This window comes from Cavia porcellus, unplaced genomic scaffold (assembly GCF_034190915.1).
Source record: "Cavia porcellus strain 051 isolate PalLab524CR breed Dunkin Hartley unplaced genomic scaffold, mCavPor4.1 scaffold_16, whole genome shotgun sequence".
NCBI lineage: Eukaryota > Metazoa > Chordata > Mammalia > Rodentia > Caviidae > Cavia > Cavia porcellus.
The window spans coordinates 65,665,350-65,737,438 of NW_026947499.1; positions in this window are offsets into that span (position 1 = coordinate 65,665,350).

Sequence of the window (72,089 nt, forward strand, 5' to 3'; positions counted from 1 at the left end):
AAATACCAAAGCTGGGTCAAGAAGATGTAAAACTGCTGAATAACCCAATTTCTATTAATTAAATTGACAATGTAATCAAATCCTTACCAAAAAAGAAGAGCCCAGGCCCAGACAAATTCACTGTGGAATTCTACAAGAAATATAAAAAAGACTTAATGCCGACACTCCTCAAACTGTTCAATGAAATTGAAAAGGAAGCACTTCCTAATTCATTCCTAGAAGCAAATATTACTCTTTTACCAAAACCTGAGAAAGACTCAACTAAAAAAGAGAACTACAGGCCAATCTCCCTAATGAACACAGATGCAAAAATTCTCAATAAAATATTGGCAAATAGAATGCAGCAAATCATCAAGATTATGCACCACAACCAGGTGGGATTCATCCTAGGAATGCAGGGATGGTTCAACATACGTAAATCAATAAATGTAATCCACCATATCAATAGAGCCAAAAAATAAGAATCACATGATCATTTCTATAGATTCCTGAAAGCTTTTGATAAAGTCCAACACTTATTCATGAAAAGAACCTTAGAGAGAATTGGAATAGATGGTCTTTACCTCAATATGATAAAGGCCATCTATGACAAACCAACAGCCAAAATCATATTAAATGGCCAAAAACTGAAAGCTTTTATCTTAAAATCAGGCACAAGACAAGGATGTCCATTATCACCACTCCTATTCAACATAGTGCTGGAAATACTAGCCAGAGAATTTAGATAAGAGAGAAATAAAAGGAGTAAGGACAGGAAAAGAGGACATTAAATTATCATTATTTACAGATGACATGATGCTCTACATAGAAGACCTCCAAAACTCCATTGAAAGACTCCTGTATATAATAAATAAACTCAGTAATGTAGCTATATACAAAGTCAGCTCTCAAAAATCAATAGCATTCCTACACACTAACAACAAAATCACTGAGAGAGAAGTAAGAGAAGCCACACCCTTTACAATAGCATCCAAAAAAATGACATACTTAGGAATCAACCTAATGAAAGTAGCAAAAGATCTATTCAGGGAAAATTATAATACCCTGAAAAAAGAAATCAAAGAAGACCTCAAAACATGGAAAGATATCCCTTATTCATGGATAGGAAGAATAAATATTGTGAAACTGGCCATTCTCCCAATGTTGTTATACAAATTTAATGCAATCCCAATCAAAATACCACTAGCATACCTCACAGATTTAGAGAAATCACTCTTAAAATTCATCTGAAACCAGAAGAGACCTAGAATAGCAAAGGCAATTCTAAGCAACAAAGGCAAGGCAGGAGGCATCACAATCCCTGATTTGGAGTTATACTACAAGGCTACTGTAATAAAATCAACATGGTACTGGGATTGAAAACGGACCTGAAGATAAATGGAATAGTTAGAAGATACAACTACAACTACAAACACACACAGCTACCTTATCTTTGATAAAGGTGTCAAACACATTCACTGGAAGAAAGATAGTCTCTTTAATAAATGGTGCTGGAAAAATTGGCTCTCCATATGCTGAAAACTAAAACTAGAACCATGCCTAGCACCATGTACTAAAGTCTAAATGTATCAAAGATCTAAATATTCAAATAGAAACACTAAATCTGTTGGAAGACAAAGTAGGTGGAAATCTTGAAGACTTGGGGTACGTAGAGAATTTATGAACAAGAATCAAACCGCACAGGAAATAGTTCCCAGAATCAATAACTGGGATCATGTCCTTTTAAAGAGTTTCTGCATGTCGAAAGAAATCTCCAGTATAGTAAAAAGAAAACCCACAAATTGGGAAAAAATTCTTAGTGAATTGTCCCTCAGACAAAGTACTTCTGTATAAAACATATACTGAATTTAAAAAATCAGACCCCCAAAATTCAAAGACCCAATTAAAAGTGGGCATCTGAGATGAATACACAGTTCACAGATGAAGAAATATAAATGGCAAATAAATACATGAAAAAATGTTCAGCATCATCAGATATTTGAGAAGTACAAATCAAAACCACACTGAGATTCCATCTCACTCCAGAAAGAATGGCCAGGACAAAGAGAACAACCAACAAGAAATGCTGGAGAGGCTGTGGGGAAAAGGAACTCTTCTGCACTTTTGGTGGGAGTATAGACTGGTGCAACCACTGTGGAGGTCAGTCTGGAGACTCCTTAACAAGCTGAGATTGGAAGTCACATTTGATCCAGCTATTCCACTTCTGGGCATATTTCCAGAAGAACTGAAAACATCATACCACAGTGATATATGTGCACTCATGTTTACAGCAGCACAATTTATATTAGCCAGATCTTGAAAACAACCTAAGTGCCCATCAACTGAAGAATGGATAAAAAAGATATGGTATCTTTATACAATGGAGCACTATTCAACTATAGAGAATGATCACATTGAGATATTTATAAATAAATGGATGCAACTTGAGACCATACTCATAAGTGAAAGAAATGAAACTCACACGTATAAATACCATATAGTCTCCCTAGTGTAAGAAATGGTAAGAGTACATAAGATTTTACGGTAATCATGGTTCCCCATTATATTGCTTTGAAGTCTTATAATGTTTTCATTCATTGGTTGGAATGATTTTATTCTGTTTTGTTTGATTTTATTATGTGTGATGGCATGGAACAGCTACTTTGAAGAAAACAAGACATTATGGTAGCCATTGCTGATGTAATATATCTTGCTTTGAAGTCCTACCATGCTTTTTTTCTTCTATTTCCATGGGTTCTTATTGGATTTTAATATGTGTGATAGTATAAACTAATTTTTAAGGAAAATTAGATATTATAGTAGCCATTGTTCACTTTCTGTTATTTGGCTTTGAATGTCCTGTAATACTTTCATTCTCTTGAATGGTTTTATACTATTTTGTTATGTTTGATATTATTGTATGTGAAGGTATGCTCAACTATTTCAAAGAAAAGAGACATTATGGTAGCTACTGTTAATATCCGGTTGTCTTGTTATGAAGTGCTGTGTTGCTTGCATTGTTCTGTTCTGATTTGCTTTGTTCTGTTCTCTTTGTTTTATTCTCTTTAAAATAAAAAAGATACCGATAGGATAAAGATGCTGTCTTGGTTTTCTCTTGTTGCTAAGACAAAATACCTGATGCTCAAAATGAAGGAAGGAAAGGATTATTTAACTTACGGTTTATGGGTTTCAGTCCATATTCAGTTGGTTCCAAGGCAGGGTGGCATGGCTGAGGGACAGTCTTCCACAGCAGCTGCAAGCGACAAAACAAAAAAGGACAAAAGGAGAAAAGCACACCTCCTTCCATCCCTTATATTGTAAGCCAGCTCCACCCCTGGGCAGGTGCAGCACTCACACTGCCAATCCCTGCACTGGGCAATGAACCAGTCACAAAGGCTAGACTCAGCCATATTGAAAGGCCTGCCTCCCATAACCACATGAGACTTTGGGGGTACATTTAGACACAGATCATAAGACGTGTGGATGACAAAAAATTGAGCATTGAATTGAGCCATTCAGAGATTAGCAGAGACTTCAACAAATGTTATTTATATAGAGGGAAAACACACCATTGTTTTTGTTTTAAAATGGGAAATATAAAATATTGAACAGATTATGAAAATAATTCAATAAAAAGGGAAATACAGATATTTCAAAACAGATTACCACCTAGTGCAGGGCCAAGCAGGGATTTTTGTACAAAACAGGGAAGGAAATACTCTTTCTCGGAAACAGAAGATAAACAGATCCTATAACTCACATAAGCCAACAGGCTAGCTCTGCAGGGAAGCTGGATGTTTCAGTCTGATGGCATCTCTGTTAAACCCAAATAAATAGCTAAAATTAATAACTGAGAATATCATGTGGGAATGAGAAGTTGGAGGGTTCAAAAAGAGAAAATATTAGCAACATTTCTGGCATAAGTGCTGTTAAAAAAGTTCACACAAGGCAGATATTTAGAATACAGCACAATTAATTTTCTTACACTTTTCAAAGAAATGTTTCTGATTTTATTTAAGGTACATTTATATACGCCATGTTCTGTTTGTTTCATTTATAACATATATTTGAGGGTTACAGCCAGTGAAGCAAAAGTTGAAAGTAGAAAAGAAAGACAAGTTGACCCAGTGAGTTTTGGAAAGAATAAGGGCACCTGGGGTAGGGGACCGTGGATCAGGAGGGAGGGCTGCAGATGTGTGTGTGGGGGGGTGTTCCACTGTGATAGACGATAGCAGCTGAGGCGGTTGGGATGGACAGGACAGGTAAAGCCTGACTGGACTCCATACAGCTTCTGAGGGAGACAGAGCACTGGACTTGTATGCGGTGACACTGCCAGGTGTCACTGTGTGTCTGGTGGAGTTTGACAGTGTATGTTTTGGGGTCAGCAGCCCATATGGTTCTGTAATTTTCCTCAACATTTCCTTGCCCTCCTAATATACATGTAACACTTATGGAATATTAAATACAAGTTTATTGATTTCTTCACTCAACAAAAGGTCACCGAGTGTCTTTTATATGCTGTGAGCAAAAACAGGGCCTGTAGTCAAAGGGAAATAAGACATTAATCAAATCAGTGCACGACTAAATGGGAAATCAACAAAGTAAGCCCAGTGGGAAGGAAAAAAGAAGAGCTCTAAGAGCACACAGTAGTGATTTTTTTCCTTGGCAGGATGAACTGAGTGGACTTCCCAGAGGGAAGAAATAAAGACTGAGCAAAAACTTGAAACGTGAGTAAGAGTTCCTTAGAGGAAAAGGATGAGTGAGTGGTGGGTGGTGTAAGGAAGGACCTACCCAGGAAAACAAGGTGTGCACAAACTGGGGTGACGCAGGAGCACAGCAAGGATGGGGCTGAAAGTCAGCAAGGGCAGACGTGGGTGAGAAGCAGACAGGCCCCGAGGGCCGTGTTAAGTATTTTCCCTTTGTGTTTAGAGCAAAAAAGACCCTGAACTGGTCAGCAGCCATGCCGAGTCATCAGGTTTGCATCGCTCAAAGATCATGTCTTGGGTGAGGTGAAAGTCTGGAGGTTCTGAGGTTCGAGGAAGCAGGGGTGATGGAGGCCAGGAAGTACATGGCCATGGGAGACAACTGAATTCAAATGAACAAGCTTAGTGGCAGATATAAACAGTGGAAAGGAAAAGGAGGGGCCGTGTGGCTTCTGGCTTGTGCCCTGCTTGATAGGGTGTGGGGATAGCTTTGGGAATTGTGGAGGAAGACCTTGAGTTCACATTTTGTTATAGTAAAGTTGCTACAGTTCAAATAGAAACTCTTACAGGTTTTTTTTTTTTGGTATTAAATCATTAGGATGAATAACTCTGCTGATGCTGCTATATGACAGACATTCCAGCCTTTGGTTTTGATGGTACCTGTGCTAGGTGGGATTTTGCCTTTACTGTTGTCATTTATGAGACATACTGAATGATGTTTTCCTCTGCAGAAAGATTTCACAGTATTATAACATGCTTTGTTTTAGAGGACTGAAAGTTAGAACCATTCTATGGGTTAGGAAATTGCAGAGGAAAGAAATCAGGAGCAGCTTATGTACATAAAACATCATGTTAGCTTCCTGGAGTTCTGGACGGCTTGGTGTTTAACTCGCTTTTTGACTTCAGACCAATTCTTTAACCTCTCTACACCTCAGTTTTTCATTTTTGAATGCAATATACATGGAAAAGATAAAAAGGGTGAACTGTGATTACTATAGAGTGCTTTCCAGCCATAAAGCTTAAAAGACTTACTTAAGAACATAAAGCTATTCAGTAAATAGCCAAGGGCCTTTTCTGTATTCTTAGATTTCAGAGTTTCTTCGTAAAGGCAGAGTGTTTTTCCCAGATAATCAGGAAAAGAAATGATAAAGAAGCATCAGACCCTAAATTAAATAACATTTCCTACAAGTAAAGGCCTAATTAAAATAAAGGCAATGAAGGTCAAGATAAATGGGTAAGAAGAGAAATAATGATAATTTATGTATTATTGAAATAAATATGACCAAAAGAGTGGGTTGAATATGCCAAAGAAATGCCAAGAACAAGACAACTAAATAAATAAATAGTAGAAAGATGTTAAATGAAATAAAAGACAGTATATGATGATAGCCATTAGTTATTGCCAATAAGAGCTAATTTTGTAGTTTTCTGGTATCTGATAAGCTGATATAGTTTTCTTGACTGTTACTACTATAAACATAACTGTTACAGAAATGTGAAATAGCAATATTTATTTTTCCTAATTAAGATAATGTACATATTTTCCCACTTGAAAATTTTTAAAATGTAAAGAAAATAACACTTCTATTTTCACCTACTCCTGCGATTAAACTTTTATAATTTTTATGGCTTTTTGTTTGTTTTGTTTTGTTTTGGCATCAGGAATCAAACTCAGGACCTCACACTTGCCAGGCAGGCTCTGTACTACTAACCTAAATCTCCAGCCCCCCCCCTTTTTTTTATATTTTTAAGTAGCAATAATTTTTATAAACGTAATTGGGATAGTGTAGCACATACTATTCTGTGTATGGCTGTAAACATTTTAATCTTTCATATTAAACATTTATCTTTTCTACATGTTATTCAGAGAATTGTTTTTATGCATGCTTAGTAAGTAATTATGTAAGTATTTCATACTTTATTAAACTAATAACCTAAGTTAGGGAGTTGGGGCCTCTAAATTTTCAATATTATGAGTAATATAATGTAATGAAACTCTTTAAATATAAACAATTCATTTGCCTGACACTGTAGGCCACGTATATCAAATGACATGAGCCATGTTAGCGTTTTTATACACATTTTAATTTTCTTAATTATAGTACCAATTTACCTTTCTACCCACAATATAAGAAACTGCCACCTTCACTATAGTTGCACACACGATTTTTTTAGCTTGGAGAGTCCGCAGAATTCCTGCACTGCCCGTCTGTTCCTCTGGGGTGCCTGTCCAGTTGGTCACGCTATGTGGGCCCCTACCGCTCGCTCAGCCCTGCACGTGGGATTGGACTACTCTGACGAGTTCCTTCTTTCGCAGAAACAACAGCTCTGGGATTCTGGTGAGAAACTCTTCCACATTATACTACATAGAACTGTTATGGTTCAGGACCTAACATCCTTGCTAGATTAGAAACTCCAAGTGGGCCAACATTCTGTCTACTCATTCCCTTGTATCCACCATCTAACACAGCACAGAACATGTAATTAAACTGAGTTGATGTTTGTTAAGTGAATGAGTGAATGAATGAATGTCTAGACTTTGCTAGCTCATGGTGGAAAATGAGCTGTGGAAATGTATTGCCAGGATGAGATAGAAGAAAAATAGTGGGCAAGGGAAAGGGGAAGAGAGTAGAATATTAGGAAACATAAACAGCACCCTTGGTCCACCCAGAGCATTTGTTTCTGCCCCACCCTTTTCTGTCTTCTTGGAAAGCCACCCAACAGTTGCAGTAAGCAAACTGGCAGGATAGGAAGGTCTTCCAGGTTCCCAGGCACAAGAGCTCTGCCCTGCTCACTCCTGAGCTCTCACTGACTGCTGCTTCCATCACCGCAATCTTACGGTGAAAAGGATGCTTGCGGGTGCCAAAGAGAATATCTTGGTTGAGATTATCTATCTTCAGTGTAGGAATTAGAAAGCTCCTTAGACCCAAAGATGGTAGATTCCAAAGCAGTTGTATGTCAGGAGCAAATACTCATGGCTTTGTCCTTAACAAGGAAATTCTGAGTTTTCTTGTCAGAAAACGTATCTAGGAAGATTCGGTGATATTCAACACCATGTAAATGCTAGGAAGAAAAATATGGAGAGTACTTTTTGGAGGGAATTCTATTGTGTACAAGGCAGGGCTTAGTTTTTGTTTTGGTGTAACTGCTGCAAGAAAAGAAGCAACTTGCATTTGGAAATTCGACTTGGCAAATGCAATCATCAGAAGTTTGCTTTCAGTCAATTTAACTTAATTTGTATCTTAAAAGTCCTAAATTTGGCTTAGAAAACATGATCACTGCTGGCATATGCCCCAAAATAAAGGCAGACATATGTGAAGGGAAAGAGAGCCACCAATAAACATTTAAAACTCATGTTTTACTGCCAGTGCAGGCAGGAAGTGGAATTAAATGATCTGTACGAAGGTGCAGTCTCATCCAGCTGTGTCCAGTCTGGGCTGCAGAAGGAGCAAGTGACCTGGTATTCTCAGCTGTCCACGTTCCAGGAATATATTAGTAGTAATTATCTTGAATCAAAATACATATTTGTTTAACCAGCATTTCTATGTGAGAACAGCGTGCCTTTCTCTCTCTTTCACAACCACAGCATATATTCCCACTGCTCAAGCAGAAACTATTATTATGCTCAAAATTAATCTCATTTAATTTAATGAATATTTAAAAACCATTCTACCTAACTGAGATTAAGCATGGGGAAGAAAAGGGGTGAACACATGAAAAATCTTCTGCTGTTGTCAGTTTAACACACACAGAAAGAAATGGATTATGTTTTATCTTCTGAAAGAACATTGTTAAAATTTCTGTGGAATGTTCCCAGAAGACTGACCACAAATTTTTCTCACGTTTTCCTTGCATCTCATGAAAGCACAGGATTTAAGAGTGTTTTCTAAAGCTAGCCAGCCTTAGATACTAGTGGAATAATTGTCTGCCCATCTGCTACCCTTAGGACTCATTGTCATGTGTTATGGCCAGCAACCCCAACACAGGAGTCTGCCTTAAGATCAGCCCATAAGCTCCATGCAAAAACTGGTGAGGATATATACTACTAAAAAGTCTAAATGTTTCCCAAGTTAAGCTCACAGAGTGTGTCTGCTATTGCAAAGTCTAAGCAAATCACTTTGGCAGATAGTCTACCCACAGAATAAATAAGTATTGGAAACACATTTCTGGGTTTTACGAGATCAGTTAATAGAGTGATGAATTCTGACACTTTAGGGATCTAAGTCTATTTTTAACAATACAGTAATGAGCTGAGAGCTGCTCTACCAAAAGGTATATCTATGTCTTAATTTTCAAAACTTGCAAATGCTACTTTCTTTGCAAAAGAGCCCTTTACAGGTGCAATGAAGAATCTTGAGTTGAAGATCAATTGGGTCCTAAATCCAGTAATGAGCATCCTCACTAGGGACAGTGAGAAGAGAGCCAGTATGAGGAGAGAGCTAGTGATGGGGGCAGCCACCAGGAGCTAGGAGAGGCGGAATATCCTCTGTGACTGAATTCTCTCTGACTGTCCCAGAGGGAGCACAGCCTGCTGGAGTTTGTTTCTTGCCTCCAGAAGGGTGACACGATCCATTTCTGTGGTCTTAAGCCATTCACTTTGTAGTGACTTGTCATGGCAGCCCTAGGAAATTAGAGCAACCAGTAGAGGACTCTGCCTTGAACTTACAAAGAGAAAGCCTTGGTCCTTAAGAGATCTCATCTGGGTTAACTGTGTCAGCCTAAGAATCTCAATTTGTTTGTGAATCAGTTTCTTCATGTGGAGTTGAATTAGGTGAGCTTAAAACTTCTTTCCAGCTCTATCACTTACATGTCTTTTAACAAGTGATGTATAGCAAACTAAAGAAGCACAAGTAGAATTGTGTAAATAGTCCCACTCATATGCAAGCTTTTCACACACACACACACACACACACACACACACACACACGTAAGCAAGCTTTGAAGTTCATGTGAGAAGAGTGTGAAAGAGAAACAAGATAAGCTATAATTATTGACATTTATTGTGCTAATGCTGCTTCATGCAAGTTTTGCTATAAACTTACTGTAATAGTCTGAGTCCAATTAGGAAACAGTAGCCACGTGGGAGGTTAAACAGTAGAAATGGAATAGAAAGGATAATTAAACAATGATAAAAGAATAATTGCAAGACATAAGAAACTCTAGACAGTAGCCCAAAGCTGAGGGGAAGTGACCAAGGAAAGACAAACTTGGAAGGGGATCAGAGGTCACTGGAGAAATTGTGCTCAGCCACCTGACAACACAGGAGTTGGATGGCCTGCCTATGCCAAGCCAAAGTTGGTCCTTATGCGCTGGGAAGCTGACAGGCTGCCCTGCAGAGTTCAGGGGGGTGAGCAGATGACCACTGCTGGTGTCATGAACACGCAGTGAGAGTCTGGGCATTGGCTGGAACAGCAGCCTTCAGAGTGCAGGAAATGTAGGTGAGAATGCAAATGAAATGACTGCATGTTGTGTGATGCACTGGACCATGAAGGCTTCACCAGGCTGCACAGAGTTCTGGGTTCCATGTCAAGAGAACTAAAGAAAGGACATCAGGAAGCCAAGGCTACAGAATCACCCACTGTGGCCAGTCAGGCTCCACCCCATGTCCTCATGCCTATGTTTCTATCTATCAGGCCACACCAGAAGCTGCAGAAATCCTCTTCCTTCCCAGTACCCTTTGGCAGCTTTGAGTAAACAAATTTAACATCATACTCATTTTAGATGGGAAATACTTGAAGGAAGTCTGTTATTGGTGAGCATATATTGAAGGGTGCATATAGAACTAAGAAGCAGGCAGAGGAGGCAGGCCCCGTGGCAAGCCTGACAGAGGCGCAAGGCCCTCCTCCCGCCTCTCTGCCTACTCGATCCTCCGCCGCCTCAGCTTCCTGAGCGAGCCCTGCGGCCACCGGAGCAGCTCCCACAGTGGAGCAGGAGCCTGATGGTCAGAGGAGCCCGGCAGCCCCAATAGCCTTGAAGTTGCCTGGCCCCTAGACTGACTGGCACAGTGGAGAAACCACCCCGCAAACAGAAAGGCAGGTTTAGAGATTTATGAAGAGAAGAATTTTAATTTCTTGGACTTCTGGGAGAACATGGCAGATAGGTAGCAGCAGCGACGGAGGCTCTCTGAGATACCCCACTTACAATCCAGCAATGGTGTGGTATGAGGAGTCCTAAGCAAGAGGAGATATACCTTGCTGACCCAGGAACAAACTAAGCTAAGAGAAACCAACTGGAAATGCAATCCCAGTGCTATAACAGGAACAGATAAAATCTCAGTGTGGAAGCTGGAGCCCACACCACTGGAAGCTGCGATCTGAATTTCCTGCTGCCGCTGCTGCGTCTGAATTAGCATGGCAGGGAGAGAGACACGTGAAAACTCTGAGAGCAGGAATCGGCAAACCGAGTTGAGAGCGGGACTAGCAGGGAGCCCTGCATTGACCTGCGGTAAGTGAGCGGAACGGGGAACCTTCCATAGAGTAGGAGGCTTCAGCAAAGGACATACTGGGACCAGGCAGACTTGCTGGAACAGGATGCTGCAGTGACTTTAGTTGCATATTCTCCTCTCAAGCAGGATTGGTGGGGAGTGCCTGGCCTTGGTGATGCCGCTGACTAAGACCCAGTAGGCTAACCCAAACAAGTCCCAGCGCCTAAAGGTGCACCCTAGTAGTGAAGCCTTCAGTAGGTTGACCTGTAGAGGTAGGTCCAGCAGAGGCTGCCCAGGTCTGTATCTCCCTAGTACACTGCAGTGGGCGGGAACACCTAGCCAACAGATTCAAACAAACTGTAACAGACAAAGAGAAAAAAAAAAAAAACTGGGCCTCCTATACTCACTTGTATGGAAGGAATAAAAAGTATGGGAAGAGGAAGCAACAAGAAAGGGTTTTCAGTCCCCAACCCTGAGAACACTGATCCAGGAAAGGTGAATGTAAAGGAGAATGAGGAAAGAAAACATGCAATATCAGGCATGGCACCAATAGACATAAAGCGATGTCTCCAGAGCCTCATAGATGAGTTCAAAAGCAAAGTATTTAACAAAATAAAGCAAAATATAAGTAGAATAGTTAGAGAAATGCTGAGCACTGCCCAAGAAAACACAGATGGTGGAATGAAAGAACAGAAAAAAAGGGGAGAATTGTTTGATGGAGAAAATAGAGAAAACATAGAATACGTGAAGCAGGTTCAAAGAGATTACCAGGAAACTAAAAACTCTATCGAAAGCTGGTATAACAGCTTGAAAGAAACTAAGGATATATTATCTGAACTGGAGGGCAGATTTATAATGTGGGAGCATGAAATGAAAAACTTCTTAAAAATAACAAGAAAACAAACAGCAATAATACAAAGGCTAGAAGATGATAAGAGGATCTATAACTTTAGAATTAAGAACATAAAAGAAGAAGTAGGGACACAAATAAATGGACTATAAAAGCTACTCACAGAAATAATCCAAGAGAATTTCCCTAATTTAGCAAAAGATAAAGATACTCAGATGTATGAAGCATACAGGACCCCACCCACCTACAACCCAAACTGAGCTACACCCAGGCATATAATAATCAAAATTCCAATATAATCCAATATAAGAACAGAATCCAATATAAGAACAGAATCCAGAAATCCAATATAAGAACAGAATAAGAAATCCAATATAAGAACAGAATATTAAAAGCCATCAGAGACAAGAAACAGATCACTTACTAGGAAACACCCATCAGAATTACAGCAGACTTCTCAGCATAAACCATCAAATCATGAAGAGCGTGGGGGAAATAATTCAAGCTTTGAAAGATAATAACCTCCAGCCAAGATTGATATATCCTGCACAACTGTCCCTAGAAATTGATGGAAAAACAAGGTGCTTCCAGGATAAAGAGGAACTAGGGGAATTTGCAACTACCAATTTGACTCTACAGAGAATACTGCAAGATATTCTTAAAAAGGAAAATACCAAGATGCCAGAAACAGTGGCAGAGAGGCCACAATGAATGGAACAGAAAGCAAAATGAAGAAGACAAGCTGATAACTAATGACAGAAAAAGATCTCAACAGAAATGAGGCAGAGAAGATTGGATGGTAGGAACAGCTATTTTGGAGAAAACAAGATATCGTAATAGCTAGTGCTGATTTAATATCATCTTGTTTTGAAGTCCCATCAAGCTTTTGTTCTTCTGTCTCCATCGGTCTTAACAGGTTGTATCTTATTGGATTTTATTATATGTGATAATATAAGCAAAAACTTTTATAGACAAGGAGATTATACAGAAACCATTGTTCATTTTCTGGTAGTTGGTTCTAAATACCCTGTAATACTGTCATTCTCTTGAATGGTTTTACATTGTCTTGATATGTTTGGTGCTATAATATATGAAGTTATACTCAAAGATTTCGAGGAAAGAGACACTATGGTAACTATTTTTATGTCAGGATATCTTGTGGTGAAACACTATTTTGCTTAAATGGTTATGCTTTGACCTGTGCTGTTTTGTTGTTATGCCCTCTTTTATCTCAATCTCTTTTTTTAATTACTTACTTTTTTATTTTTATCTTTTTAATTAAGGGAAAAATAAAAAATAGGATACATTATAGTAACCCACTTTGATTTCCTATTAACTTGATTTGAAACCCTGTATTGCCCTCATCATCTTGTTTTGACTGATTTTCCCCTATTCTGCTTTGCTTGATAGTACCAAGTTCAAAAGTATAGGCAACAACTGTGAAGACAGTAAGATTCATTATGACACCCATTGTGGTTGACTGTTATCTTCTTTTAAAGTCCTGTAATGTCTCCAATGTTTTGGTTTTATTCTTTACTGTTTTGTTCAATTTTATTATAACTGATGATACAGGCAATTTTTTTTAAGATAGCAAGAGGCAGTATGGTAACCATTGTTGATCACCTGGTATTTTGTTTTTACATTATCTATTATGTCCATCCTTTTGATATGACTGACTCTGTTCTTCAAAAAAACTCTCTTCAAAAAAAAGTAATAAGAACTGTGGGAGTAATAAAACCCAAAATGTGTAATTGTCATTGTACGAAAGAGAGGAAAAGAAAGTGCTCTAACAGATATAACTGAATATATATTTAAGTGTATAAGGTAGATAACCATATTACTGAGTTTTGTTGGATCATTGAACAAAACTGTTTGCAGTCTCACTGTTTGAAAGTCCACTTTATATGCCTTAATTTTGTAACTTGAACAACTATTTCTAAGATAACAATATGTAATCTATTAAGTAGTGATTCCCTACTGTTTATTCTTTCTGAAATTCTGTATAACTTGTACCCTTTTTCTGTTTTTTTTCTTTTTCTCCTTAAATAAAATTTAAAAAAAAAAGAACTAAGAAGCAATAAATTCATAACTAAAACACTTTCAAAGTAACTACTATCTATAAAAATACATGGCCATTGCAAGGTTGAGACATGAATAGCCTCTAAATTACAGAGCCAAAATTATACCTGGAGAGATAAATGACAGATAATTCCTGAACCTATGTTTTAACAACATCCCCAGAGTGGTATGATGAAAATGCCCATTTAAACTATTAACTATTCGATGAACAGCTCTATACTTTTATTTCATTATTATACCTATGACCGTAGTATGAAACTTTATCTAAGGAGATAGTTTTCAAATCATATATGTATCATTTTTGATAAAAAAGCAAAGGACAGAGCCACCCCATAAAGCTTTCTAATCTTCCCTTCATCTTTAGGCTGTGGTAAATTTCTCCAATAACTTTGTTAAATGGCACCCTCCCCTTAGAGCATGCACCTGGAGATGTCTTCAAACATCCTTCAGACTCTAATATAATTACCTGCTACCTATGATTCTGCACTCCAAACCCCAGCCTCTTCAGTTGCACAGACTGAGCTCCATTGTTTCATGTTTGCAGTTCAGGAGTTTGACCAATGGCTTAGTCCCTAATAGATGTTTAGTAAAAAGGTATTGGATTAAATCAAAGAAAGCCAGCTCACATCAGGAATTCATTCAAATAAATCATTGCTAGAATATAACTCAAGATCAAGACTATTCACTAAGTAAGAGGCTGTATGCTTCACAGCATCCAGGCCACAGGTCCCTTGATAGCATACACAGTGTACTGTATGCAGAGGCTTAGGGTTGATTTTCAAGCCATGTCCTAGAAAGAGGCTTAACATACTTTGAAAGACACTAAGAACCTTGGTCAAAGGTAATGAAGTTAGAATTGAAATGAAAACTAGGTATATGTAGTTGTTAAAGAACCTAAAGTCTTGGGGCTGGGGATTTAGCTCAGCGGCATAAGCACCTGCCTTGCAAGCAGGCGGTCGTGAGTTCAATGCCCGGTACCGATAAAAATGAAAAAAACAAAACAAAAAAAAAGAATCTAAAGTCTTGAAATATGTAGAGAGCTGGCACACGAGAATACGAGCAGTTAGAGAGAAGAGACATAGATAAATTTCCAGTGTGACTTGCCTGTGACAGTTCTAGATACTCTCCCACATGTGTGCAGACAGGTTGAGCTGATTGAAAGTGTCTGGGGTGGTACCTTCAGCACATCCTCTGACATTGACCAATCTGTTTGGCCACCTCCCTCTGAAGAGTCTCATGCTGCTGTCCAGAGTCATTTCCATCTTTAGCAAGCTCTTACACCTGGGCAGATCAATCCCACAGGCACAGGCAAGTTTCCAGGGAGAATCCACACATTCTCAGTCCTGCAGCGAGTGTCTTGTTTTTGTCTGTGTCCTCTCTTCACCCTCCCCTCTTTGGAGAACAGGGCACTGTCTGTCCCTCCTACTTCATCTATTCAGGGAATATAGTTCTAATTTCTATGTGTCCTGTTTATCTACATTCAAATCTCCCCCAAATCACTTTCTTCCTAGATCTGAAATATTGTTATACTTGTGAACACATTTTCCTTCTCACCCATAAATTATCTTTCACATCCTGTTAGATTCTTGACTGTCACATCCTCACTAGTCAAGACCTTTCCTATTGGGACTCTTGAAACCTTCTCTTGATTATACTCCAGGCCTAATCCAGAGGATTCTGTCTATATCCAACTTTCTGATCACTGCATTGAAGGTTTACCAGCTTCTCACGAAGCTAAAGACAGGAAAATGGTAAGTTCAAACTAGCTTGGGAAATTTGGTGACTTAGTAAGACCCTGTCTGTAATTAAATAAACAAATAAATACAGCTGAGAATGTTGTTCAGTACAAAGGCTATGCATTTAATAGTGCGCGCATACACACACACACACACACACACACACACAGAGGGAGGAAAGAGAGAAAGAGAGAGAGAGAGAGGGAGAGAGAGAGATTGGTGCTCAAGTGATGCTGGGTGTAGATGAGCAGCCCTGTAGGAAAAAATCACCTGGGGCAGAAAATGAGCCACCAGAAAGGAACATACAGAACAATTCCAGAGCTCGCACAAGGCTAGAAATAGTCCATATACCAATAGCCACAATAGAAGAATACAACTCACACTGCAAAAAGTATTTAAGTATTCAGAAGGGACTATAAACCTACATAATACAAATTTTCTTTTTAGTAAGAATATATTTTTCTGCATTCAAAAGACTAGGAAATTAGTAAACCACATCAATCTGCTGAAATCAAAAGAAAAAGTTTTGGCATTCGGATTTATTTCTCTTTATATTTTGCTAAATTGTGGAACTACCCATTGAGGCATTCAAAACAACTATTGTTGCAGTGGGATTTGGTTAAAAGCCAAGGTGCAGGATGAGAAGACTTATGATCATATTGCCTTTCTTAACAGACAGGAAACATGGTTGTGATCGTTAGTGTCTGTTAACAGAAATGATATTCTGTTATTGAGTGCTGCCAGGTCAAGAGAGGCTGAAAGCGAGCATGACTGAATATTTAAGTGAAAAATTATATCTTCTCCAGATACCTAGGGTGTAACTCATTTTCTTTCCTGGCTCACAAGTTAATTCCCTCCCATCTGGCCAAATTACTCAACTTACAAATGGGTGCCGGCCTAGTTCCTTCAGTTAAATCAGAAAGAAGTCCAGGCGAGATGAACAGGATTGGGGTAAGGGTGGTTTGTGCTGCTCAATTTCTTAACATATCCAAAACATCTGGTGGGGGGAGAGCTAAAACACACAGAGAGAAATAAGAAGTAGCAGTAATTTTCTCACTGGGTTGTTTTCACTCGTTCAAATTTCTCCCCGCTGATGCAAGTTCTTTCTTAATCACAGTGTCTACCTCGGATAGGCTATGGATTCTTAGATGTCACTTTCACTGTGTCACTCAGGGAACTGTGCTGGCCACCGTAGCTTAAAGACAGCAGTTGTAATTCACATTGCTTAGAGGTCTGTGGCCTGCTTTACCTGGAGGAGCAATCTAGGCCCCACGGTCAATCTAAGTTCTTATGCTGGCTCTGCTAGTCCCTGGAGCTTGCCTCCTTTTTTGAGAAACAGATGAAACAATCCACTTCATAGATTTTTGATTAGGGGTAAAATTGGACCTTCAGAGGACTCTTAGTGTTGTAAGGACTTTATAAATGATAGTTTTTTTTTTTTTTTTACCTATTTAAATATACTCACAGTTTTTCCAAACAAGCCCGTCTCCTTCGTGAGAGGCTATTTCTTTTTGTAGTTTCTCTGCCTGTCTCTGCCTTTCCTATCTCTGCCTTTCCTCATATTTTCCCATTTCTGAAATATGCTCTATCACCACTTCTTGATTAATACATCTATTTTCTAAGGACTCATCACAAGTCCCACCTGCATCATCAAACCTTCTTAGCTTCTCTTTGTTCTAATTCTCTTTTGAAGTTTACAAGTCATTATATTCTCAAGTAAAACAACTTCTATGTGCTGATAGCTAATTTTAAAAGTTCAGTTATTTTCATGCCTTGGGTTGTGTTTTGTTTCCCTCAACAACAATCTGAGGTCATTGGTGATGGGAACCTGTTCATTACAGTTTATTCCTTGTCCTACATGGTAGGTATTACAATGCTGTATTCAGGAAATTATTATTGATTTATTGATTAAGCAAAAGACAAAATTCAAAAGAGATTGAAAATATTTTATAAGGAAGAAACTGACCTTTAAGTGTTTTAAGAGATCAAGCTATTAACTTGGTCAAGGATGAAAGAATCAAGGAGTGGAATTACATTACTCTTGGGATTTTTCCTTTTGCTTCTAAGGTTGAAAATACAAAGTAGTAACTGTTTCATATTATTTTGCCTTTTGACTTTCAACTTTAATCCTGTTACTTTCTGCTTGCCAGAGATTCAAAGTCTAAAAATTCCTTCATTTCTTAGCTCTAGAAGTACATTTAAAGGTGTTATTCAGTAAGCAATCTGCTGCAAGTAAATATTTAAAAATAGATAAATATTTCAAACCACTGCAATGAGAGAACATATAAAGAAAAGATTATACTTTAAAACTGAACAAAAATCAACAGATAATGAAAGATATCAACATGGCAGAAGTAACTGACAGTGGGAAAGGTTGTATAATAATTTTGTTGGCGCTGTGGATTTAGCTCAGCAGCATAAGCGCCTTCCTGACAAGTGTGAGGTCATGAGTACATTAAAAAAAATTGTCAGAAAAAAATACAGAAAACTGGGAGTGTAGCTCAGGAATCTTAAGTGTGAGCCTAGCAGACCTGTGGGTCTTGGTTAAATACCCAGCACAAAGAAGGAAGGAAGGGAGGAAGGGAAAAGGAAGGGAAGCCAAAGAGAGAGAAATTTATCACATACAATGAAGAAGACTGCAATGTTTCTTTAATATGACAAATATCAATATGAATCTGATTTTGGATAAAGCTGTTTCCAAGTCAGTCATACCGAGATGAATATGGGTGAAAATAAGATCACAATCCTGAACTGATTCTAAAACCAGGGATGCATGAAGTAACAAATCAACAGATTTTATTCAGCTACTCTTAGAAAAGGATGTCTCTTCTAACCCTCAAGGAACAACTGAGTCATTAAGGTTCAAAAAAAGCAGGTGATCAACTCATTTGGCATGTTGGAAATTCTCCCTAAGAGCATGTATGTTCTATTTGGATGCCAGCCTATCAGAACTGAGATCTCTCCTTTGATTTCCTAAGTGGGTTTGAACAATGGAATATTCATAACATGATAGGATTGAAAATTGGCTTCTTATGAATCTACATACTATGTGCCAACATTTAACTCTAATCACCATGGGACAAAATAATAAAATGATGCCTTTCAACTTTAGACCTTGGTTCAGTACCAACACACAGAGTGACCCATAGTGACATGGTCAACTTGTAGGATCCTGTTTCTACCCTAGCTACCATTTTCCTTTCTCGCTTACTATCTCTTTTAATAAGTATATCCCTCTCTAAACAGATCACTTGTAAATACTGTAATAAACAAAGATAGTGCTCCCCAAATCACATATATCTCTGCTCCTTCCTTCTGAAGCTGCAACCATAGCAAGGTGTGACTCTGTTCTTTGGGTCATAATTAAGAGTCGCTCCCTCTTCTAGGAATAATCTTACCCTCCGCATAGCTCTTATTTGAGTGAGCTTTCTTTGAACTCTTTGTCCAACTGTACACGTACTTCTGGATTAGGTGGTCTTGTCTGGTACAATTTCAAAATACCCTTGCTATTTGATATGCACATTGTTTTAAAATGATCCATTTATTAGCCCATTAACTGCAATGAGCCTTAAATCAGGTTTGGACCTTATTTATCTTCAAATTCTTAGCAAGTTGCATTGTATTTAATACTTGGGAAGTGCTCGATACATTTTGGATGAAACTATGCTATGTTAATTTTTTATAATAGGAGATAATAGATTTTCTATGCTAGGACACTTACAGATATTTTAGTTAAATTTTCCACTAAGTGCAATATTTATATATCTGCATAAAATGACAATACTGAATCTGGGGGCAATTCTCAGGTCAGCAAGCAGTTATATTTCTCAGTAAATATATTTTTAAATGCATGTGTTATAGGATACTTATGTAGTACTGTCTGTGCACCGGGAACTAGCATAAGTGCTTTATAAATATTAATTTGAATTATCTCCATGTCGAATCTATGAAAGATGAGATCGGGCGGGCAAATGGAGATTCAGAGGAGTTGCACACCCAGGCTAACGCTGCTCACCTGGTAAGGGAGGAGCTAGGATGTGAATCAGGAGAGTTGGCTCAGAGCCCAAAGCTTCCCCTGCAGCGGACCGCGGCCTCTCAGTCATGGCAATTTTGGCCACTACAGCCTTGGTGTGCCAGTTATTTCCTTCCTCTCCCTCTTGTCTGGCCTTCTTCAAATGTCTTTTCACTCTACATTCTAGACAAGGATTTTATTGACTTGTTTTCCTCCAAGAAACCTCACTGATTTTACAAAAAGGAAAAATAAAATTTAAAAAGCAAAAATGTAAGCTCAGCAATCTTCACAAAATCCACTGAGAAATACACATGTTAAGAAATAAAATATACTTAAATCAATATTAGCTAAATTCTTACCCTCTCAGGACAAGACTGAATAATAATTTAACTCTGCTCTGAGTTAAAAACAAATCCTCCTTTAAGTCTTGGAAAGGATGCAAGAGGATCTAAGGACTCTCCATGAAAACCTCCTATTTTCCTTTCTTTGAAGTTCAAATCCTACGGTGATGAGCTACAGATGACCTTAACTCTCTGCTGTGTCAGGGAGACATATGCTATCATAGAAATCAGAAACTCCATAAATTAGTCTCTGTTTTCAGTTTAGTGTTCTGAATTATAGGTAGGAAAAATCCTCTAGATAGTCAACCCCATCCCCCAAATTCCTTCTTAGAGGCATTTTGTCAAAAGGAGTGGCCTCTTGATATCACTGCATTCAAGTCATAAAGGAGCAAGCAGTAAAAAGAGAAGCTACCAGGACTAATTGAGAATGGTGTAATAAAAGGATGCTATCAATTAGATTGTCATATTCTTAAAAAGATCGATAGGGGTCAAAGGAAAGATGTTTTGCCACCAGTTAAAAAATTGATGAGGAAGATTCCTTAGGAGATTAACTTGGAAAATTGTGTCTCTAGCAAGCAAGCATACAAGAAGCAAATTGTTTGACCAAATAAACCCTTACATCCTCTGCTAGGAAATGAGGAGGTTCCTGCTACAGGAATTCATCACATGCAGATCCTCAGCTCAGGAAATGCACAAATACAGTTCTTCAGGAACAGGAAGCTGGAACCACAAGAAGGGAATCTAAACACAGAGCAGCCCCGGGCACGGAAAGCACGCGTGCACACAGGAGCTGCTGCCGCGGATCCCTGAGGATAGAGTTTTCACTGCCTTAGCGCCATGTCCTGCCCTCCACGTACTGAGGCTCAGCTGAGTCCGGAGGAGCATCCCTTTGCTAATATCTGGGATTCTCTGTGTGTGTTTCTCTGCTTTCTAGCTCAGCCTCCTGAAAATGCTAACTGCACCTCAACTGAAGGAAGCTGCTGGCTCTCCTTGATTTTCCCTCCTGGAATTTTTCTCAAGGCGGCAAACTAGAGCGAATTGTAAGGCTGCCCCCATTATTCCTCGTCTCCCAGTTGCCCCTGCATTTTAATGCCTGGGGTCTGACACCTAAGAACCATTTTTGTGTTTGTTTTGCCTTTGTTTTGGTTATGCCAGGTCTGGTTAAATGTGAACCCTGCTATTGCAACTTGGCAAAGCAGAAGTTGTTCCCAATTTCATAACAAAAATCTCCTTATTTTCCAATAGAAACAATAAGGGTTTCTAATCTTCCAAATTAAAGTCCTGAGGAGTCTTTCTGGTCAGTTTTCTAATATCACATTGTATGCAAAAACTAACTAAAAATGGAGTATAAACATGAACATAAAGCCCACAATTGTAAAATTTATGAGAAAACCTAGAAATACCTAGGATTAAGTAAGGATTACTAGCTATAATGACTTAAAACTAAAATTAATAGGCTGGGTTATCATCATAATTAAAAACTGCTCTTTCAATAATTCTTCTAGGAGAATTAAAAGTCAAGCCATGGAAAGGAACAGAAGATTTTCAAATAAATATATACAAATGGGATCATGCCAGATTAGAAAGCTTCTACACAGCAAAGGAAGCAGCCAACAGAGTGAATACACAACCTACAGAATGAGGGAAAAAAAAAAAAAAAAAAACCCTGCTATTTTCAGACGGAGGGCTAACACCTAGAATATATAAAGAACTCAAAAAATTAGACCTGCCCATAATAAAAGACCCAGCCAAATGTATATCTAATAAGGAACTTGCACCCATAATATATAAAGAAATCTTACAATTTAACAAGTGAGTTAAAATACATGCAAAAGATTTGAACAAATATTTAGTTAAAAATATACAGATAGCTAATAAGCATATGAAAAATATTCAATATCACTATTTAATAAACAAAAATTAAAATTACAATGCAGGGCACTACATAGTCATTAGAATGAGTGTTCACAGATCGAAAGGACTGAGGTTGGCAAAAATGTGGAGAGACCGAGCCCCTCGTGCGCTGCTGGTGGGAATGGAGAATGACACGACTACTTTGAAAAGCAATATTGCAATTTCTTAAAATATGAAACATAGACTTACCATACATTCCACTCCATTCTTCTCCAGAATGTCTACCTGACCAAGAGAAATGAAAATATGTTGACTTAGTTGGAAGTGAATCCTCAAGGACAATTATTCAGAACGGTCAAAACTGAGAATGACCATCAAGTGGTGAACTTCTCAACAAAATATATATATACCTATACTTCAGCACACCAGTCAGGAATCAGAAGAAGTAAAATACTGAAACATGCTATAACGTCGCTGATCCTCAAAAGCATGAACTTGAAAACATGCTCTAAATATAGTCTGATATCATTCACCTGAAATTTCCTTTAGCATTAAATTCTGTATAAGCAGTGGGCTAATCATCTAGTTCTCCCTAAAACTGAAATTTAGGAGGAGGAGTATATCTGACAGATGTTCAGGAGTAGGAGGTTTAGGACTGAATTAGACTAATTGATGAACTTGTATAAATTTACTGAAAATCATGTAATTCTCACAAACTGAGAATTTTATTCTATATCAATATAACTCAGTAAAGCTTCTATTTTTGTTTTAGGAAGAATACTTTTTAAATGAACCTACCTTTATATTTCCTTATAGTTATGCTGTATAAACTGATAACAAAGGTAAACAATGGCTCATTCTTTAAAAATAATGAGCTTTTATCAAGAAATATCAGGGAGTTTGTCCCATTTAGGAGAGATGTATAAACTATTGATTTTTTTAGATAACCTAATTGTATGTAAGCATGAATGTATATCTGTTCAATTATTTAGAGAGTAGGGGGCTGGGGATGTAGCTCAGTGGCACAAGCACCAGCCTGGCAAGTGCAAGGTCATCATTTACATCCCTGGTAGCCTCCTCCCCCAAATGCACAGCACTATCACAGTCTTATAATGTAGATAGGTAAAATATTTTTAGCTAATTTAAATAGTAAGAAAATTAAAGTAACATCAAATTAGAGTTTGTTAAAGATCATGAACTGGGTTATGTGGGGATGTAGCTCAGCTGCGAGGTGTCTGACTGGCAAGCAAGGTCCTGAGTTCATTCCCAGTACCAAATAAAATGGGCTTTCAAATTTTGATTTCCATAAAATACCTATTCATTGATATTTAAACTCTCCTTCCTAACCCTCCCAAGAGCCTGTCAAGTTTCTGCTGGAAAACCCTTTATACCAGGGGACTTGGTATCCCAAGGGCTAAAGTTTCTTCCTTTGCAAAGCACCAGCTACAAAGACCAAAGCAGTCCCTGTAGCTTCCTTTCACAGCAAGAAGCTAATTGGTAAGAGGAGACTCACATCATATCCAGGGAGCTAGCCTTCAGCTATTTCACAGCATTCCACTATTTCAGGTACATTCAATATTCACTATGAAGTTTTGTATATAGAAATTCATTTGACGTAAGATGGGTCTTAAATGCACAATATGCCCTCCCCCAACCTGGATGACCTTTGCAACAGAGCGGAGCCTCAGCCACCCCTCCTCACACCCCTCCTGCCTCAGCAGCTGAGGGGAGGGTCTGCAGGAGCCTTAAGGAAGTCTCTCCCCACCCTGATACCAACACGAAAGAAAGACCAACCAAAAAGAACTACAGACCAGTCTCCCTAATGAATACAGACACAAAAATTCTCAATAAAATACTAGCAAACAGAATGCAGCAAATTATCAAAAAAATATACCATGACAAGTGGGATTCATCTCAGGAATGCAGAGATGATTCAGCATACACACATCAAGAGCCAAAGACAAAAATCATATGATCATCTCAATAGATGCAGAAAAAGGTTTTGGTAAAGTCCAACACACATTCATGTTAGAGAATAATTGTTCTCTAACTCAATGTGATAAAAACATCTATGACAATTAACAGCCAACAGCATACTGCATTGTCAAAAACTGAAAAATTTCACTGTAAAGTCGGGAACAAGACAAAGTATCCACTATCACCATGCCTTTCAATATAGTTCTGGAAACATTAGGCAGAGCAATTAGACAAGACAGAGAAATGAAAGGAATAAGACCAGGAAAAGAGTAAATTAAACTATCATTATTTGCAGATGATATGATATTCTACATAGAAGACCTCAAAAACTCCACCAAAAGAATACTATAAATTCAGCAGCATAGCTGGATACAAAGGCATCCCTCAAAAATCAATAGAATTCAAAAAAAATACCAAAAATTTTAAAAAATCAATAGCATTCTTGTATACTAACAACAAACTCACTGAGAGGGAAATTAAGAGAATACCACCTTCCATAATAGTATCCAAAAAAAATAAAATACTTAGGAATCAATCTAACAAAAGTTGTAAAAGATCTATATATTGAAAGTATAGTTCTCTGAAAAAGGAGATTGAAGGTGATACCAGAAAACGGAACAATATCCCCTGCCCTTGGATAGGGAGAACCAATATTGTGAAAATGACCATACTCCCAAAACTGTTATACAGACTTAATGCAATTCTGATCCAAATACCATTAGCATCCCTCAAAAGTCTACAGAAAACATTCCTAAAATTCATTTGGAAATGAGAGAGACCTAGAATAGCAAAGGCAATTTTGAGAAACAAAGGAGATATCACAATCCCAGACTTGAAACTATACTACAGAGACACTGTGATAAAGTCAGCATGGTACTGGCACAAAAACAGACATGAGGATCAGTGGAACAGACTAGAAGATGCAGACACAACTGCAAAGACACTCAGCCACCTTATCTTTGGCAAAGGGGCCAAACATGTTCACTGGAAGAAAGATAGTCTGTTTAATAAACGGAGCTGGAATAATTGGCTTTCCCTATAGCCAATACTAAAACTAGAGCCATGTCTATAACCATATACTAAAGTCAAAATGCATCAAAGATCTAAATATTAAAACAGAAACACTAAAGGCAGGTAGAAATCTTAAAGATAAAGGGGTAGGCAGAGTTCATGAACAAAACACAAACTGCCTGGGAGTACTTTAAAGAATCAACAATTGGAATCTCATCCTATTTAAAAGATTTTGTATATCAAAAGAAAACATCAACAGAGTGAAAAAAAAACCTCCACAGAATGGGAAAAAATTTAGCCAACTGTTCCTCAGATAAAGAACATCTATCTAGAACATATAAAGAATTTTTAAAAATCAAATGTCCCAAATTCAAAGATCCAGTCCAAAAATGGGCATCTAAAATGAATGTGCACTTTTCAGATAAGGAAATACAAATGGCAAATAAATACATAAAGAAAATTTTCAACATCACTGATCATTCAAGAAATGCAAATTAAAACAATGCTGAGATTCCATCTCACTCCAAAAAGAATGGCTATCATCAAGAAATCAACCAATAACAAATGTTGGCAGGCTGTGGGGGAAAAAGAATCCTTCTCCACTGTTGATGGGAATGTAGACTGGTACAACCATTGTGGAAATCAGTGTAGAGATTCCTTAGGAATCTTGAATTGGAGGTCCTAGTCAGTCCAAATATTCTCCTGAGATATTTTCCCAGAAGGATTGAAAAAATCATGCCACTGTAATAGATGTGCATCCATGTTTATAACAGCATAATTTGTAATAGCTAATTCATAGAAACAACCAAAGTGCCCATCAATCATGGAATGGATAAAAAGGATGTAGTGGTTTTATACAATAGAGTATTATTCAGCAATAAAGAAGGATAAACTTGAGGCTGTTACAGGTAAATGGATACACTTTGAGACCATATTCATAAATGAAATAACTCAAAATCACATATGTAACTATTGTATTGTCTCCCTAGTATTAAAAAAAAACCTTGAAAGAGTAAATAAGATCCAAAATGTACAATAGATATTGTGAAAATGAAAGGGAAAGTAGGGGGCTGAGGGTTTAGCTCAGCGGCATAAGCGCCTGCCTTGTAAGTGTGTGGTTGTGAGTTTGATTCCTGGTACCAATAAAAAAGAAAAAGACAAAAAAAAAAAAAAGAAGAAGAAGAAGAAAGAAAGAAAGGGAAAGTACTCAAAAGGAAAAAACAACTTGGACAAGGGAAAAGAGAAAAGAAAAAAGGAATGAGATTGTATGTACATTCAAGACAGATAACTATACTACTAATCTGTTAGTTCATCAAAAAGAAGTCTGTGTTTTACTTACTTTATTGTTTGATCATTTTTGTGCCTAAATCTTGTAATTTGAACTACTTTGAAGATATCAATATGCAATATATTAAGTAGTGTTGATTTCTTCTTATTTTGTTTTGAAATTCTGTATCATCTTTATCCTCTTTTTTTTGTTTTAAAAATAATAAATAAATAAATGCCCAATACTCCATTAGATCCCTGTTCCTTGAGAATAGAGACGAGTTTCACCAGTTACCGTTGTATCCCTGGAATGCATCACAGCCCCTAACAAGCTAAGCACTCAGGAATCTTAAACCAAACCATTCATTCCACAACACAATATAAACACATGTAATTTGCCGGGGTAATTGTGCAGTGTCTCTTTTCCACAGACATATTTATTTTATGCTACTCTTCTGCAGATAGGAATATTTTTCTAGTTTTATGTGACATGTGAGTACAATATAGGGATTAGGATAGGTAAGAATAAGGTGGCAACATTAGTAATTTTATTGTTGTGATTAAAAATGTGTCTGAAACATCATTTGATGTGAAGCGAACTTTATTTACAAGAAAACTTTGTTTTTATGGAAATTAGCCTTGTGTTATCTCATTGTTATCATCTTGTTTAAAATCTAAATTGTCAGAAGACTGAAGCTGTTAGAAATTCTATTGTGAACGGGAGAGTGAGGATAGTCAGTGAGCAACCCGCAGGAGGTCCTGGGAGCCTCTCTGAAGTATTAAAGAATTAGAGCTGCTATTGATACCTTTAGAAGAACAACATGTTTCTTTCAAGTCTTTTTTTTTTTTTTTTTTTTTTTTGGAGGCTGTGGGCATCAAACTCATGACCTTGCACTCTTATGTCTTAAGACCTGTATATAAACAGACTCATATCGCTATAATAAACTCTTTCAACAATTTAACATTTTTGAGTGAAGCGAGAAGAGCACCCTTCCTGCACATACCCGTGAGAAGGTATTTGTGAAGTTCAAACAAGATTGAGAGAAGGTATGAAAGTGGCTGAGAGACTGAAGTGCAAAGCAAAAATGAGCGGGAAATGTGTATTAATGTGTCAGAAAATTACTTATCAGTGTTCATTAAACTGTTTCAGATAATTCCTTGAAAATCAAAATGTTCAATTTCTTGTGAAATAGCAGGTTCAATTTTTCCATGCAGTAAATTTTACCAACGGTTGTCATTATTGCCTTAAATGCTAGAAAAAGAATTTTTTTTTTTTTTTTTTTTTTTTTTTTTTTTATCAGTACTAGGGATCCAACTCACGACCGCCTGCTTGCAGGGCAGGTGCTTATGCCGCTGAGCTAAATCCCTAGCCCCTAGAAAAAGAATTTTTTGGTCAATATAATGTAGAACATTCTTTACTAGTAGTAGTACTTAATAAATATACAGTCATGTGCCACATAATAATATATTCATCAGTGGCCGGCTGTAAGATTATAATGGAGATGAAAAATTTTTACTGTGTGGAGATATCTTAGCTGTTTTAATATCATGATGACGTTGGTCACAAAAATACACTGTGTATAACTATGTACAGTACGTAACAGTTGAAAATATTAATAAATGACTGTGCTATTGGTTTATGTATTTAGCACCCTATATTTTTAATTATTATTTGGAGGATAGTGCCTGCCACTTACCTATTTTTTCCAGTACCAGGATGAACCCAGGACATTCTCACTGAGCTACATTTTCAGCCCACTTTGGAAAATGTCTTATTTTGAAATAGCATCTTATTTAAATTACCAGGGTTGGGCTCAAATTTGTGATCCTCCTACCTCAACCTCCAAGAGTGGTGGGATTAGAAGTGTGACTCACCGTGTTGAGTTTCTCATGTCTCTTGATTGCATCAATTTTATCTTATTCTTCATTTAAACTCATGTTGCTTTGTCCAATATAGCCCTATGGGCAATAAGCTGAATATACTAATGGACCACACAGCCTTGGTGTGTAGCAGATTAAACTCTCTAGGTTCATGTAAGTACACTATGATCTTTTCACAAAGGCAAGTTCACTTAACAACATATTCCTCAAAACATGTGTTAAGCCACGTATGATTATTTATTTATTTATGAATTTATTTATTGGTACGGGGGATCGAACTCACAATCTTATACTTGCCAAGCAGGTGCTTACGCCACTAAACTAAATCCCCAGTCCCTGGCTATTTATTTAAAGAGGTACTCTCAGACATTTTAAAATAATCATATAGGAAAAATTAATTTTATCCAACCTTTATAAACTATCTATGTAAATTTTTTGTTTAAGATTTATCATACATAAATCCTTGTTAGCACTTATTAGAGTTTTTTTATTCTTGAGCACCATTGGTGCAAGAAAACTGAAATCCAATAAAGGACATATATGCATACATATTGAAAATTCTGCCTCTGTGTCAGTAAATTAACAAGTTTTATGCAACTTGGAATTTGATCTATTATTCCACAGACCCCAGATTAAGAAGCTCTGTTTTAAATTTGTATGAAAAGAGTATAAATAAATGACTTAAATGCATGAAGTTCTCTTATTTTTTTGTTGTTTAAACAACAGTTTACACTTGCAAATTTGAGCCTTTCTTAAGTATAATGTCTATACAGCAAGCCGACAAACACCAAGTCATTATTCAATGTGAGATAGCATTTGTAATCAGTAATGAGGTGGAAAATTAATTAAACATGGCTGAAAATTATAAATTATTTAACATTTCCTCAAAATTCTTGTAGCGAATAGCTGCTGTAGGATAGGAATGAGCTAAAGGTCTTTCAGAAATTCCTTTACTTTTTGCAAAAATATCATTGGCCCTCAAAACAATGGTGACACAAAACTTCCAGGAACTTAAGTCCAACCACTTCTGTCATCTCTTTGGACATTAGCAATCTAATGGTTCTAAATAGCATACAGAATTCCTATAGATTGTGTGATGTGTTTTAAATCAAATCTAGTAAGAATATTTTTTTAGGAATATATCTATGAACCCCAGGCCCTGTTTGCAAAGTCCTGCCAGGAACTTGATTCTCCTGCAATAATGCTAATGAAAATCCTGCTTTAGACAGCCAAATTTTCTATGGAGGCAAAAACATAATTTTAACAGAAAGAGTATTTTAATTCTCAATCATTTCTATACAGATATAATCACCAGTATAATTAAGACCTTTCTCAGATTAATCAGGTAATTAGAACATATATTCCTGTTTATTTTTGTTTCTTGTTTTCAGGAACCATATCGTATGAAAAACAGATTTTTTTTGCATGTATCAATCTTCTATAATCCTATTCAGCCAAAATACATCACAATCAACTACAACCAGATTGCTTTTTTTTGTTTGTTTGTTTGTTTGTTTGGAAAGAGTTTTGCATGTGCCCTACCAGGAAAATCCATTTCGAGCTTAAAATTGATATCCAGTTACACTATAACAGATTATATAATAACTGGATCTGAAACACTCGGCAGTCTATCTACATTTAGGAGGCAAGTATCCATATCCCACAGGCCATGTCATTGTGGATTTTTGTGGGGAATTAGTCTTCATTTTCATTCTTCACCATCCCTAGAAATTTCCAGCTTTTTCATCAGACAGCTATATGACCAAAATATATGTTGTTTTGGCCCTAAAGCATAAAAAGTCTAGCACTATATGTTATTCAGACAGTACTCTTTCTGTCTTTAGAAAAGCCTTCAATTTTAGTGAAAATAAAGAGAAAGTTAAACCAAGAATCTGGCAGCCACAGAGATTTAACATCAAAATATTTTAGCAATATTTTAATGTGTGGTAGAAACATATTCTCTCTCATTAGTCCCATCACCATCCCATTCCTTGATGCCAAATAAGCAATTTCAGTATTGTTTTCAAGCTTGGTTAGAGTGAGAGATCTTGTTAAAAGCAAGAAGCTGCCTTCTCTAAGTCGAGCCAAAGGACACCGAGCTTTCCCTCTCAAAAGTATATATGGCATTTACTTCGGCACTGCTGAGGGAACTTCAGAAAAGTGGCCCAGGAGAAAGGTCTCTCTCACGCCCCACTTGTTGTTTAAGTACCCAGCTGTGAAAACCGAAACCACTGGGTTCTCTGTGCCCACATAACTACCAGAGCATCACAGCAAAGGCCTCACACTCTGCCCTTCCCCATCTATTGTGTGTAAAGAGAGTGGTAGGTCCGTTTTGTGTCTTACCCTGTCTCCAGCCTGCAATAGCACACACTCAGTCAATACTGGTTGAAGAAATGGATAAAGATAACAAAAGTGTTCACCTTCCGCCAGTTCCAGAGATTTGACAAGTGCCAGAGCCTCAAGAGAAGTGATAAAGAGCAGAAGGTAGAGCAGGGTGTGGCGGTGCACTCCTGTGACCCAGCACTCTGGGGGGTGAGGCATGAGGATTTTTGAGTTTGAGGTCAGTTTAAAGTACATAGCAAGAGCCTGTCTCAAAACAAAGAAAAACAAAGATAAAGAATAGAAGGTGAATTTCAATGACCAGGCTCAGAAGGCCCAAGAGCTGCTCCATCCAGTTTGTGTACACTCAGGAGGAGCATGGCTCCTTCAGGGAAGGTGTCACCCGTGTGCCTTTCAGGGCTCACTTAAGAACCCAAGCAAGCCTGGGCCCTGCCTCTGTGACACAGCTCCCTGGCTCCCTTGTCAGAGGATGAACTGGTGAGCTGCAGCCTGGAAGGCAGGTGGAGGAGGAGTGGACACGCCCGGAAGGCAGCGGCTCTGGAAGGAGCTCTGTGTGCTCCTTTCCTGACTCTTGTGCCTTGAAGAACAGAAGACCGTGTTTCTACTGTGCGTCCACTAATCAAGAGTTGGGATTTGAACATCCACAAGTGGAACATGTACTTTAACCAGGCCTTGTTTTCAATGCATTCCTTCAAAACTGCCGTCTTCCCCACAGCTCTAAGATGGCGCTGGACTCCAACCTCTCCGTCCTCCATTTGATCAAGAAATTGGTGCTAATATCAAGTTCATTCATCCAAGTATTGCAATTCTCTTTCTAGTTTTCCTCACAATCCAAAAGTTGTATTTGTAATCCCATTGAGACATTATTGGAATCTCAGCAGGTCAATTCCAATCTACCATCACCAATCCAACTCATGGCAAGAGTAAAGACACCAAGACATGTTCCAAGTTAAGGGCAGCCAAGGGATCCTAAGTCAAATCCTCGTGAGGACATGTAGACAAAGGCCTCGATCCTAGGCCTCTCCCAGCATTTATTATCTTGTGAAGAAAGGGGGGTGGCTCAGGGATGAGTGATAGTGAGGATGCCAGGGAGTACTGAGTAACTTGAGCTGGCTGGCCAGGTGCAAGAATGGCATCTCTATAATTTGCAGAGATAAAGATATGCAGAAGATTAATTTACATAACCCAATTAAGGTAACAGTGGAATTGTTTTGGGGGCTACCACTTCAGTTTCTGATATACAGACTCTTGTGCCCTGGGGACTCATGGCTTCTTATCTTGAGATTCTACCCAGTTGACATTCTAGGAGCTGTTTGCTCTAACATCTCACCAGCTCAATCCTGTTGTGGAGAGCACCATGCAAGGAAACAGGACTGTCTGATGGCTATAGACTTTGCATAATAGCACCTCGGCTAGCCTTATTTGCAACGCTCAGAGCCAATTGAAGAGGGAAGGAAATATCCTAGCCAGCCTTTCACATATCAGTATAAGGAAATGAGTCTCCAAGTGTTCACAGCAATTGTTTTGGATTCAAAGGGAGTCACTGGAGTTGTCTTCCACACTAAGGTAGGAAGTGGAGCCAGGAAAATAGATAGACTAAAGTAAAATAAATAATAGTTATTGATAGATGAGGACACTGGGGCTTTAAAAGAAATATTTCATTTGCTTCTCACCACAGTCATAAGAAATAGTGCTGTCATTCCTGCTAGTTTATAAATGTAGCAAATGGGAATGAAATGGTTCTGTGACTTGTCCCGACTTGTCCAAAGTGACCCAGCTAGTCAATGACAGGGCCAAGGAGGGAGGATGCCACTTTCATGGAGGTAGAGGGGGTTGGGACTTCCTTCACAGGGTCCAGACTTTTGTGGGAGACAACACAGGAGAAGCTGGAACACTGGGTCTTCCGGCTCCCAGGGCCAGAAGACGTCAGGGGAGAGCAGCAGGTGCTGGCTGTGGCCTGAGCAGGGACAGCCCAGGAGACACTGCAAGCAGAGAACCCGTAGCCCTAGAGCATAGGTCCCACTTCCCCTAGCAGGCCTGGGGACCATCAGCAGAGTCGCTCTCTAGAGAGGGATGCAGAGGCATCTCCAGCCCTGGACCACCATCTTCTCTCTGTGGAGTCACCTCTGGCCACAACCTCACCTTGGCTTTGCTCCCTGGAGAGGCATCTCCAGCCCTGGACCACCATCTTCTCTCTGTGGAGTCACCTCTGGCCACAACCTCACCTTGGCTTTGCTCCCTGGGAGGGTCATTTGTTATACTGCAGCATGTTGTATCACCATCATTATTATTCTAATCAGTCGAAATGATAGCGCACTGAACCAAGTCAAAATAATAATTATTTTCCTACGACATGTTCCCTTCTCTGATAAGTTGCAGTTTTAAAAGTTGGCCATGTGGATCCTGTCCCCACAGGGACAGAGCGGGTGAGAGGGAGGTTGTGTGCTCTAAACCAGCGGGATTTCCCCGGGGTGATTCACAGAAGTAAGGAAGGAGGAAATGATTTGCATTACCAAGGTTCTAATTTCCCAGTTAGGCTCTGGGGGTGATTCACGCTGTCTACATTGGGGGCAGGGGAAGGTCACATATAAGCCATATTTTACTTTACCTGGTAATTACTGAGTCTTTGACTGTAAGTCAAAGGAAGGGATGGCAGACATGGACCCCAAGTTCATCTGTGGAGCTGCCACGTTTTGAGGCTTTTTGTAAAGCCACCCGGGTGAGGATGCTGAGCCAGGGATGGGGTGAGGGCGGGGAGCAGGTAGTGGTGGAGGCTGGTGAGGTTACAGAAAAGAGTTACATGCTTTGGAGCGCCCCCACTCAGGGAAGATTGTGGCAGGTTTGAGATAGAAAACCAGTGGGTCTTCATCAACTGCAGGGACTGTGGTGAGAGGTCATGGAAGCCAGCCCAAGCCTTGGGATGAAAAGAGGGTGCAACACAGCCCCCACACCGAGGCCTGAGGCACAGGAGTCCCTAGCTGGAAGAGCCATCTGGTCCCTGGTCCCTGCAATCCTGCAAGCACAAAAGGGAATCGCTTCCCCTGCGAGTTCTAGGGACCCCACACCTACACCGAAAATGCAGACCCGGGATAGCCAGAGCCCAGACGCTTGCGAGAAGCCGGGGTACCACGCGGGGTCCTCTCAGCCCTGATAGGGGAGAAGGTGCCACCTGCCCATCCGCTCCTGCGGGCACCCGGAGGGCGAGGGCCACACCCGGAGGGTCCGGGCTGAGTCCAAACCTGCGGAGGGCAGCAGTGGGCCTTGGGGTGTTGCAGGGCTGCCAGCTGCTAAAGGAGGTGTGACTAGCTTTCCCCTTTTCTCTCCTCCTTCTCCTCTCACCTCTTCCTCCTCCCTCTCCTCTGCCTTGCTCCCCTCCTCCACTTTCTCTTTGCTTTTATTTTCAAAGACCTATTATATATGAAAATTATTTTCATTCATTTGCTAGATTGAGAAGTAATTTGAAGGATATAGTGTTTTTGAAGATCCGTGACCCCTAATACATAATCTTTGCTTTTTAATTTTCTGATAGGTTTAATAGATTACCAATGACCTATAGTTATTGTGTGGAAATGCATAGTATCAAAAAATACACACCAAACAAATTTCACAAAAAATTTTAGACAGATGATCATTATCCAAAATGAAGCCTGAACTCTTTAAAAATTGGAAATTATGTTTCCTTCAAGTGATTTCAAAGTTTCATATCTTACTTTTTCAAACTGATCTTTGCATATAGTGTGTACCTAACTTTAGGCTTCTGCGTGCAGGCTCCCCAATTTCCCCAACACCCAAATATTGAAGATACCACTGTGATATATTAGGATGACTCCAGTTAACAGTAGGTTCTATATTTGAAAATTCCGTGAGAGTAGACTGTAAGTGTCCTCACCACAGATAACTATTCAGAGGTACTGCATAGGCTAATTATCTTGGTTTAATCATTCCACAGAGCACACCATCCCACAGAGGACAAATTTTATTTTCAATAAGAAATAAACAAAATATTTTAAACAAGCAACGATATGGGAAGTTATGTGATTGCAGCAGATTTTAGTGAAGGAATGTTTACATACTAGTCTCCCAGCATTCTTCCCTAGTTTGTTTATAACCCAAACTGTCCAGAGTGTGCATTTTTGAGTGACCTGCTGCTCTGGGGTCTTGAGAATCAAGCCTATAACCCAGATCACTGAACAGCCTGGCAGCTTTACGGGAGACCAGACACAGAGAACTGAGGAGGAATGGAAGAATGGGTTGACTTTCCATCACTGAAATATAACCCTAGAAGATTATTTTCCCTTGTGCCAAAACTTTGATCATTAATTTTAAAAGGAAAAGTTTCTACGGAACTGAACATCCAAAGAACACTCATTGTATGCTGAAACTGTTTCAATTCCACGCTCCCAGGGCTCCTGAGTGTACCTAGGCCTTACACTATGTAAGGCCATTCCTGTCCCCAACTGCCAGGCAACATAGCCACTGCCAGGCCTCCTTCAGCTCTTCCCTGGATATAGCAATTATGAAACTATGCTCACCAAAAAGCATAATAGCAGCATTCACAATTTACACTCTAGAACATTTAATATTAAAAATGTTAGGCATGATTGGATGTGAATGGGGCAAAGCTCATGTGGGCAGATGCCAGCGTGACAGCTGGAGGATGGCCCTGTGGGGCCCTCTCTGCAGCGTCAGCACGGAGGGAAACCTACAAAACCTCCTTGTTTCCACATGAGCTGCCACAGGGTATAAATTTAACTCCTCCTCAGGCTGACTTCTTTGCCTATGGGCAAGAAGCTCCCAGGATTAACTGCATCAGCCAGTTCTGAAGGCTGTTTCTGGATGAGTCACATCTCCACTCAGAACCATTGTGTAACTGAGCCACTTTCCATGATGGCTCAGAGTGGAGACTAGAATCCTCTGTCTGGGTATATCTGCAATTCCTCCCTTCCACAGGAGCAATGAAAGGTTTGGATGGAACCCCTGACATGGCTGGGGCCAGGCAGTGAATGAGAAAAAGACAGGTAGAAGGTTTTGAGGAGGTCTGCTCTTAAGGGGTGGGACAGACTTTGGTACAAATAGACTGGATTTGAAGAGGTAAGGAAACTGTCTTCATCCTCTCCATTCAACACCTGCAGTTAGTGCCTCCTCACTCACCTAGCCTTTGAACACTGGGTGGGACGGGCGCCCTGCCTCCCACTTTCTTACAGGATAATGCAGAAGCAGGAGAGAAAAGGAAGACAGATTCAACAGTGTGCAAACAAGGCTGACAGCTCCAGGTGGTCAGGTCAGAGAGACATTTATGCCTTTCCGATGAGCTCTCTGTTTTCTGCAATGAATGTGGACTGTTTTTATTAAAAATATATACTAAAAATACATTGTGTAAATATCAGGTTTTGTGTTCACCAGGATGGTTTGCACAATTATGTTAGGGGAGAGATGACTGCTCAGCAGAGAACTACCTCAGGATCAGGTTAAGTGGCTCATTGAGATTGTAGAATTCCAGGGAATAAACTAGAAGGGAGAGGCATGCATACAGCTGTATTTCACTGAAGGCTTTTCTCCATTTGCTCCTTTGTTTCTTTTCTTTTCTTATTTCAAGAGAGCTACAATAAAACCTAGTGCCACTAAGTCTCCGTCTCTGGGATCCTCCTGCTCTCTGACAGTATCTGCTAATAATCTCAACATCCACTCTGCAGGATCAAAGTGAGACTGGCAAGATATTCAGTCATAAAATCAAAATGAGAGAAACCTGTGGAGAAAACCATCTTTGAAATTTCTGTCCCACTGCCTTGTTTTTACTCTCATCACTCTTCCTCTTTGACTATTTTGTTTTGTTTTTTTTTTTTATCCTTTTATTTATCTTGCATCTCTATTGAAGACATATCCTTCCATAATATTTGGAATGGAAAGAAAGAGGAAAATCATATTTCAGCTGTATTAAATTTACTACTCTCAATTATGTGGAATAACTTTTTTTCTCTAGTGAGAGGAGTTTTTATAAGCATTATTATAATTATATTACAGGCTCAGTTAAAAGTTTTTGGTGTATTTCTGCTGTAATTCCCCCAAGTTGTTGTGGAAAAAAAATGAGGTCAATAATAAGGAAAGAGCTCTAAACTAAAAAGTCAATAAATGTATCAAATAAGCGATCATATCAACATTTTCTTAAGCGTGTGCCATAAAACACTAAACTCATAAAATATTCATCAAAAAATGTTTCTTAGTGAGAGGCATGCACCTAACTATATCTTACGGAAGGAATCTAATAAGAATTTCTAGCAGGGTAAGTTTATGGAACATTTTAGTTCTTACCCCATTTGAAGAGTTACAATGCACTTTGCAAAAATCTCTGACAGAAGCAGTGTTTAAGAAAAGGAAAAAACTGTTTAAATTTTGTTCAGTGCAGTGTTCCCTAAACTTACCTGAATGTAACATTTAAAAATGTTTCACATTCACTAACGTCCTGTGGAAGGGAAGCAATGTTTGGAAGGCTCTGTGTTAGCTTCTCCTCCATAGCTATTTCCAGCATGTGTTTTTAAAAGACCATGTCATTATTATCAGCCATGGCTCATCCTGCCCTGCAGTATGCAAACAGGAAAGGCACTGAAGACAAGGTGTGCACTCATCAGTTAGGTCAGAAGTGGAAGGGAAGAGGGAATATCTCAGATCTCTGTGCCCTTGGAAATTAAAAATTAGACCTAGAGGTATAGGAGTCAAGCCTGCCAGTGGCTTCAAAGCCTTTGCTGAGTAACATTTCCAGGTTTCAAATTGTCCCTGTTTAGTTGTCCACCAATGGAGGAAGCCTGGAAAGTGAACCATTGGCATTAAATGATTCTTCTTGTGTGCTTCTTTCTTTTCTGTTAAAACCAGTTTGATTAAAACCAGTTTGTTTGGTTGGTTAGTTGGTTGGTTGGTTGTGTGTCTGTTTGTTTCATGAAACTCCTATCTTCGTGAATTTAAATACATGAGTATACCAATTCAATATTTGGGATACCCTCATACTTCCTCTTTCTTTTCGGTGCCCACTCTCCCACCCATGCCTTTAGCCACTGTTTCTTGTGACCCTTCTCCAAGCTTGTAGACATCACCAGTGATATGAGATCTGTCCTGGAGAAGCCCACAACCCACCAGGGAGAAGCCTCTGTTTAGAAGTTACCGTCTTTCCCCAACCATTCTATTGAGTCTCTCCTCCCACTAGGCCTTCACAATCAAACACATCCTGTACTTAGACATTTGAAATCTGATATAGGCTACAGTCAAATAATGGCTACCTAATATATCTGTGTACATACTACGTTGAAGCACATTAAGTTCTCACTGTTCAGTGCATATTGGTCTATAAGGATGGTAGATTTCACATGGTTCAACATAACAAAATGAAGTTCCTATATGTTGGTTATGTAAAAATTTCGAGAAGAATCTTTCCTAATCAGAAATGTATGGTAGGTGTGATCATTTTAAAAAGTCACACCATAAGATGTCCCAAGAAAAATGCCTTAGACTCAATAGGCAGTGATCTAAAATCCCTTCTCTCACAAGAAACACCACGCAATTTGCTCTGGTGTGAATAGCAGCATAACTCAGTCCACATGCACCCAAGACATAATATATTTCCTGCATTTTCTCATTTTGCTTATGCTCAACTCCCTCTTTGGATTATTGTGCAAATTGAAAGAAGTAAAGTAAATGAGTAATTATCTTTGCTATTAGTACTAGGCATGACAAGTCCTCACTTTCTCCAAGAAACATTCACTTACAACTCTATGGGATGTATTCTCTCCTTCTCTGCTGTTCTAGAATTTCCTTTGTACCTCTAATAAAGCATGTATCAGGGTCTGCCTTGAGTTAGAATTATTTATGCACATATCTATTTTCTGCCCTGGATTATGGGCCCCTTCTGAGTAGGGATCATATTTTATTCATCACGTCTCACCCACATTGGGCAGGGGACCTCGACTGTGAGAACAATTTGCCAATCATAGAACACTATCAGTGTGATAATTCACCTGAAGCATATTCTGAATTACATTGCATTCTTTGCTAGTGAGGGTTATCACTCCTTTCCCAGAATAACATTTATAAAGTTAGAAGTTAAGAAATTTTCCTTTTGATGAGAAGGCAAGAAATGTGAAACCCAAATGTATCTTATTGTTCTCCCTGGGACAATTCCAGTTTTCTAAAGATGGAATTGTTTTTGTGCCTTAGTCACAGGGTAAGCAAATACAAGTCACCTTTCCTAATGAGACATTTCCTTTTTCATGGTTTCTTAGACAAAGGCGTGAGTGCATAAAGCTTCCCATTATTTAAGTAAGTGGGGCAGTGAAAAGTAGGGAACAATTCAAGAAAATACATGGTCTATGACCTCATTTTCAGGGCTACTGAGAAGCACCAACCTCAGAAGGCTATTTCTGTGAATGAGCTCAGCATTCACTCAGCTCAAGACTCTTCACACCGAAGGATTATTAAATCCAGAGAAGCAAAGAAACATGCTCAAGAGTCATGGGTGAGAGGAAACACTGCTCTTCTGAAATGGAATTGAGGTCAGCCTGTGTAGATAGCAAGAGGTGAACTAGAGACAGTTTCAGAGTCTGCCAATTTGAGGCATCACACCTTTTGAATCCCAAGGGTTATCTGCTCTTATTGTTAAAAAGCTGAGAAAAGGAGAAGCCAGAGGAATGAAACAGTATCTCTAAGGGCTGCTCCATTAAATCCTACCCCTGGTGATTTCCAGGTATCTAGGGAGGCCTAACACCAGAAAAACTGCAGTGGAGGAGGTCACACTGAAGCTCAGTTTTCAAGAGCATCGTGTATTCCTTCAGGCCTTAAGGAGGATGATCTTTATTGTCCTGTGGAGTTTGTAGCAAGCAGAACCAACTGTGAGATACCAGGAAACCTTGACTGTACCTGATAGAAAGCCAGAGATGGTACAAATAAGAAAATGTGTATTTTATCTCCTTCCTTGTCCTCATATACCCTTCCTCTTTGCTCACCATGCCAACTCTTCAAGCTGAGCACCTTAACTTCCACTCCCTTCTCTGCGTTAGGACCTCCCCATCCCAATCTGTTGCCCTCTATCACTTTGGTCACCATGTTTCTGATTTCCATCATTGGTCTTATTATCTGTCTCTGTATAGATCTAACCATATCTAGATGAGTTTTAAGCAGCTATTTTACCTGCTCCCAAATGCAGAAGGGAAAAACAAACAAAATCAGAAACTCCCGAGCTTCATCCCTAAATCACAAATGGCATAAAATCCTGTGTTAAAATTGGTTAAATCCAAATTTATATGGGGCTTATCAGAAGGAGGAGAGGCTGAGGTTTAGAAGACAGACTCTGGAGCCACATTCTCAGCTTCAAATTCTGGCTCAACCACTCTATCATTTAACTTCTGTTTGTCTTACTTTACCCAACTTCAAAATGAGAATGATAATGATACCCACTGCATTAGTTAAGCTAGTAATTTGTGTGCAAATCAAAGCAAAAACAACACTATCTGCATGAAATAGAAGTCCTTTTGCCATTATTGTTGTTGAGCAGAGCAGGACTGATAAGAAAGTTCCACGAATCTGAAGGATTCTGCCCCTTTTGTCCTATTACTCTGAGCTATCAAAAGTTGGCTTCCACATTATGGATCATGATGGTTAATCCAGCTCCCGCCTGGATGCCTGGATGCTTGCCAGCAGAAGAAGACAAGAAGAAGAGGAGTGTGTCTTCATCTCCTTTAGAGGTATGGTTTAGAAGTTCCCATATCACTTATACTCACCCTTCATTGGCCAGAACCTAGTCAATGGTCACATCTAATTTTGAAGGTCATCATATGCTTTGTTAAAACTTCTATTACCATAGGGAAGGGGGAGAATGGAAATTGCAAGAAAACCCAGTTGTCTTCTGCCATACCAATGACATATATATTTGTGCAGATTGAATAAATTGCACACATACAGCACTTAAGACAGTGCCTAAAACAAGAAAATGTATGATGGAAGTTAGCATTTAAAACAATAATAATTATAGTAATAGCCCATATATTTTGCCTGATTTTTAGATGATATGATTGTGGATGTGAGAATCCTGGACAATATTTAGACCACATAATTGGATTCTATTTTAGTTTAGTTTAGTTTTGGTACTAGGGATTACATCACTTAATTTTAAAGTAACAAATTATTAATAAAAAATGCATGTCAATTTTAAAAAAGTAAAGTAAATGAGAGTAAAAGCAAAATAACTGTCCATCTAACCTTCAAATGTTAAAAGCCACATAATTAAAATAGAACCAGTTTTGAGCAATATAATTTTTCTATGCTATTTTCAGAAAATCTATATGTATACAACAAAGTATGAACCAGGAAATTAGAAAACTGGAATCCAGAAAAAAAATCAATGTTTGCTTTAGTGTATTACCCCATATATTTGAAAAGAACTGAAATTCTCTGCAAAGAGAGTGGATAATTATAGAGATATTGTCTTTACAAAAGATCAAAGGATTTAATTTGCTTGCTTAGCACATCTTTTACCTGAAAATATAGAGTTCACTCACAGCTGAGGTTGCTTCTGAGGAAGCAAAATGAACCTCGTAATCTAAATATTTAAACAGAAGCAAAACAATGAAGATAAACGTGTTAAACCAAGTGGCAAAAGTTGTACATGCAACAGTTGTACATATCGGAGGGGGTTTTCTAAAATTCTTTAAAGGGATGAAGGCAAGGCTCTATGATGCTGTTCTTGGTGTCATCAATGCCTAGGTTTATGCTCAACACCACTATCACCACAAAACAAAACAACAAACAGTAAAAAACAACTCCTTAGATGCTGAAAGTTGTCATTAAAACTTGAGGATGGTACAGCAAGCTGACTTTTTCTCAACAGATAAATTTACACTTTTTATATTTTTTTCTTTACATGGAAATCTATTAAATTCCTAGAGACAGGTAGATTATTGGTTTGGGAGCTAAAGTGTTTAGACTTAAATCATAATATTTATTACTTACTGGCTGCCTGAACCTGAGCAAGTTACCTGGCCTCAGTGTATGTTAGACTTGTCATCTGAGAGCTGGGATGATAACAGTACATCTCCCACAGAGTAATTATGCTGATTAACTAAAATAATATGCCTAACATTTTAAAAGCATATTCAGAAAGTTTAAGTTATTCAGTTATTAATATTATCCAAGTCTATTGTGAATGATAACCCTTAACTTTTACAAAGGGCTACTAATCAAAAAAGATTATGTGAGGAACTGTGACATGGGACAGAGTCATAAGATGCTCTAGGAGGAAAGAGGCGATCTCTTTCCTGATCCAGCCAGAGGCTTTGTGCTTCTTTTTGTAAACTGTGTGTGTGAATATGTATGTAAATATATACACATATAAATGTATATACATTCTTATGGATTCTAAAGTAGGCTAACTTGTTAGCTTGCAAATATAGGAATGTCTGAAATTCTGCCCAGTTTTATACTTAACCATTACATTTCAAATTGCTCAAGGTAGTCCCAGTTTATACCCATTAAATCAGCATAATTAGTATACTCCTTTCACTTTGAAAAGTGTCCTATTAATTAATATATCTTCTTTTACCCTCGAATGTGTCCATTTAAGAGGTAGGTTATATGACCACCCAACAAGATGTCTTTAGAAAACTGCAATTATTACATGATTTTTTTGGCACTTTTTATCATTTGGGACTTTATTCCTTTAATTTTCTGATTCAGGTCAGTGTGGTTATTCTACCACTGAAATAGTAAAGCTATTCTCTGAGATTTCTCCAACTCAAGAACTTGGTATCAAAGTTAATGGATGTACCACCTTCTGTCTTACTACTATATAGCATCTCTTCTGCCCTCCATATTTTTTCACAATATTTTTCTTCATATATATATATATGAAGTGATATTGGGAGTGTGGAATTGAACAAATGAATCTACGGGATAAGGATTATCCTCAGAGTTAGCAGCTTATGAATTTGGATCATTTTCAGACCTATCAAGAATGTGACTTACTTATGTCAAACATCAACAAGTACATCAACTCCTGCTACTTAAACAGCTTTGATATTAGTTTTCTTCCACAAATGCAAGAGTGAGACACAACATTAAATCATTTATTCCAAGCTAGTGGCAAAAGGGACAACAAAACCACAAAAATATAGCTACCAGAACTCCTGTTCAGCATTCTATCTTGTGTATGACTGTGTATACTTCTAATTTATGAGTGTGCTTTGTGGACATTTCTGTGTGGCCATGTTTCACTCATTATAGCACATGCCTCTGAAATATTGTGCTGCCTTCAGCCTAACAGCACAACGTTAATAACACTGCACTCGTAATCATATTTTATTTAGAAACATAGGTGGAATTAAATCTCAAAGGGAATAAAGAAAAGAAAGACAGGACAAGCTGGAAAAAAAAACAAGAGTAAAGATAAAAACCGTTGAATATGTGTGTGTGTGTGCGCGTGTGTGTGTCCTTCCTTGGTATTCATGGAGATCCCCGTGTATCCTATGTAGATCCACAAATCTCTTACATAAATGACATAATACTCACATATGACCTTTGCATATCCTCCCCTATATTAAATCATCTCCAGAATATTTATAATAACTAATATAATGTAAATGTCTTGCAGATGGTTATCATACTGCTTTGTAAAAAAAATCTTTACATGTTAAATGTAGATATAACTTGTTTTTTCTTAAATTTTTCCTTTGCAGTTGGTTTAATCTATGGATGCAAGATTCAGGAATATGAAGGGCTGACAATATACATATCTAAGAATAGTTCCAGGATTATAAATTTAGTTCGTACTTAATATAGGAAAGCATTTAATTAAATTACAAAATTCTCTTGCTACTTGAACAGACTACACTGAATCTTTAAATTTAAAAGTCAATATAATTTATATTCCAGATGTTTTATAATTGGAAGAGTATGGTTCTCCTCAGAATTGCAAAAACCATGTGATCCCTTTGCCATTCATTCACAAAATATGAGAGAGGATTCTGTGAGAAAACAGGTGAACAATGTTTACAGGCTGTTTCAGGGGATAGCAACACAATAGCACAGGTCCAGGAAGAGAAGGACTGTGTTGGAATTACTCCCGTGTAGTTTGAAAGAAACCCCCCATTCAGGAATCCAGCCCAATCCCCTTTTTTTTATACTGGAGGGAGTCTAGTTGGAGCTAAAATTAGAAATTGAGTGGCCTAATACTCACTGGGGCATTACAGGAAGCCCACTGACACTCAGGTTAAAGTGTCTGTAAAGGTACAGCACACTCCACTAACTTTATTCCCCCAGACACTTGTGTCCTCCACCCAGGGAATCCACTGGGCTCTGTCTGGGTTTTCTTCCCCGAATCACACCCTGGAAATACTGTCTCGGGTCACTTACAGTCCAGTCACATGGATCCTTGGCCACTTCTTTTTCCTGAGGAACACTGCTTCATCACCTGACATCTTGAAAATCATTGTTACATGTATTTTGTACTTCATTGTTGTTCTTTACAGCCAAAGCATGAATCTGGTCTCTGTTACTTCATTTTAATGGAAAATGTAAGTTTCTTGATTTTTTAAAAAATTAGACATATAGCTGCTTTAGACATATAGAATGAGAAGACAATTGTTAAAGAAAAAGACAAATCTCACTGAGGTACACTCTGGAGAATCCACTGGGAGTAAGGGAAGACAGGAGGAGATGGGTTGTCATAAATATTTCCGAATAAACAAAACACAAAAGTTTTGCCAGCAGCAGCTGTGCTTGGTCACGGTACACAGTGTGTGTTACATAAGACTGACCTGCCTTAAAATGCATGATCCAACCTTTATTTAGAATTAATTTTTGATCCCATGACCTTTTGTAAATTCTTAGCTTCAAAATGTCAAAAGGCTTCAAAAGTTTAACCAAAATGATGTCATTTTTCCTCATCGTCAAACTTCATACAGTTCCTTTCTATAGTGATTATGATCATTATATATGTTTTCACTCTCCATAACATTCTTTGGTTTCTTATGAAATGTAAATTTAGGAGCCTTAAACACTATTAAATGTAACACAGTGCAAATACTGCATTGTGACTCCTAAACATCAGTTATGTGATTTTAGAATTGCACTCAGAAAACGTATGTGAGCCCATAAGAAAACAGTTCAGTTATTTTATCTTTTATTTCCTTCCAGTGTTCATTGCTTCTGCCCAGTTTTGTTCCAAGTAAAACCTGGGCCAACAACAACAAAAAAAACCATAGTAGGACTGCTGTGCTCATTTCTACGGGCTGTGACCAGCAAGGGTCAAAGGTAATGGCCATCCATCAAAATTTAGGAAGTCTCAGACAGCGTGTGCTCTAGCTCCCTGATACACCAACATCAGTTATGACATGTGAATAAACTTCTGAGCACCACGAATGTAAATCTTTGAACTTGAGTGGGAGAAATTAGATTCCCATACCTAACAATTTAGAAAGTCTACAGGACTGAAAAATAAACACCAAGAGTCTTAGGCCTTTGCAGCTGAACAGTCACAACCGAGTTGTAAACAAATTATACCTGTGATGAAAGAGTAGTCAGTCAGGGCTTACCAAGTACCACTGTATGGGGCACTCTGTCCGCTTGATGTGTGAACCTTACTTAATCCTCAAGGCAACGAGAAAAGGGTCCTTGTCACATTCCACAGAAGAGAAAATAGAAGTATTATGTTATCTGAGTTCAGGCCTAGCTCCAAGAACTTTTTCTTCTCTTTTTCCATAATCATTTCAAATACATAATAGATGCACACAGAATAGAAGTGAAAAGCTTAATAATGACATAAAATGAACTGTAAACTTCCATCCTATCACTATCCCCAAACACAAAATTTCTCTCCCAAGGGACCACTACTTTCTTTCTTTGTGTATCTTTCTAGAAAAGTTTTGTTAACTGTAGTAATACACTTGTCTATTCCACTTTTTAGTTCTGTTGGGTTTTGCCTCGTGTATTTTGACGGCCTGATGTGAGGTTCATGAAAGTTTAGTATTCCAACATCACTCTGTAATTTTTCTCTTTATCCTTAAAAATCATTTCCCTCAAATCTATAATGTATGCTGTTAATGAGCGAATTCAGTTTTCTTTCAATTCATCCTAGCATGGCATATCTTTCTTCATCCTTTACTTTGGATTTATCTGAGTCTTTATATTTAAAACAGATTTCATGTAGACAGTGTTTTTCCATTTATTTGATGTATTTAGAAAAATCATATTTAAAGTGAATATTGACATAATAAGATCAGTATCCCTTATCTCTAACACAGGGATTTTTTATTTGTTAAAATTGTTCTTTTTTTCTCTGTTTCTTTCTTCACTGTAATGAACTAAACATTAAGTTCCTCAATTCAAATGGGGAACCCAGACCCTAAGGTGTTATTTGTAGGCAGGGCCTGGAGAACATGAAGTTTCACAGTGGCCCAGAGATTAGGGTCAGTGCCCTTCTAAGGAGAGACTCCTGAGAGCTGGCTCTTTTTCTCTTTCTATCCTGTGCGGACATGGGGCGGGGGTGGCCATCTGCAAGCCAGAAAAGGCCCTCACCATAATCCAACTGTGCTGGCACCCTAATCACAGATTTCTATGGACTAAAATATCAAAAACAAATTCCTAACATTTAAGACTCCCAATTCATAGCACGCTGCTATGACAGCCTACGCTGATTTTTAAGCCTTCTTTGATCTGAAATGAGTAGCATTTCAAAATACACTTCTTCTCCCTTACCATGAGTTGATCTTTCCTGGATTGTCACTATAACAATCTGATAGGGTTCCTGATGAGAAAGACAATGAGAGTGTGGGGTCCTTGTACGAATGCAGTTCTGATTAGCATCTCTCTATCACACTAGGCTAAGTTCAGTCTCTAGCAATTTATCAGAATTTCAAGTATTACTAATAGGAGCTTCTGCCCCAGGTAAGTAGAATTCAACTTTAACTCTGGATTCTTTTATTGATTCAAATCTTGAGGACAGAGTCATATGCCTTACCCACTTCAATTCTTTTTAGGACCAAAACAGTCACTGCTTTTCAGGTATCCAACTTTCGATTAAAGCAGTGCCTTCCAAGCTTCATACAGATTAAAGCTGTAACCAGAAATTTCTCTCACTCCAATTATTTTTAAGGATAACTTAAAGAGATATGCACATAGTTTATAAATGTGATTAAAGGAGAGTTAATAGGATTTAACCCTACATATCTCTTAAGGTTGGATTTACATATCAGGAGTCTTTTTGTTAACTGTATGTTTTGGTACAATTCCTAAGAAACAATTAAAATCTAAGAAAGTTATGTTACACAATTTGACTCCTCACTTTTGTTTGGTAAACAGAGTGCATAAGGTTAACTGGATAAATGCTGCAAATACTCTTTGAGTGATCTTCACTGCTTCCTTCACCATTATTTACCTTGAATGTACATCTTGCTACTGATTTTCTTTCAGAATATTTTGTTCTCCAAAAAATGCAATTCTATAATGTGTTAAATCATCCATATATTTTTCAGGAAAGTATGAATCCAATAAAGCTCTGCCCGTTCCCTTTGGACCTCATAATGGATACTAATAGAGAGTATTGGCAGGAACCAAGAAGTATTCAAACAATTGAGATAACAGAAAGCCTCTTCTCCAAGTTCTTTTTTCATTTTAGGTGGTAACTAAGGTTTATTAGAGTCAGCAGATGTGCCAGCCACTGAAGGTAAGACCTGAAATCTACAAAACTGGCACAATTCTTAAAAGTTTTGTATAATTACTAAATTCCATGAATGTAGATTTGTGACATCTCTTGCTTAAAAATATTGTTGTGAAAGATATCACTGACAAAACTACAATCATTTGCCTTAAGAGAATTTTCAAGTGGACTTTTCAAATTATATACAACATGTTATTTGATTTATAGAGTAATTATTGAATAACCACCCTGAAATGTAGTTGCTTAAACCCTGTTCTTTCTTAAGATCATGTTCACTGGTGGGTTTACTGGAGGATCCTTCTATTGGCCTCATGTGAGCTTACATATGTGGCTGCTGTCTACTGGTAAGGACCAGACAATGGCTCATCTGTGACAGCTGAGCTCCCCTGGCAAGTGTGACCATCTAGTCTTCCACCCAGGCTCAGTCAGTTATGGTTATCTGGAGGTTGGCTTCCAAGAGCATAAATGTGGGTGAATAATCTAACTAGGCATCTGCTTACATCATTTTTCAGAGATCACACAGTCAATCTCTGAGACAAATGACAGAGGAATATATATGAGAGGTTTTGATTCATTGTGGGACATTACTACGAAAATCTGTCTTAGTCTTTCTTTTGATCCCATAGATTCATACCTCTGCCACATGCAAATCATGCACACCCCTCCCAATATATTTGTTCTCCCAAATTTTATCCAATGCATAAAGCTTAAAGTCCAAGGCCTTATAATCTGTATGAGGTTCCTTATACAAATGAGGCTTTTGCTAAAATTTCTCAAGTACAGCTCTTTGGAAACAGATCTTTGTGAACTAGGTAGTCAAATTATTTTCACCCACTACATTCAACATACATTGGTGAAACAGGAAGAAAATAAGCTCAATTTCTTGGTTGCTTTTATCGTTGCTGAGACAAAATATCCAGTGCTCAAAGCTGGAGGAGGAAAGTTTTATTTCACCTCACAGTTTGTAGAGGTTTCAGTCCATAGTCAGCAGGCTCCAGTGCAGGTGGCATGGCAGAGGGCACTGCAGTGGAGAAACAGTTCATCGCGAAGAAGGCAGGAGACAGCAGAGCAACAGCAGCAGCAAGCTTGTCTCCCCATCTCCCATTATATTCCATTCAGGTATAAGCCCATTGAATGATGTCACTTACACCCAGGGTGGGGAACTACCATTATCCACAACCAGAACTATGCTAAACCCATTTAGTTATCATACAGCCTAGCTCCAGCCACTTCAAAAAGCCCCACTTACAAGTTCATGAGACTCTGGGGGAAATATCTACATATAATAACAATATGGCGCTAATTCCAAAGAAAGAAGATCAGAGGCACATACAATCACTGGTCCATAACGATTGCACAATCCTACCAAGCACATATTGCCCAAGCCCATAAATTGAGGAACAGAGTGTTCCTTAGGAGAGACCAGTTTCATACCTTACCAGTGAGTCCCCAGTCAGTATTTTCCTCAGTGTTGTCTTTGTTTCTTAACTATTTTTTGGCGTATGACACAGATTTGCCTGGATTTGGTAGTGCTTTCTGAGTCTTCACTTTTGGAGATTTTGGTTGTATCTATAGGTATTCCTTGTAGTTTATTTTTCTCTTCCTCTTTTGGAAAATTCAGCTACACAAGTGCTAAGTTACCTCTCTGAGTGTGTCATCACTGTTACATTATAATTTGTTTGGGGAGAATTGTAATTTCCACATAAATCCTGTTAATAATAATAGAGCTGAAACAAGCATACTCAGTAGAACTGAGCCGTGGCTGAATTTAATTTTTAGGAAAAGCTAATGATATTTGGTGATAACAGGGAGAGAAATTAGATGAATCTCAAACAAAAAAGAAGGCCTTGCACTGGGAAAAAAGTAAAGATGAGGTAAATGTGTGGAGAAATATTGAACAGAACCTGGATTATGAAAAACATTAGCAGTTCTCCTATTTTAAATCCATCATCCTTAGTGGAGAAAATTCTTCCCAGATTTTCTACTGCAGCAAGCTACCTTATCTAGTTTTACTCACTATCCAACTAGAACAATAAAGCAGTATTTATTTTATAGAATTTACATTCTCTCACACACTTTAATCTCAAATAATTTAGGACAGAAAATTTTTCATAGAAATTCCCCATTCATGACCACTCTAGAATACACCACCTCATAATGTGGTACTCCTGCACATGTTTGTGCCTCTACTATGTGTAACTCACGTGGAATTTTAGGCACTGAGGAAGTAACATGAGGCCCTTTAAAGCAGAGGCTGTAGTTTGCATCTCAAATCCTCCAAATGCCTGAATGTTAAAGGCCTGGTCACTGCTCTGTGGTGCTACAGTCAGGTAGAACCTTTAAAAGATGTCACCTAGTGTGAAGAAGCTGGGTCTTTGGAGACGTCCTCTGAAAGAGTATACTTGGACAGCAAACCTGCCCTGACTTTCTCGTTGCTTCTCAGCTACTATGAAGTGAGCAAGTTTTCTCTATCACTTGCCCCCGGTATGATCTTCTGTCTCACCACGTACCCAAAGGTCAACATATCATGGATTGAAACTTCTAAAAGCGTGAGCCAAAATAAAGTTTTCTTATTGGTAAGTGGTTAATCTAAAGTTTTCATGATAATTCCTGAATGGCCTTCTTCTGCTTATTTAAAGATGATAAATAAAGTGAATCTATGTCTTGTCAGATATGGAAGAAAAGTAAGTTCCCTCTTTTCCTAAAATGAAAATAAACAACTTCTGCTCACTTGAAAAATAAGGCTTTCTTAGTGCAAAGATTTTCAAGTTCAATGGTTTAAAACAAATAAAATAAAATGAGTGATAAACAAAGCACAGGGCTGAGGATTTAGCTCAGTGGTACAAGCACCTGCATGGTATGTGCAAAGTCATGAGTTCCATCTTCTGTACAGAAAAAAAAAAAAAAAAAAAACAGTGAGATCTGGCACAGTGAAAAAGTATAGCATTAGCTTTCAGATTCTATCCCAGTTATGTCACTAATAGGACTGTGACTTTTGGCAAAATATTTAAATGTGTGAAACCTGAATTTTACAGCTTCATAACAGAGAGGCAGATGCTTTCAAACTCTATCTCCATTACTGCTTTCTTAAGAGGATAAAATAAGATTAAAAGTACATAAAGTACTTTTAAAGTCTTGAGCATGCACAAACTAAGACATTATTTTGTATTGGCACCTAATATGAGAAAAAAGATTAATTCAAAACTATACTGTGTGACTAGGGAAAACTCTGTACTTGAATATATTCGGTTATTTTTAAGGATCCCCACTGCCACCGGCATGAGCATTTAATCAGTTGATGGGAGGGAAAAAGAAATCCCAAACAGTTTGGCCTAAGGAAAGCTGAGTTCCCTCCTCCCTCTTTGCTCAGTACTCTCCCAAGCCTGGCAAGTTACATATTTCATATTTTGTACGTGACATCAAAGTTTTAGACTACTGAAAATATGTATCTTTTTTAATGGAAGTGTTGCTACAACTGTAGAGGCTATAATCGTGCTTGGTAAAAAACTTACCTTCAGGAGTAGACTCTGCAGCAAACCCAGTAAGACAAGGCGAGCTGAATCTGCGCGTGATTACAGAATGTCTCTCCCTCAGGACTTCCATCACCTCTACCAATACACATCCCTGCATGTATCTTTGAGGTGGGATCTTTAAAATAGAACAAAAACAGAGAATCATTGCTACAAGGATAGAATCATGGAGTCTACCATAAGTGAAGTTTTTCTTTTTGCTATTATTATTGCTAATGTAGGCATGAAACAGAGACACAAATTTTCTTGCTTACTTATCAATGTCCTGTTTTCCTTAGCTATTCTTAAAGTCTGAGTAAGAACACATTTTTATGCCATTCTACTTCTTGACCCTAAAAATAGTAGGCAAAGGTAATGTGATAATGATACTATAAAAATAACTACCATTTACATCCTTATTTTTTGGGAGCATTGCAAGCATACATCATAACTCTCAAAGATAATGGAACTCATTCTCAAAAAGGTTAAATAATTTGATCAGATCATGCAACTAGTAAGGGGCAAGAGGCAAAAAGAGAAAAAAAAAATCCTGCCATTCACTAGAAAAATTTATTTACCCAGAAAAAAAGAGATTGAAGAGTGAGAATATCACATTAAAGAGTGCTCTCGATAACCAGAGAATAATTATAAAAGTCATTATTGTAACTATTGACACTGAATGCCTGCTCATAATGTCCACTATTTTGCTTTTATATGTAGTAAAGTGCAAGTGAATTTGATCTTTTAGATTAAAGATGGACTGAGAGGAGCAGAAAAAAAGGAGAGGATTAGAGAAAAGGGAGCAAAAGAACAACATAATTGATTTTCCTTTATGATTTTAGAGCACCAGATCATTATTTTGTACATGAATTCTAGTTCTTATTGAATGAGATCCAGTACAATTGAGATGGTTCTATTCACGGGATAATTTTTTTTACTAGTTGGCCTCTTTCAGTTGCAAGAAAAAAATCCAAACCAAATCAGTTATTTTAAAAAAGAGATTAAATGTGTTACACATATGTACTGACTATCTGCAATGAATATAATCAGTATGTGCTGCAGACATGTACTAGTAAAAATAATTTTTTCAAAAATGCCAGAATGAGTATTTTCATGATAACAAAACAAACAAAGTAGAGATTATTCATATAGCTGGTATAATTGGGAACTCTAAAGAAATTGGCTAGCTTTTCGGCCAGAGCCATATGTGGGAATTGAAATAATATTACTTTCTTTCCCTTTGCCCTCTTAGATTTCCTTCCTTCAGTGATGGCTTACTTCCCAGACACATCTCCATTTCATGTATCAAGGAAGATGGTCGCCCCTCCCTCCAATCTTATATCTCCTTACTACCAGCATTCCAGAGAAAAGGCCCACATTCCTCACCCTACAGATTGACAAATGGATTCTATCTTTACTTGGATTACAGATCCACAGCTGGATCAATACCGATGTCCGGGAGGAGAGGATATGCTAATCAGCTAGCCTAATGGACATCTTTACATTCTCGTCCAATAGAGGACATATCTACTGAAAAAAAAGAAAAGCAACATCTATGTACTGAAAATTCCTACGTATGTTCACTACTGAGCAACAGAGTTTCTTGACATTTGACTCTTCTCAAAGCAGAACGTAGGCAAAGATGAAAGCATAATTTAAGAACTTGTGCTGGTCATGTTTAGGATGTGACTGAGTTATCCTGTGTAGCCCTCCACAGCAGGAAAATGGAATTTTTTCAGTTATCTCAACACTGGGACAAAAGCATGCATGAAGTGCTGAAAGAGTCCTTCTCTTTTCTTGGCCCTGCTTCTCATTTGGCTGAGACACTAGTTAGTTTTAATAAGCAACTGCTTTTTGAAGTTCATGATCTTTGAGTATCAGTAGCTTTCTTAGCTGTATAAAATGTGCAAAGATACCGATTCTGGGAACAAATCAGTTACTGATACATAGAATAATTATATTCATTAAATCTAAAATCTAATCAAAATGTTAGACAAAAAACTTTTTTTACTGTTACTTCAGGTCAAAAAACTTTAGTTGAAAACTTGCTACATTTCAATGCCTACTCCTCCTAAAGTAGGATCTGACATGAATCTCAACAGAAAAACATCACCTGATATAGGATGCTAACTCAGACATGCTAGGATTGGCTGTTACATTAAAAGACTCTTCTCTATATTAATAAAAAATTGTCAGAAAGGTTCTGATCACTTTTGGAAGCAAAATTAGAAATGAAAATTTGGTATCAGTCATCTGAGAAGTTGTGAGTAAACAGAGTTCCTGAACAGAGAATCTGATCGGTTGGATTCTCTGTTGCTAAGATGCTAATCACACAGTGGAAGCATCACGAACTTTGAGTCCGGCAACTCATGTATTATTTGAACGTTTGCTTAGTACCTACTGTGTATCTGGTACACTTTCTACGCACTGAGGATGTGCGAGTGAACAGAAAAAGACACTCACTGTGTGCAACAGACAATAAGCATTAAACATAATCAGAACATCATATAGGATGTTAGAAACCAAATGTAAGTATTATGAAAACTGAATGTGTGTTAGAAGCAGGAAAGGGTCGTGAGCAAGGAGATGGTAATAATTTGGATGGCCAGAGAGTTCTTGTCGAGAAATGATATTTGAAATCTTACCTGAGGATGGTAAGGAAGATTACAAGCATTTATCTGGAAAAGTAGGTTCCATGCAGAGGGATGGCCACAACAGCTGCCGGAAGATGGAAACACGGCACATTTGAAGAATTTGAAAGAGGCCAGCATAACAGGAGTTGAATGAAGACAAGAGAAAGAGATAGTCAAGCAATCATTGTAGGCCACTGAATTCAAGGGCAAGCTGGTGGCAAGGTCAGGGACAGCAATAATAAAGGTGGTACAATGTCACCATGTAGATATATTTGAAAGAGGCAGAAAATAAGATTTCGTGAAAGATTGGCTGTGGTCTGACAGAGACAGCTGTTAGTAAAGATTCCATGGATTGGGGCCTGGAGACTATTTGCAAAGCATCTGGTATGTGGCACCTGGGGTAATCAAAATATTTTAATTTGCTTTTTTTTTTTTATCGGTACAGGAGATTGAACTCACAACCGTGCGTTTGCAAGGCAGGCGCTTATGCCACTGAGCTAAATCCCCAGCCCCCGGGGTGATCAAAATATATAGTTACTGTTTAAATGTTTTTTAAAAGTTATTATAATAAAAGAAACATGACCGTTAATACATCTCAGAATAATTCCCTCACTTGAAACACGTGCTGTAGCTCTTATCACTTTCTGAAGTCACTCTGGAAGTCCTCTTTTGTGAGCGTCTTTAGGAGGTATGATGAAAAATACAATGAATGCTGCTGTCAAGTGCCATCCAAAAGAAAGGCGGGCTCATGATGGCGTGCCCCCTTCCTCCTTATTCATCAGATCTGACACCACGGTGTCACCTGTGGCTCTTCCTCAAAGTGATGGTGCAATGTAAATATTTTGAATCAATTCAGGATATCAAGGCAACCACAGCACAGCAACCAAAGACACACACAAAAGAGGATTTCCAGAACTGCTTCAGAATATGGCAGGAATGATGGGATAGGTGTGTTCAAATGGGGGGAGTGGTACTTTGAAGGAGATTTTCACTATAATAACTTTTTCAACCATAATAACTTTTTAAAATATAAATATTCACTGTATTTTTCAAGCACAACTCTAGATAGCAAACAAGTAGTCACTATAAGTTATTTCATTTTTTTGGTCTCCAATTCATCAAGCCAACTTCAGAGTATGATTAAATCTCCTATGATACTCGCTTCACAGAAGGATTGCATGAATCAGAAAACAAGGATCCAGCAATCATGTCCAATTGGCAGTCACCATCCTCCTTGCAAATGTATGATTGCTGAGGTGTTGCACTCAGGTGTTCTGAGCCCCCCTGTTTTACCCACCACTTTGAATCATCTGTCAGTTCGTGGTCATCTGAGGGGTCTGAGCCGGGGGGCCTTTGCTTGTCCTGTAGTGCTCTCTCCCAACTTGCCCACTTCAGTAGCCCTTTCTGGACAACAAGTCCTTCCTGGGCATATCCTCCCTTTACCAAGTATTGTTCTTTAATGAAATTATAATAAACATTAAAAACTGGGACTCACTGGACATTTTGGAAGTTTATTCACTGTGTTATTTAAATTCAAATAAACTAGACTTAAAGACATCAGTGTGTTCTTCAGTGTAAAGATATTAAAACATTTCATCTAGTGAATGGCATTCATTGTATCAGAAAAGAACATCTTGAATTATGACTGCATTAAAATACAAAGAACAGTATCACTTATTAAGTACTTGCCATGTAACAGCACTCTATTGGCCATTGTACCTTGTAAAACTTTATTTAATTTTCAATATACTATTTTTTATTGGAGCAGGTCTGGACCTCAGAATCTACATAGAATTTATGAATGACAAAGTCATTTGCAAAGCAAGGTTACTTTGCTACCTTAGGCCAAGTTTTGGTTGTTTATGCTTCTACATTGTGTGTTGAAGAAAAGAAGGCATTTTTATTTTGCCTTGCTTTACTGTGTCTATTATTCACTATCATCTAAATGATGGACTTTGTTTATCTGAACTATATTTTAGCTTTGCTTTTTTGTCTACTGATCCATTTTTTCGCTTCTGCCAAACTTTGGAGTGCTGGGGATGAAAAGAATATCAGAAGTATCTCTGCTTCCAAAATGTGTTCTGCAGATCACTGGGCTCACAGATGGCCAGTTTGAAAATGTTTCATGGACCAAATAAAGAAAATATTTTAACCCTGTTTAATCTAATAGATTCTGAAATTACTTGACTACATAGCTCTTTTATTAGAAAACAATGATTTACCCTTGAGGCTTAGAGAAAACTGTGAGAATCAACCTTGTGAGATTAGAAATGAGAAAGTCATTTGCCAGTTTTCTCAGAAGGCAGGAAAAACTGGTTTTCCCATGAAAATAAGGTTTTTGAAATAGTGAAGAAGCAGGAATAGCCATGTTATTCTATGCCAGCTGCAGAAAACCTTAGCAATCCAAGGCAAAAGTGAGTAATGGCTTGTTTTGTTGGGATGACAGATCAAACATTAAATTTAGGGTCCATATTGAAAAGTTACCTGGGCAGACTATGGTGCAGCTTTGAGAATGAATGTTCCTTGAAATCTTGTCACCCAGAGCTGTCCCACAGAATGCCAGGTGAGCATGAAGATTAACCGCTTCTCTCCCCCCACCCATGAACCCATGTGAACTGCATTCCACATTCAGATAAATGAAAACTACGGGATAAACTAACCCATGAAAAGGCAGCGAGTCTAGTCTCATTATGACATGTCTTTGGGAATAGATTGAGATGACAGTTTATGAAAAGGAAGCCTCCACCCCACCCTCTCACTACCCTCACCTTCCTGGCCTAAATCGCCACACCACAGGATCCTTCTCTGCCTGTGTTTTGTTACTTCCTCATGGCTGAGACACAATACCTGTCAATCACACATTACAGGAAGAGAGATTCGTTTTACTCAGTTTGTAGAGATTTCAGTCCACAGGAGTTGGCTCTGAGGCAGTCCAGCATGGCAGAAGGACATATAGCACAGGAAGGCTGCTCACAACATGGCAGATGGAAGTGGAGAGAGAGAGATCAAGGGAGGAGAGAAGGGAGCTAGACCTTTCTAGGCCACACTCTCCATGATGCAGCTCCTCATACCAGGCTTCATCTCCTAGTATCTCATTTAGCTATAAACCCTTAATGCACAGATGACCCCATGATCCAGTTATCCCCCAACAGCCCCACCTAGCAGCACATGAGATTTTGGAGGAACATCTAGATATAAACCTTCACAGACTATGACCCCTGTACCTATATCTATTCAGATCTGAGGGCTCGTAAACATGGCCCAGTTGCTAATAACAGAATCCCCTACTTTGCCTCTGGACGTCTTATTTCCCAGTGTTGGAACTAAATTATCAGATTAAACCAATGATTATATTATTTAATGATCATATTATTTAATATCCGGAAAGGATTTTTTCTGCTTTAAAACGAACACTCGACATTATTTTAATTTTATGTAGTGTCCAGTATCTTTGTACATATACCTAATTATCAAAACAATGAAAATTAAATTTTTTCACCAGTTAAATCTTGATTAAAGTCTTAATTAAAATCGCTTAAATGGTTTAAGCAATAAATCTACTACGACTACTTCTTTTAAATATTCCTAAACTCCAATAATAGTCAACATGTACACAAGTACAACGAATATAAAATTTATTTCTACATTTATACCTATTTTGTTAAAATGAACACCCTTTGGTTTTTTTCAGCTTTTTGTCATTATTTTATACTTTTCTCATTATTGTTGGTATATAATCTCATTACATTTTTTAAAAATCTCACCTCTTTCCCCTGCTTCTAATAAATATCTCAGGGAACTTGAGGCTCCAGGATTTGGGTCACCAATCAACTGCTTTTTGGCTGGGTCAAAAAGCCTGGTTGCTTTTGCCAAGTGAATCACATATGAAGTATTAGCCATCCACCTGGCTTGTTTGTTGTGTTTCTTTTAATTAAATTTGATGTTTTGTGTCTCTAAGGTGTTTCAGCTTTATGCTTTCACCTATAATTTTTGCAACCTGGCACCTCAATTCTTGTATGTGTTTTTTGATGTTTTGCATGGCCAGTGTGGTGTAACGCATCTCATCGTGCTCTGTAGAGTTGGTCCCTGTGCTTTGTTTGGATTGTATCACTGGAGGCACTACTGAGGTTTTATCTCCTAGCTGTGACTCAGCACTTACTCAGCTGTTGATTTTCGTGTGTTGTTAGTTAATTCATTTTCTTTGTGAAAGGGTTTTGGCCCAGGCCGGATACTGTAGCCGGTAAAGCCAAGGAGCTCCTATCTTCCCCCAACCTTAGGAATTACCTCTGGCCCCAAACTAAGACCAAGGGGCTACCTGTGCATCCCTAATGCCCCCTCAGGCACCGCCCTTAACCTAAGCTACATACAGGCCCCCACTCCACGTGTTCCATGCAGAGATCACCAACCCCGGGGTGGAGATGGCATGCCCCAAGGGTTCGGGGGTGTCTCTCCCCGCATTCTCAAAATAAAGGTCATTTATATTTCATACTTCTTATCTTTTCAGCCGCAGCCGGTCCTCCCCGCACAGTTCTATCACTCTGTACCCCCAGAGCTGATTCCTTTCTACCTGGAGATTGCCTCACCACCTTTTCTGGACATGGGATCGTATTTTAAGTGGATTTCTCAGTGTACTCAGGAGTAACAGAAGTTCTTGGGGCAAACCTATTTGATTCATTCACTTCCTACTTACACAGAATAAAAGCAGTGCGTCTCTATACTTCACAAATACAGATTTTAAAAAGAAATCAGAATATCCACTTATAAACGTTGTCTTTTACTTTTATGAAGAATGAAATATGTCCTATGATATCTTTCTTTTTTCTATCAGAGTTATTCTCACCCATATGTTGACTTTTTCAAAAACTGTCATGGATTAAAAAACACTTCTTTTCATTCTAACCTAATTGTCACAACTTGGTCAAAAGATGCCTCATTATATGCCGCCTTTCTGATCTTAGGAACCGCCCTGATTTTCTTGATTCCTTGCTTTCTAGCAGCACCAAGACGCCCTTTGCTCCCTTTGAATCTTCTATCATCCGGGTGTGGCCTCAGTTGCTTCCTAGAAATCCTGGTGTTTCCCTCTGAGGCTGATTACATGACTGCAGGTCCATTCCTGTGGCTATGTGGGTTCAGCAAGTAGAGGGGAACACATAGAAGCTGCTTCTTTTGGCCACTTTTCACATGTAACCAGAAGATATTCTTTTTCATGATCGCAATTTTTTTCTCTCCACTATAACACCATAAGTTATTGCTCCCTACATTTCTTAAAGATTGAGCCTTCATGCCAGACGATATTTCCCTGGGCCAGTCTCATGTCCCCTTTCTCAGATCTGGAGCTGCTGGGGTACCACAGGGCCAGGACTCCACCCTGACCTATTTCTTGCCATCAGATTTCTTGGTATGCATATTATCTGTTCAGGAGTCTAAAATTTCCAATCATTTTGTGAGTAATGAAAATGTCTTTGTGGGAAGTCAAGAGTTTTCAGAAAATTCCGCTGCTTGCAGAATTATATCTCTGGCAGATAATTATATTTACATGTCTCTCTTTCCTCTATAAGTAAAATCCCTTTCGGAGAAACCCCCTTTTAAGAATTAGACCTTTCCTCTGTGACACAGCCTCAGACAGGTGCAGGGGCAAAGACTCCCATCCTCTACTTCCGGCCCCTCAGTAGCGGTCCAAAGAATCCCTGCCATCAGATGAAGTGCACGGAGGGAAGCCACTTGGCGAATGCTGTCCTCAGAGGCCGCAGCTCTCCTTCCCTTACTGTTCCTAAGGGACTCCCAACTGTGTTTCCTTGCAGGGGCTATTTTTTCCTTTCTCAGTCTAAGAGGTGCTTGCTCTTTTGTCATCTCCTAACCATCACTGCTTCCTTGAATTAGTAATTAGGATGAACCTGACTCATTCTCTGAGGCATCTTTTGTTGTTCAACGCTCTCAAGAATCTCCTGGGAAAAGTGGCATTTTATATTGATAATATTCATTATTCTCATTAAGTTATCAAACACATACCATAAATTGATCACTATTAGTATGTAGCATCCCAGGTAATTGCATGAACTTCTTGCAGTAATAGCATTTTATTCCAAATTTTAGATGAAAAAACAGATGTAAAGTGCTGAATTAATTCAGTTTGGAAATGGCAGGACAATTATTGGAGCTCAGGGTTTATATTCCTACCCATCAGTTCTGCTTCCTTGTTTCTTTCATCCTTTCTCATACCTAATTTTACATATAGAGAATGAGCCCTAGAAGACAGTTTATAGTCCAGTAGCCTAATCATAACACAATTCTATTTAGATGCCACCCTAGCAACAGCAACTATTCATTAGTAACCTAGAAACCACGTGCTGTTTCTAAACTATGCCCATCAAACTTCTATAACACTAAACACCCAACTTCTCTTATGGTTCACCTACAGCTTCCCTAAGGCCTCTTGTCAGTAGGATCTATCATTACAGCCTACTGTTCTTGATGCTCAGGCATTGTCACATCCACTCTCCCACTGCAAGCTTGGCTAATTGTGTGAATTCCTGTCCCCTGAGTTACTAGCTGTGAAAGGTTGCTGTGCTCTGTCACCACTTGGCCACACACACCTAAAATTCTTAGGTTAACCCTTTCCTGCTACTCTGGGAGATATTTTTCTTCTCTCAGGTCCAGTCATCCCTTTCACCAGTAATTTCATGATCAGACTTAACATCAATGCTGATTTCATCAAAGTACATGAATAATAAGAATATGAAGTCTATTGTGTGTGTGTGTGTGTGTGTGTGTGTGAGCTTCTTGAGAGACAAATATTTATTATACACAAAATGCAGGAAGAAAAACAAAGACAGAGCTGAAGCTAACAATGAAAGATAAATAGGCACATACATACACATATGTATATATGTATATCTGTGTGTATATTTGATATAAGTTCTCATGAGTATCAAGATTTTGCAAGCCCAATTAGAGCATATGATAACTGTCATACATTTGAATTTCCTGATGGGAGTTGGCATAGAGTAGAATTTCATAATAGGTACATTAAGGGCCTCACTTCCATTGTCCTCCATCTTATTTCTACATGCTTTAAATTATCATACATAGTAGCAACATTGACCTATACCATTATGAATAATGAAATATCAAAGAATGCCTTGTAGATAGCACAGTAAATATAATGCACTCTTAAGACATCCACCGTAGTAATAAAGAACTCCTAATCAGGAAGAGAATTAAATATCATATTAAATAATTCTTTTAACTTATACATAAGAAATTTAACTGTTGTTTATAGAAAATGGTGAACATAGTCTTTTCTATAGAAGAATATATTCCATAAAAAGTTATAATTCTGAAATCCCTGACAAAATTCAGAAGCAAATTTAAAACTCCTAGCTTGGTAGATAGTAGAAAAAATGTGACCTTATCAGGATTTGTTATATGTATGAAACAATGCTGGCTCCATCTGGTGGCCAAAGTAAAAATTTGCAGTCACATTTATGATTTAACAAATTATACTTTCTTTAATTGAACATGCCTGTTAGGTCCAAATATTGAAGAACGTATAACACGAATGTAATTTTAAGAATGTTACTATTTCTAATTATTATGACCCTTTCCCACAGAGTATAAATTAATAAATCGGTGTTTAAATTGAAATTTTCAAAAAGGCAAAAATCCAGTACAGTAAAATTAAGATCAGTGCTCTTGACGAGAGAATAAAATGTTGCAGGTCCAATTTATTCTGTTCGCATATGAGTGACATTAAATACTTTATTTTGGCATAATTTGCTATCTCGAGGGTGGCTTGCCGGCCAGTCCTGCCTGTGTGACAGCACAGTGATTTCTCTGCAGTCCCAGGGGCCAAGCCATGGCTTTCCCAACACACTGTGTTGGCACCAGGGCATCTCCTGACACTGTTTATCTCAGCCCCAGGGCAGTGACTGCTCTTGACCCTGTGTTCTTCAGAGTTCTTTACAACTCTTATGACCCAAGCCTTGTTCTCTAATCCTCTCCTGCAGTTATTAATTAGTTGTATTAAATCTTCCTTATTCAACCTATTATGTAGTGATTGGACAAACACAGATTCAGCCTCCTACTGATACGGGGGAATGAAACTCCTGACCTACTAGATGTCTGGTATGAGTTTGTGTTCTCTAAAATAAAAGAATGACTTTTAGAAATAACAGGGATTAAGAACAGAATATATTTATTAAGAAAATGAAAGCTTCTGTCTGAAAGACTGAAAGGGGCTCAAGTGGGTTGCCAAAGACTATCTTTTCTAGGAAATTTTATAGAGTAAAACTGTGAGGTGATGTATGTTAACGGTGTGGGAAATCACAAGGCAGGCGTAAGGTGGGACAGAACTGCGGTCACCCAGTAAGATTAATTGCTCAGTAAAATTGGATTAAACTGGGGACAAATGGGGGGGGGAGTCACCTAGCAAGTGGGCACGTATACAGAGCAATGACTCTTCCCTGTAGGGCCTTGGCACAGTGACTTCTGGCTTCCTCAGGGTGACAGAGACCTATTTAGAGTATCAGTCTTTAGGATGTGGGTGTATTTGCTTGATCTTTTGTCTTGAGGCCTGGCCCACAGCAGGAGGCGTCTGTCTCCCCCAAGGTTGCAAGGTACCTGGGCTTCTGCACTGGCTCCTTCAAGGACCTAGCCCTTCTGATGGCCTATCATGCTTCTAACTCAGCTGCTTACAATACTACTTTTCATTCAGCAGAGATGCGCAAAGTAATGTGTCCATGTGTAAAGGAACTTAACTTGACTATTGCAGTCTGTGGCACAGTTGATTTGGTCACATGCACTTTTGGGACTTGAAAATTTTTCTTGACAAGAATTTAAGATATGTGATGAGCAGAGATTAACTCTTGACCGATGAGACAAAAACAGTACCAACTTTTTAATATAATTTATAGGAACTTTCAAATCAGATATTTGTAATGTGAGGCTGTCTTTGAAAGGTATAAAAATCACAATGCCAGAACATTTTAAAAATTCTTATTTAACTAGTGAAATATAGTTTGATGTGGTTGTTTTCCTTGATGCATTCAGAGAAATCTTGACAGTAAAGAGAGTTGTAGTAGAGATGGGGTGGGTAAATTATGGAGTAGGCTCTTCCACCAGCCACCCCTTGATCTTGTGGGTGTGATACCAGTCCCAGACTTCCTCCTTCTTCAAACCTCCTCCACTTTAGCAGTGGAAATACAACAGGGGTCTGATGAAAGCGCCCTCCAATCCTCTGAGCATAACAATGGGCCCAAACAGACAGACAAACAGGTCTAATGAGATAGATACTTTCCTGGAATTCGAGGGGAAGAAAAATACTTTCTACTGGTGTTGCTGAATTGTTGAAATGTAAAACTGGATCTATGAGTCACTTTTTTGCCAGTGCATGGCAGAAATGTGCCTAATAAAGGAGGAAACAGAAAAATAAGAGATACAAAATGCATTCCTGATCAGACCTCTGGCTTTAGGAATCTGAAATTGTCAGAATCTCATAACAATAAATGCACTTCCTCAGTTTAATTTTGTCTCTTGTGGCCAGTGTAGTCCGACGACTACAATTCTTTCCCGTGGTTTTTCTAACCGAGGTCCTTAAGTCATAGACCTAAGCATTCCATTGTTCCCTGAGGCCAAAGGCCTTAGGAGTGAAGCTCAGGCAAAATCCAAGCACTGTTGAGAGCACCACTATGCGAGGGAATGCACCTGAGAAAGATCAAATCTAAAACCACCTCTCGTGATGGTTAATGTCCTCACTGGGGCAGCCACCTCTACCACTTGTTGCTCAGTAAGAAAGCTAGGCTTCTCAGGGTCAGACAATTTTTTTTACAGTATCTGGAATGAAGAGTAGATGTGTTATGTCCAGGTACCAACTCCCCACCTGTAATCAATTGTACTGTGAACATGTACTCATAAAAATAAAAATTTAAAAACACACCAGGCAAAATGGCTAAACATAGTATTTGGTACTGGTTTCTTAATTTCTGACCTATTTTTTCTTAGGCTTTCACTATCTAATAGTGCTGAAATGTTAAGTGTCAACTGCAAAAATCTAGTTTCGATTTCAGACAGATCAAAAACATAAGTGCAGTTGATGACAAGGTGAAGTTTTCTGCTCTTCCATCTCCCTAGCAGTGACATTCACATGCTGCCCACGGTGGCATGCTTCATGTCACCTCACATGATTGATGAAGGGATATATCTTTAAATTTCATGACTGTCTCTGTATTTATTTATTATTTTCCAGACTGATTGACACATACCCTGGATCTGTGAGTCGTTTGTGCAAAATATAAAGGCATATTTTAAAAGAAAAACAATACGTGACATAATGACACAAACCAGAAAATTGTGTTCTGATGGACGGTCACTCTTCCCCCCAGGACCTGCTTTGTTTTCTTTGGTTGGAAGAGTGATAGACTGAAAGACCTGGCATTTGTCGGTTTATATCACAACTGTGATATTTAAACATAGGCTTTTAGGTAGTAGTTATGTTCTTCTATCCAAAATCTATTTGGAAATACGCCAAATACGCATTTACTCAATAAATACCTCTGCCTTTCTATTCAAAGCAAAGCATTGCTTGGTTATGATCCAGGACTGATGTTGTTATAGGCAAATCTGCTTTTCAATGTTAGAGTTTTCTTCTATATCTTTACTTCTATTCATCATAACTTTTTTCTTGGTCCTTTTGTACTTAAAATTGAAAATACAATGCCAATCTTTAAAAACCGTATAATGTATTTTCTTCCTTATGGTTCTTCTATTTTGTGTTTATGTCAGTGCCTCACTGTGTTGCCCATAGTAGTCTCGAACTCCTGGACCCAGGTGATGCTCCTGCCCCACACTCCTGAGTAGTTAGGACTGTAGCTAGGACTTGATTATTTTTTAGAGGGAAACTTGCTTCAATTTGGAGTTATATGACAACCTTAGACTAAAATAATACTATTTGTAATATGGCTATATCGGCTAAAACAAATCTATTTTATCAACAAGAGAAAACTAAGAATTTAAAAGGTGTTTTGTAAGTGAAGAGTTTCTGGAGAGAGGCAGTAATCCTAGACTCTTTAAGAAAAGAGGAAAGCAACCCAAAGGTCGGCCAGTGAGAGCAGCAAACAGTGGAGAGTGGAATCAGATACAAAGTGAGTCTGGGAGATTTCCAGGAAAGAGCAAGATCCAAGGGATTAGAAATAGTAAGGAAGAGGAAAAAGAATGTCTCACCCCCTGCCCACACCAGGAGCTGAGGAGCAGGAAAAAAGACGGGCCCTCCAAGGAACACAAGGTTCAGGGCAACACTGAAAGATCATCCAGAAAGACTTGGGAGACACGGATTTGTGCAAATGACTGAGCGTGCAAGTGGCACGGTGGAAATGTTTTAGGTATGGACAGGAGTAGAAAAGGAGGATGCAAAGTCATGGGAGCTTCCAGTGGTTGTGGACAGAAACAAGTTTATGGAGCACAGAAGGATTTTCCTGGAGGGTCTCATAAAAGCTGTATTAGGAGGAAAAAGAAAGGTCTCCAAGGGAATTCATCCCCCTTGACAGCTAGGGATGGAATAACAGAGTCTATAGAGCAATGGGCTTGAACTGCCCACTTGAATTCATTTAATTACTTAAACAAGGCGCACAATATACAGACAGTATTACCCTATGTCTGTGGGAAAGACATCCATTCGATCTTTTCAAGTAAAGGTGTGGAGCCTAGAGAGGGCCAGCCTTGCTCTGAGCATCACATCTGTCAGTGCACACAGGTCTTGTGCTCGCAAGTCACAGATCCAATGAGAAAGAGAACTACCTCTGAGTCTCATTTTGAAAATTCCCTGGAAGGAAATCTGATTGGTTTAGTTTAAGTCTGAGTTGAGTTATCTGTGATGAAGACCTTTATCACTGTTATATAAAATGACATCAACAGGCCATAGTGTGATTGAGGAAGTCACATGGTAATAAGCCTTTGTAACCGGGAACACATTCCTATGGGTATCTACTAGGGTTTTATTTTTAAAAAATGGAATTTAGAAAGTCTTTTTGTTATGATAGACTGATATCTGTTAAGATAAGGTGATATAAATAGGGAATGTTCATGGAAAGTTTGTGTACATGTATGTGTATTTCTTGCTGGCCCCTGTAAGCTGAAAACATTTCTAGCTCTGAATGCTCAGGTTCTTTCCCTTGTACATCTTTCCAGAAGGAATATTTTGTGGGTAAGGAGGAATTTAGGTATTTTGGGACACAGGATTAAGAGAGGGAGAAAGAAAGAAAATGGGCTGAAATTGCTGAAGGAGTTTTGCAGAAAAGTAAATTCTTGGGAGTAAGTGTGTGGTGTACAGGCAAAATGAGTACGACAGAAAAACAGGATTTTACAGAGTGTTGATGTGTACCGCATATTATTTCATGATGTTTAATTACCATAAAGAGTGCCTTCAACCCCTTTGAAATTTTTATTTGGCCAGTGGAATGTTCCTGTGCTGAGATGATGGGAACTGTGCTTTCAGGAAATTTCAGTGATTTTGGAGGGGAAACTGGAGTCCTTTCGAGGGATTGTCTCTGTTAATTCGCTTAAGTGTAAATAAAGCCAATAAGCGCCTGCCTTGCAAGCAGGCAGTTGTGAGTTCGATCCCTGGTACCGATAAAAACGAAAAAGACAAAAAAAAAAGACGCACAGTTGGGAAGTGTAGGGAAAAAAGAGAAAAGATATAAAAGGTAGAAACATCAAGAACTCTATGGTTTACTATGAAAGAAGCCATGGGAAATAATCCAGGAACAAGGAAGCTCAATTAATATGTGCTTTTGAAGAACTCAAGTTACTGGGTTCAGACTTTTACACAGAAAGCACGCATTTTAACATCTTTAGTGAATATTTCCTGCCATGGAAAGCTCATCTCAAAAATAATCCACTCTGGCGCCGAACCAGTTTAGTTGTTATAAATTATCCTACATCTTCTGTGGAGATGGTATCACTCTCAAAGGATGAAAATTCAGTCCTAGGGAGAAGTAAAAACATTGATTCTCTTTTGTGTAAACACTGTGAAGATCTATGTGCAAGTTGTACATCTGCAGTATTAGAAGTACTTTGTGGGGAAAACGATGGTAGTGATTAAGGAATACATATCTTCAAAATCTCTCTAATGAAAAATGGCTCAAAAACACCAGTTTATATTAATCAGCAGCTAACAAATTTCAGTGTCATCAAATAATGCCATTTATGTTGCTACAAGTGTTCTTTTCAGAGAGCAAAGAATATGGATGTAGTGGTTTTAGAGGTTTCTTATCACACAGTGACTCTTGCACTGAGGATGAGAAGGATCCATGATTTTGTGCCTGACAACATTGTAGAACATTTCCTTGATGGGCAAGAAAGGAAGTACCCACTGCCGTTACTGCCTCAGCCTGGAAGTAACACCCATCCGTTCTGTTCATGTGTTGTTTTCCAGAATGAGACGTGGCCACTGTCTACTTCAAGAAGATTTGAAAATGTAATGGACGTCACACTGTCTGCCATTGTTGCTGTAGTGAATTAGACTCTGCCTCTCTGTGATGACTCCCTGTTTTTGAGTCATACATCACTTTTGAGTAATACATCACATTTGAGTAATACCTCACTACTCAATCCTTCCCAGCAAAATAAAATCAGTTCTTTGCAAATTTCTTTCACCATTTCTGACATAAGAAAATCCAGTCATCTCTTCTCCTAAGGTCCTGTGCCGTGTGTGAAGAAGCATTGTAAAGTATCCGACCATAACACAGTCCTTAGGGGAGACCCACAAAGCAGTGGCCAGAGCTCTAGACAGATGGAGGAGACCCAGCTGCAAGTGACAATGAGGTCCTCTGAGAAGTTCCCTATCTCCCTATGCTTTGCATTTCAAAGAAACCGATCCCACTAAATTTTTACATTTCTATGTAATGTTGAATTTTTTACAATTCCATAAATTTCCTTGTGGAATATTTCTTCCCAGGACCTAACTATGAATTATTTAATGCAGTATAATTTTTTTCTTTGGCCCCGGCGTCCTATGTTCCGATACTAAGCTGTGGTCATCTGAAACCCTGACCTATTTTTCATGTATTCTGCAGCAAAGCAAGGAACCACTACGTTTTATCAAGGACTAGAAGCTGACGGGTAAAATTTATCATAGTGTTGTCTATGTAAATTTTCTTCTGACTTTACTTCTCTTTGTTTAAATGAAGTTAAAAATGAGGATAACAAAACAATGCCTTATTAAAATGACTTACCATTTGAGTTTTAAACAAAATATCAGTTACATAAGGATTGAGCTATGTTTTTGGTGTTTGTTTTGTTGTAAGCGATGATTCCTTCACGAGGACACTGAAGCTTGCTCTGCGAAGCACAATAACTAATCAAGGAGGTGCAAAGAAAACGACTGGAATTTCAGCAGCTTTTGTTCCCAAGCAGCATCTTGAATTTCCTTTTCATTTCAGTAACAATTATGATTGTACTTCCTCTCTTTTCATACCCTTTATCCAGGTCAAAATTTACCTCATTTCCAACATTTAAAAAAATTATGTAACTATTAAAAATAAACCACAAAAATTTCTCCTATAGTAAAAGTCTCTTAACATTGCTTCAGCCTTAAGGGAGCTAATATACATATTTAGGGAAGAGGAGACAGAGAGAAGGAAAGAGAGAAGGAGACAGAGAGAGAGAGAGAGAGAGAGAGAGAGAGAGACTAAGACATACATCTCAAGACCTGCAGAGCGGGGAGGCCAGGTAGTCTGATTACTCAGGAGGCTGAGGCAGGAGGGCACTTGAGCCTAGGGGGTTTGAGGATAGAATGGGCAACACAGCAAGACCCAGACACCGTGTTTTTTATTTTGACTGTGAAGGAGAGAAAAATAGAAAAGAGCCTTCTGTTCAATATGGCAAAGTAAGATGCCAAGTGAATTGTCCTCTCTGACTTTAATCTCTAGAACTACACCACAACCACAAAATCAAATCCATAGCCGAACTCAACTACCAATTACTAACAAGAGGAAGTGAATCTGAAAGCTTAAGGAGTAGAGTGGATGGGCACACTTTCTTAGGAAAGTGATTGGGAAATGCACCGGAACCCTTGATATACTGATAGAATGAGACAAAGCTGCTGCATAGGTAAAACAGACAGAAGGAAACCTGCACCTACTCGACCTCAGAAAGTACACAGACAGTTGGCCAACATCCTACCATCATGTTAGACAACATTAAACTGTAATATGAAGAAATGAGGCCTGAAACTGCCCACACATGGGTAGTTTAAATTAAATAGCACAGAAACCTTTCCTGAGAAACTGGCTTAAATACTATCTGGGACCATGGCTAGGCATGGTGATGCATGCTTGTAATCCTACCTGGGTGGAAGGCTGAGGCAGGAGGACTGAAACTTTGGGGCAGGCCTGTGCAACGTAGCCAGACAAAATGCATTATGCTACTTTGGGAAGTGTTCCGTATGTTTCCATATCCAGGATACAGTACAAATGCAGGTACAATGGTACAGAGGAAGTGACATGACTAAAGAGACAATGAGTGGATAAACTTCACTCTAAATGCAAAGTTTGTGCTGAGAGTAATGACAGAAATGGTTTAAAAGGTTTGAGCTATGTCACACCAGACAAAAATTGCTGTTGGTATTGAAGAGACACCAACCAGTTCAGTGGAGATTAATAACATGATCAAAATCAATTTTTATAACAAGTATATGGCAGTTGTACCTACTATGGATTTGGGTGGGGATCCAATAGCAATAGAGAAAGGAATTGAAAACAGAAGCACTGATCCGGTATCCTATAACAAGAACAGGCTAGAGGGTAAGAGTTGGAATAAAATGGAATGTAGGATATAAAATGTTATGGCCAGGCATGATGGTGCACACCTGTAATCCCAGCACTCTGCGATGCTGAGGCAGAAAGTTCCTCAAGTTCAAGCCTAGTTTAGGCAACTTAGTGACTCAGTGAAATCCTGTCTCATAATAAAAGACATTGAAAAAGGCTGGGGATGTAACTCAATGTGAAGGCCCTGAGTCCAGTTCTCAGTACTATAACAAAAGAAGAGAAGAGGTAAGAAACATTGCAAAAAAAAAAAAAAAAGGAAGAAAAGCCAAACAAGAAAGAAGAGGAAAAAAGACATTTTCAGATTTTAAAGCAAACAAAAACTCTAGGGAAACTCACTACTTCCAGATCTCTTCAAGAAGTACTAAAATAAGCCCATTTTTTCTGAGGAGAAACGACACTGAAGAGAAATTAAAGTTGGCTTAAAGACAAAATGCACTGCTAAACATAGTAAGAAGACTTCAGTTTACCAGTAAGATGCAACAATCAGCAATGTTTAGGTATATAGCAACAGAGCCTGGAAATACAAAGAATCCAAAGAATTAGAGGAATAGATAGTTCCACAGTTATAAAAGGAGAAGTTTGCTACTTTGTAGAAATAATTGATAGACATAGATTGAAAAAAATCACTGAAGACATAAAACACTACCACATTGATCAAATCAATATTTATGCAACACTATATGTGGAAAGTCTCCAAGATAGGCACAGATTATTTATTCTATGATTCTTCTTAAGTAAAATATAAATGAACAATAAAAATAAACAGATCAGTGATCCAGAGGTATGGAATGTAAAAGGTAAAGAAACACGTTTGGAGGTGAACAAGTTCGCTACGCATTGTGATTGTCTTCCCATGGATACATGTAACTGTCAAAACACACTGACTTGTGCCCCCAGATTAATGGAATTCATTGCATGTAAATATTGCTCTTGTAGAGCTGGCAAGAAAAATATATAAATTAAGTATCTTGAATTTGAAAAGATCATGAAAAATACGATCCTGTTTTTTTAATATTTAAAACTTTACTTTCCTGGTTTTCTTATTGTGAGGAAATAATTACCCACATAATTTATAACTGAAATTTTGGAGGGGTGTGTCTTAGTTATTTTTTACTAGTTGCTGAGACAAACTACATGAAACCCAAATTTGACAAAGGAAAGGTTTATTTTTTACAGTTTTTGAAGATTTTAGTCCATACTCAGTTGGCTCCAAGGCAGGCTGGCATGGCTGGGCCGCAGTTTATGGTAGCTGCAAACAGCAAGGCAGAAATCAGCAAGAGAGCAAGACATACCTTTTTCCTGTCATTATATTACATCCTGGCTCCACCCCTATGTGGGTGTAGCACTCATACCCCCAATCTAAGCTGTAAACAATAAACCAATCACAAATGCACAATGCAAATGCACGAGGCCTGGGGGCCACCATTATAAACCATGACATTCCACCCTGGGCCCCCAGGACTCATGTACATCCTTTATACGAAAGACATTTAAGTCCGTCTCTAAGAACTGCCAAGTCCTAACAGTTTTAGCATTGCTGAGAAGTGTAAGTCTCAAGAGTCTTTTAAGATATATGGCAAACTCTTAACTGTAACCCTCTGTACAAATGAAAAAAGGTTAAACATTTGTGAAGTGCAAAGGCACAAGATAAACATTACCCTTTCAAAGTTACAAACAGGGGAACATAAGGCATTGGAAACAAAGCAAGTCCAATATCCAGCAGGACAAACGTTAAGTCCTAGAGTTTTATGCTCAACATTTGAAGCAATCTGGTTGCAAGCTCCAAAAGCCTTGGGTGATTTTACCTCCATGGAACTTTTAGGGATTTTAGCTCCAGCAGCTTTTCTCTTAAACCCTCTCTGCTCACTTTTTGCAGCTTTCCTTAGATGATTCACATTTCTGGCTTTTTTAAACTTGTGGAGTCTCCACTGCACTTTTGGCTTTACTCTTATATCTTTATAAATTGCCCTCTCAGGGGCACACTGCTTGGCCAGCCAGGCCCTTTACAATCGAGGTGGAAGCCGTCTTACCCTCAGAATTTGTGCATTTTCCTTGCACCTAAAATCAGCACCATGTGGATGCCGTCAAGATTTGCTGCTAGCTGGAGCAGTAGCCAGGTTTTTTGTTTCCCTTTTGGCTGTAGGGGTGAATTGTCTGGATTGTTGGGCTCTGTGAACCTGATTGTGAAGAAAAGTTTTTCTATGTTGCCGCCATTTGGGAACCTCATGTGGCTGCTGCCATTTGGAACCTCATGTGGTCTCCATCGCCATTTTGGAACATGGTGTGGACTCTGTCACCATTCTGGACATGGCACTCTGCAGCTTTTCCCTCTGAGCAAATTTTTTTACTTTTGCCCGCTTCCTGGGATGCCCCGGGGCCATCTTTCTTATCTTTTTGTTTTTCCTCAGCAATCAAAGTCTCAACTCTGTCTTTACAATCCACAGCATTCCTGGAATTTTCCTTTTGGCCAAACTCACAATATTGCAAATTATCCTGCTGGGCTCTTTGCTCTTGATTTGCAACATAAAGCTGGCTAAAAGCCCACAACAATAGCCATGCCACAAACCCAATATTTGATTGCTTTGAAATTTCCTTTACCAGATTAATCAGTCCATTGCCTTTTGTCTCAGTCTCTGGGAATGAACAAAATGTAGACAAACTTTCTGCCAAGCTGTAACACATATCATGAAGACTCTAACAACCAATGTAGTCGTTCTTTCCAGCAGAAACCTCCCAAGCCTGGTTTTTACCATCAGGCTTTCTATCAGCCTTTTGGTCTCCTGAGCTCTGACCAGAATCTCCCCTACAGAACAAACTAAGCTGCTGCAGCTCTATGCATCTAGGCAACATGTCCAAACCTTTCTAAACTCTGCCCGCAAGCCATTTCCAAAGCCTCTCAAAAAACGTGGTCAGGTATAGTCACAGCAAACGACCCCACTCTCAGCACCAAATTTTGTCTTAGTTACTTTTTACTTGTTGTTGAGAC